Source organism: Cibotium barometz, chromosome 50 (genome assembly GCF_041138505.1).
Source record: "Cibotium barometz isolate CiBa-2024 chromosome 50, ASM4113850v1, whole genome shotgun sequence".
Taxonomy (NCBI): domain Eukaryota; kingdom Viridiplantae; phylum Streptophyta; class Polypodiopsida; order Cyatheales; family Cibotiaceae; genus Cibotium; species Cibotium barometz.
Genome location: NC_141095.1, coordinates 43,965,307 through 44,037,395, shown reverse-complemented (window position 1 = coordinate 44,037,395; position 72,089 = coordinate 43,965,307). Strand labels below are relative to the sequence as shown.

General features: G+C 43.3%; 1 protein-coding gene across 3 annotated transcripts; it reads left to right on the top strand.

The window, feature by feature from the left end:
• Nucleotides 1–17,023: 17,023 nt before the first annotated feature.
• Nucleotides 17,024–69,386, top strand: LOC147610145 (integral membrane family protein). Of its 3 annotated transcripts, none has more exons than XM_086787303.1 (6): nt 17,024–17,445; nt 28,724–29,087; nt 43,715–43,785; nt 66,222–66,320; nt 68,618–68,743; nt 69,077–69,386. In XM_086787303.1, exons 1-5 carry the CDS (start codon nt 17,122–17,124, stop codon nt 68,735–68,737), a joined length of 978 nt encoding a protein of 325 aa, XP_086643429.1. In that variant the 5' UTR covers nt 17,024–17,121; the 3' UTR covers nt 68,738–68,743; nt 69,077–69,386. The 3 variants fall into 3 exon arrangements, with proteins under 3 accessions (XP_086643429.1, XP_086643428.1, XP_086643426.1); XM_086787302.1 differs by having other exon boundaries at nt 69,068–69,386; XM_086787300.1 differs by lacking the exon at nt 69,077–69,386 and having other exon boundaries at nt 68,618–68,903.
• The last annotated feature ends 2,703 nt before the right edge of the window (nt 69,387–72,089 follow it).

The window sequence follows — 72,089 nt, the reverse complement described above, 5'->3', positions numbered from 1 at the left end:
CCATTGTAACCGACATATGCTTTATAGGAGATTGAGCACATAGTAGCATTATGTGTATATGCATCCATAGCAGTAAACCATCATCTTCACCCACATGGGGTCAAATGGAAACTCACCATCCAGCTCTACATCATTTGCGGCATCCACATATTCAAAGAAATCATTAAATAATTCCACATCCTTGTCTTTCCTCATCCATCACTTGTGAGAACACCATGATGATAGTGACATTACGTACCTTGCATGATTTGACATGGTCCTTGTGCTACTTCTCACTACATTTCTAATAAAGGCCTTTGTTCCTCAATTCATTGATGCGGTCCTCCTTCACAAATTTTCTCTTGTTAGCATCATTGTTGTAAGACTTTCCATCCCCTTGTGAAGGCTTATGAGAAGCGTTGCCAAACTTGAAATTTTGTTTTCCGTCAATACCATACATGGACGGGGGCATACTCGGAGTGATGTGAGTATCCCTTACTTGCCTTGTGGTGGAAACATTTGAGCCAAAGCCATCTATTTGACCATACATTAGCATATTTTTCTTCCTAAATCTTGGCTAAAATCATGGCTTCCTTGAGAGTGGTCATCCGCTGAGCTTTGACATCCACTCCAATAGTGTTCTTCAAGCCCTTGATATATTTTATGATTTTGAGATCTTCACTAAATCCTTTCACATAAAGCATAAGCTTGAGGAGCCTTGTGTGTGTACTCCTTCACACACAAGCTCCTCAAGCTTGTGTGTGTACTCCTTTCACATAAAGCATAAGCTTGAGGAGCTTGTGTGTGTACTCCTTCACACTTGAATATCTTTTTTGGAGATCATCCCACTCACAAACAAGCTTGTCCTTATACAACTTAAAAGTGAATGCATCTTTCATGTCCTCCTTGAAAGCATCCCATGTTGTGATTTCTACTCTTGTGAATAGAGATACCTCCACCAAGCATGAGCATACCCTTCCAAATGCAAGGTAGCATAATAGATCTTGGCCCTTTCACTTCGAGGATTCATCTCAAAGTAGAGGTCCATCTTGTTGATCCACTCTTCGAAATCTTTGTTAGAGGTAGCTTCACCATTGAACTTGGTAAGCACGATTTTGTCTTCCAGTTCTCTAAACTCTTCTCGATTCACATGTTGATCACCATGAGCATGAACATTATCATCTTCACATCTTTCATTAATGATCTTCATACCCATGAAACCTTGATGCTAATCATAACCTTTGTTAGGTACACAAGCATCATTTCGAGAAGATTGGTATGCATGCCCTTTTCCCTTTGCATCGTTTGGTGTAGATGCATACATTGAATTGCGCATGGCTCTAAGGAAAGAATACAAGTTCAGATTGTTCTCCTTCCTACCAAATACATCTTGAGCCATGTCACTAAACAAAATGCACTTGGCTTGCCTTGAGCCTTGGACATTGTTTGATTAACTATGATATCCACCCATCATGAGAGGTTCTTTCAATAAAGGAATCATACATTGGAGTAGATCCATGAATGGGTTGCCACACATGATATCCACCCATCATGAGAGGTTCTTTCAATAAAGGAATCATACATTGGAGTAGATCCATGAATGGGTTGCCACACATGATCTTGACTATTGCATTGTGACAAAACACTCCTCAAATCATTGCAAAGCCCTTCGATTTCTTCCACCATTGGCTTCATGATTGTTTCCATCATTCCATGCATTAGCATCATCATTTGTGCCATGTCACTATTCATAGCGGGTGCTACATTTGCACTAGGTTCCCTACCATGATTTGGTGTATTGGCAACATTAGCATAGGTTGTACCACTTTGTACATGATATGCCCATTGATCCTACGAGCTCCTCACCTTGGGATTAGTGTTCCCACCATCAATCATGTCCACATGTTCCATGTTCTTTGTGTCCTTTAGCTCTTGAAGAACCAAGGCTTGTTTGGGTGCTCGCCTTTTTGGCATGATATGCTGAAATGGAAAACAAAGCGTGGTGGAGATTTTTGGTTCTATGGGAAGCTCTAGATGCATACTATCCAAATATGTAAAAACAATAAGAATCTGATGTGCCCTGCTATTCTCTATTTTAAGGTTAGCTTGTTCAGTGTTGAAATTTAAAATTTGTTCCTAAAACCTTGATAGAGGTCCAAATCTTGATTTCTTGGGCTTATTGGAAAGCTACTGAATAGTACTATCATCCCTCCTTTGAGCCATTTCACTTCATCCCAAGCCTCTCTATTTTAGCTTTTTTTTCAAAGTCAACTATGTAGAGTTGACCTAGCCGATGTTGGAATAGACTGTTTTCTAGCTCAAACAAAAGCCCTAAAGGAGTGCTTTGAGGTTGTGTACTTGCCTTGACAAGATCTTGAATGTGCCCGGATTTAATTAGGGTTTTGTATTTCTTTAAAAACCCTAATTTGGTTTCCCTTCGAAAGTCTGATCAAGGATGTCTTTAGCTCTTCTTGAAGCTTGAATTGAGCTTTTCCAACTGTGTATAGCTTTCAATCAACCTCCAAAACACTTGTGATTGAATTTAGATCTTTGGTTATAGCCATGCATAGATTTTGGAGAAATTTTGGTAGAACCTCCTTTGGAATTTGTCCCAAATTTCAAATATCTATAGGCATCAAATAAGCTTGCAACCAATGGCTAAATCTTGCCACAATGCTAGTGAACCAAATCACATCAAATAGCATCCATATTCATTACATAATGCTAATGTCATACCCTTGCATTTGTGCTACATTTTCCAATGGAATAGAATACTAGGGCCCCATTGCCTAATGGTAACCAAATGGAATCAATGCCGATTTTTGAGTCGATGATGCGCTTCGATGCTTTGCCGATCTCCTGGCCAAGCCTTCACACCCTTTTATCGAGTTTCACTCTAAGGCAAGATTTGGGGCCATTTCTTCACTTCAAGTACCTAATCCCCTTTTGTATTGCTTTACCAAAGCACTCACGACACAAAAGGTTCAAGATGCACTCCACCTTACCCTCTACACTGAATGCCAAGGATACCCTCTTCCCATAATAGATTCTAATTTGGTTGATGAAATTACAAAAATGATTAATTACATGTGATAGGGTAAGAGTCACTTACATGAACTCATACTCATTTAACCATTACCAATGATTTCTTCTTAGCATGTACTTATGCTCTTTTCCATCACCATAGCTCCCAAGCATCACAAACCACATCCAATAAGCAACTAAATCAAGTACTTATGCTCTTTTCCATCACCAAATAGCTCTCAAGCATCACAAACCACATTCAATAAGCAAGTAAATCAAGTACATGTGCCCATTTCATCTCTTGGAAACACATAGGCATGTCATAGGTCATTGCATAAGATGGCTATGAATGGTAAGTAGAGTATCCAAATGACATGTAATTGATCATATAGCATCTCCAATGGCATGTATGTATCCATCGAAAATGCATTAGATTGATGGAAAACGATCAAAATCCCACAATCTATGCAATTAGGGTTTGCTCAATGTGCCAAGTATAAATGAATGAGTAAGCATTATGACACCATTGAAGCATTCCGTAGTACATAGGCATGGCCAATAACATGTGTAAATGATCACTTTTTGAAAATTATGGTTTCTTTAAAGAAAACCTTAAATCAAGTGATAGGCATGAATAATCCATCAAATCTTGAAATAAATAGATGTAGCAACTCATCGGAAGAAAGAGGTAAGCTTCAATGCTTGAAAATTGATAAAGAACAACTCCATGGAAGCTAGATTATAGGCACCCTTCCCTCTTCATCATCATGAATCCCACGCTATTGCTTCTCTTGGCATGTAAAAAGGAAGTAGATGCTAATAATAGCTTGTTTTCACCTTAAGAAAGTCTAAGGAAGCCATAGCAAACAACAATTGTGAGTACTGAAGCCTTTTGTAACTTCCCACTCATGGAGGCCCACAAATTTTACCGTCTGCTTGTAGAGAGATCACCGCCCATTTCTAGGGTTTTTGGAAGGTGCAAACCATGCCTATATTGTCTAATGTCAATCATCTAAAGCCCTAGATAGTTGATGTGCAAAGATTCAAGCTATTTGGTTAAGATTTCTAAGGTTTCCAAGCATAAAAGAAGGGTTGAAATTTCATAAAAATGTGCAAAAAGTTTGGGTAAAATTTGGGGAAAAATGGATCAAGAGCAAGCTATGATACCACTACTTAGGGCATGGACTAGCCATGGGTGCAGGTCATCATCCTTGAGCAAAGGGAGGCCAAGAAAGCCATGGAAGCTAGAAAGGCTATACTTATGATTAGTAGTGATTAATTATCATTAGTAAATGTACAAAATTATCCTTTATGCCAAGCCCCATGCTCATACTCACTTAAGCCTTTGGCCCCCACACGTGGCTTTGGCCGAAGCCCATTACCCATGTGTCCTCTTTATTTGGCCCATAGCCTATGATTATTATATTAGCATGTGTTTGGTCTCCCACATCATTACAACATGAGGTAAGGTTATATCTGGTCAAAATTTAGAGGCTTAGAACCAAGTGTTCCATTGGCATGACTATGTCAAGCCTGAATGCGAGGTTAAAAGGTGTGTTATTGACAGCCACTTTGTATGTAGTATGTTGGGGCCATAGAGTTTCGTGCAACTTGTGCTCCCAATCACTCTTCGATGATGCTTCTACCATCTTGGTGAGAATAGTGCACAAGGCCTTACTTGTGCTTTTAGCTTGGGCCCTCACTTGTGGGTAGTAAGGTTTGACTTTCTGTGCACCACAAGGAATTCCTTGAGCAAGAACATAACTTTATTGATAAAATGTGTACCACAATTACTCACTATTTCTAGTGGGCAACTAAAATGGGTAATCTACATCGCTCCGCCGATACTTTTGGGGGCCAGCACATCAAGAGGTGGGTGCCTAGTGGGGGGCTTTGTTGCAGTGCCTAAGGGGGGGTGGCGTTCATGCTCGTGGTGTTCGCCTCTTGGTGGTGTGTTGCCTAGTCATCCTAAAGGGCTGAGTTGTTCTTGGATGTGGCCTACTATGAATTCTCACATGGTATCAGAGCTCGGGTTTGTGGTCTTGGTGGGTAACCCTTGATCTTGTTTTTAGGTTGCTTGAATGGAGAAGATTGTTGGGGGTAATTCAAGCATGAAATGATTGGAAGGTGTGCTAGATTATCCTACATGTGGAAATTGTTACCATATTATAGTAGTGATGTGTGTGAACACACTTAGGACCGCCGGGGCACTTTTTCCCTCACTAGGAGGTTTTTTCCCCCGTGCATTGTATATACCCCCATTATCTTCTAGGGCTAGTCATCTTTCATTTTTGGCACTCATAATACACTACTGTGTTGTGCTCAAGCTTCCTCATCTTCTTGAAGTTGTGTGTGCATTCCTGCAACCCTAATTCCAACAATTGGTATCAGAGCAGGCTTCCTCCTCCCGGGCAGCATCACCGGCACCTGCCGCTTCATCTCCTCCGATTGCGACGAGGTTTCACGAGCGTCTGCAGGTTAGTATATGCCGTGGGATAGCCCGCAGGGCTTGGTCGTTTCAGAATTTTGATCTGAAGTCATTTCGCCCTCCGTTTTTGCATTCCAAGTACTGCGCAGGCAAAATCGTCCTACTGTGCAGATTTTCTGTCAAGATTAAAATCTGCAGGACAGGTGCCCATTCGTCTGTTTTGGGCTGTGCTACATAGCACAGGTCGATTTTATACAGGTTTACCTCTTACAGACAGCATTTACATCCAGTAGTACAGTCATTGGCCATGGTTGACAACAATGATGTATTCCGCATGTTGGCTGCTGAGGATAAGTTGGATGGCACCAACTATCCATTGTGGGCATATATGATGCGACATGTATTGGTAGCAAAGGGGTTATGGAACATTGTGCAGGGTATTGATGCACGTCCTATTGTGGCTGGGAATGCTGCAAACACATCAGAAACAGGTACTGTTGATGATGGTGCAGGCACAAGTGCTGTAGCAGCTGTTCGAGAACCACCACTTTCAGCAGAGCAGATTCGTTGGGATGGTAGAGATGCGCAGGCTCATGCCTTGATTGCGCTGTCTGTCAAACGTACCATTATCCCACATATTCGCTCCTGCAGGACTTCTAAGGATGCTTGGGATGTACTTGCCACATTGTATCAGGCAAGAAATGAGGCTCGTGTTGCTTATCTCCGAAAACAGTTGGAGAGTGAGCATATGAACGAAGGTGATTCTATGGATAGCTTTTTGACAAAGATCAAGGATTTCAAAGAGCAGCTCATTTCTGCAGATGAAATCCTGTCAGACAGTTCACTTGTGCAGACTGTTTTGAATGGTCTACCAGATTCTTATCAGGGTTTTGCTTCCACTCTTCGCTTGATGATGAAAGGCAATCCCAATGCCTTATCATTTGAGGAGTTAGTTTCTGTTTTGCTGCAAGAAGACCAGTCAAGGCAAAACAGGAATATTATGCGTGTCGCAGATCAAGCTTTCGTTGCTAGTCAGAGAAGCGGGAAAGGTAAAGCTGGCTTTTCTTCTAGTAAGCAGAAATCTGCAAATGCTGCGCAACCAAAGAAGGAAGACAAAGATGAGAAGAAGGGTGACAAACAGAAGACATTTTGCAAGTACTGTAAGGGAAATGATCATGTCATCAAAGCGTGTCCTAAGCTGGCTGCGAAAGAGGCTAAGAAGAAAGAGGCTGGTATGGCTGTTGCAGATGCCTCTCCTTCTAACAATGAATCTGCTAATGTTGTGCTAGATACAGAATGGGCATTCAATGCGCAGTGCAGTTATGACCCATCTTTGCATGACACATGTATGTCTGCAGTAGATTCAGATGTATGGTACTTTGACAGTGGTGCCACTAAGCATATCACCTCGCAGCGCAGTTTATTCACTTTCCTTGAGTCTGCTCCCACAGGGAATACTGTCACTTGTGCCAATAACTCCTCTTATCCCGTTAAAGGAGTTGGACAGATTGTGCTGAATGTTGCAAATGGCAACACCTTTACACTTTTTGATGCATTGTATGTGCCAGGGATCAAAAAGAATCTGCTGTCAGTTTCCGCATTTGCCAAAATAGGTTTGGTTGTAAAATTTGTGGATGACAGATGTACTGTTCATGATCTCTCTTGTGGTGACATCATTGTAGCATCTGGTTCACTATGTCGAGGGCTGTATAAGCTCAATATGGATGGCAAATGTGTAGAGGATTCAGCATGTGCTATTATGGATACGCAGGCTATTTCAAATGCAAAACTGTGGCATGCACGTTTTGGTCATCTGAATTTTGCAAGTTTGCTGCGCCTGCAGAAATCTGAAATGGTGTCTTCTTTGCCTAAGCTTGAGGCACCTGTCAAGCATGTTTGTGAGGGCTGCATATTGGGTAAAATGCAGCGTGCTTCCTTTCCCAAAGATGGATCAGTGAGAGCTGAACGCAGATTACAGCTTGTTCACAGTGATGTTTGTGGTCCCATGCAAACTCCATCATTTGGAAACTACCTTTACTTCGTGACTTTCATTGATGATTTTACCAGGCATGCATGGGTATATCCTTTGAAGGCAAAGTCCGAAGTGTTTTTGTGCTTCAAACAGTTTTTGGTTATGGCTGAAAATGTGTCAGAAAGTAAGATGGGCACCCTCCGTTCAGATCGAGGGGGGGAGTATATGTCTTCAGAATTTAATGCATTTCTGGCTGAGCGTGGGATAAAACACCAATGTACAGTGCCGTATACACCACAGCAAAATGGTGTGGCTGAGAGAAAAAACAGGTCTCTCATGGAAATGGCAAGATGTATGGTTAAGAGTCAAAGTCTACCACATGGTTTTTGGCTTGAGGCTGTCATGTGTGCCACTTATGTACTAAACAGGTGTCCCACCAAAGCATTACAGGTTGTCACTCCATATGAGGCTTGGCATAGCCGCAAGCCATCTGTTGGCCATTTACGTGTTTTTGGTTGCCTGGCATATGCATTAGTGCCTGTGCAACATCGCAGAAAATTGGATGACAAAGCTGTCAAATGTATTTTTGTTGGATATAGTGCTGAGAGCAAAGGCTATCGTTTGTATCATCCACAGACAAAGCGCATTTTGGTTAGCCGTGATGTTGTATTTGTGGAAGATGCAGTTCAGCCCTTGGTTTCATGTACTAAGGAGACAGATATCAGCTCACGTGATGTCTATGATACATTGTTGCCTCTTTTCAGTGGTGCACAGTCAAGTGCAATACCTCATGAGGCAGTTTTTCAGCCTATGCAGGTTTTAAATGATGGCACAGATCAGCCTATATCTGATGCAGATGTGCATGATGCACTTGAGGATGAGAGACAAGAGATTGAGGGCTCTAGGAATATGCCTAGATGGCTGGTGCAGACTTTGCGTGATAGCAAGTTGGATGCCCCTTTGTCTAGTCGCACTCGTTCTCGCTCTCATGGTGCCTCTTATGCGTCAGATTGTTATGCATTGGCTGTTTCTAGTATGTGCGATGAAAGTGAGCCTGTTTCATTTGATGAGGCACAAAGTTCAGAAAATTGGATGGCTGCTATGCAAGCAGAATACGATACTATTATGAAGAATGGTACATGGTCTTTATGTGACTTGCCCCCTGGCAAGAAGGCCATTGGCACTAAGTGGGTATACAAATTGAAGCGTAAGCCTGATGGCACAGTGGATCGCCATAAGGCTAGGCTTGTTGCAAAAGGTTATGCTCAAGAGAAGGGCATTGATTTTGATGAGACTTTTGCTCCCACATGTCGTATGACCACTGTTCGTAGCATCTGTGCATTAGCAGCTCATAATGGTTGGAATGTACATCAGCTGGACATAAAGACTGCGTTCTTAAATGGAGATTTGCATGAGGAGGTGTATGTATCGCAGCCTCGTGGTTTTGTTCAAAGAGGGCAGGAAAACAAAGTGTGCAGGTTAAAAAAGGCTTTATATGGTTTAAAGCAAGCTCCACGAGCTTGGTATGAAAAAATACATGCATATTTGACTGCACATGGGTTTCAGAATAGTCCAACAGAAAGCACTTTGTATGCTAAACGTGTGGATGGTGTACATCTAATCATTGCTCTCTATGTCGATGACATGCTGCTCACAGGACCAAATGAGAGTCATATTGCTGATTTTAAGGCTGATTTGAATGCCTCTTTTGAGATGTCAGATTTGGGGCATTTGCATCATTATTTGGGGATACAATTTAAGCAGTGTGATGGAGGTATTGCTTTGTGTCAGACAAAGTATATTGAAACATTGTTGCGGAGATTTGGCCTTGAAGACTGCAAGCCTATTGCTACTCCAATGGAGACAGGTTTGAAGTTGAGTCTTCATGATGCTGGAGATCACTTTGATGTCACACTCTATCAGACAGCTGTTGGTTGCCTCATTTATGTATGCATTACGAGGCCAGACATTCAGTTTGCAGTCTCACAGGTGAGCAGATTTATGCATAGCCCAGGCATTAAGCATTGGCAGGCAGTGAAGCGTATCTTTCGCTATTTGAGTTGTACTCGGCATCTTGGGTTGTTTTATCCCAAGGGGGGATCATTGCCGCCAGATTTACATGCTTTTTCAGATTCTGACTGGGCTGGTTGTTATGACACACGCGTGTCCACGAGTGGTTTTTGCTTCATGCTTGGAAGCTCATGCATATCATGGTTGAGCAAGAAGCAGCCTACTGTGGCCACTTCTAGTTGTGAAGCTGAGTACAGGGCAGCTTTCACAGCTACGGTTGAGTGTGTGTGGCTCAGACGCCTTATGGCTGATTTGGGTGTTGGGCAGCCATCTGCCACCACCATCTTCACTGACAGTCAGAGCGCATTGGCAGTTGCGCGGAACCCAGTGTTCCATGCTCGTACGAAGCACATTGAGGTGCACTATCATTATGTCAGGGAGAGACTCTCTGCAGGAGAGATCAGTTTGGCTTATGTGCCAACACACGATAACCTTGCAGACCTTTTCACAAAGGCTCTGCCTCGTGAGAAGTTCGAAGCTTTTCGCAAAGCTTTGGGCTTACTCCCTTTTGTGGATTCGTCCACATAGCTAGACACTTCCCTATACATGAGTGCTAGCTCTTGTTCACCGCATCACTCCAGGGGGGATTTGTTACCATATTATAGTAGTGATGTGTGTGAACACACTTAGGACCGCCGGGGCACTTTTTCCCTCACTAGGAGGTTTTTTCCCCCGTGCATTGTATATACGCCCATTATCTTCTAGGGCTAGTCATCTTTCATTTTTGGCACTCATAATACACTACTGTGTTGTGCTCAAGCTTCCTCATCTTCTTGAAGTTGTGTGTGCATTCCTGCAACCCTAATTCCAACAGAAATATGGGAAGTTAAATTGCCACACACACACACACACACACACTTAATAGAAGCATTAAAAAAAGAGAGAGACATATATAGGCTAGTTGCACCTTGCCATAGTTATCTCCCCCCGGTGGTCGGTGCGGTGCAGCCTACTGGGGGGTGGGAACCCTGTGGGGGTTTGCTGTAATGCCCAAGGGGGGTGATGTTCATATTGGTGGTGGTCACCTCTGTTGGTGGTGTGTTGCTTGGTCGTCCTATTGTGCTTTTGGTTATGGTTGGACGTGGCAGCGCTACTATGAATACTTGCATGGGCTTGCTCCAAAAATGACAATAAAGTCATCTTTATGTATGCATTTCCTCATGATTCTATCTTCACCTTCTTGTAAATCATTCTCGCTATAAATTGGGGGTCGCCTTCCTAATGAGGGGTGTGGCTTCATCCTTTTTCATGGGGTGATCAATGGGAAATCCATTGGGCGATGTCTTCACTCCATTCCGGTATGTGGTCAATGTGGAACAGTTGAGCATCAAGAAGATCATCTTCCACCCCTAGAGAGGGTTCTCCATTTGGAATTTCGGAAAGGTGGTTGGCATGGACATGCATAGACCCGATGGTGATGGTGAAATCAAACTCTAAAAGAATAAGCAACCATCTAGTGATACACCTTGTGGTGCAAGACTTATTCACCAAATGCTTGTTGATGTGTTGATGGTCAACACAAAGAACACAAATTTGGTAGCCAATAGGTAGTACATGTACTTCTTCACAGTATATATCATGGATACTGTGCTAACACACATCCAATAGCAAAGGTTGAAGCATCTATATGCACATGGAAAATTAGATCCCAGTTAGGGGATCTCATGATGGGTGTGATTGCTAATGCCTTCTTCAGTTTCTCATACACCCATTGGCATTCACTGTCCATTTGAAGATAATTAGTTGCTTATACAAAGATCTAGCATATATGGCATTCAAAAAGATAAATCTTTTATAATATCCCATGCGCGCCATGAATCTCTGCACCCCTTTATAGTTGACATATGGTGTGGCAACTCTAAGATCACGTGGATCTTAGAGTTGCCATATATGGCATTCAAAAAGATAAATCTTTTATAATATCCCATGCGCGCCATGAATCTCTGCACCCCTTTATAGTTGACATATGGTGTGGCAACTCTAAGATCACATGGATCTTATTTTCATCAGTGGAGAGGCCTTTCTTGGAGATGATGTGTCCAAGGATAACACCATGTTTACAGAAGAATTGACATTTGAGTGGTTTTTAATATGAGATGTATTACAGTTTGTACCTTTCAAGATAAGCAAGATGCTCTTTCCACTTGGAGTACACACATAGTTTATCAATGAATATATCCAAGATTTTCAAAAGGAGATCCTTGAAGGCTATACACATTAAGCATTGGAAGGTGGTGAGGACATTAGTCAAGTTGACTGGCATGACGCAATAGGGGTAGGGTCCCCATTCCGTATAGCAAATGCTATTTTGTATTAGTCTGTTGGGTTAATCGTCTTTTTGTTGTAGCCAAAGAAGCCATCCAAGAAGCTGTAAGCTTTTGCTTTGATGACTCTTTCTAGCATATGGTGGTGTATGGGGTAGTGATCGTGAAATATGGTAGTGGTTAACACACACTCTAAGCTTTTCTTTCTTTCTGGGAACGATCACTATCAGGCGACACCCACTTAGTGTGCTTGATCTCATACACAAATCTTGCATTAATAAGCTTGTCTATATCTTCTTTGATCATACTTATCTAGCTCTTCTTTTACCATTCGACCATACTTGGGATTCATGTGATATAGGCTCTCTGTTTAGATGGTTTCACACCTTCATGTAGAGGGATGGCATGTTTCACCACTTTCGAAGGAATTCCATTCATGTCAATGTATTTTTAGGCAAACACATCTTGAAATTCCTTGAGTAAGGCAATCAATTCTCCTTCTTGCTCAAGGGTGAGGTCCTTGACATTGGCTTGGGTTCTCCTTCTTGCTCAAGGGTGAGGTCCTTGACATTGGCTTGGGTTCTTCACCTAGACTAGCTAGATTTAATTCCTTGACCGTCATATGGGTAATGTGGCTCTCTTCTCAAGCTCCATTGAACCTTCTCATTATGTATCACTCTATCCTCAATGTTGTAGGACTTAAAGTACTTGGGCACTTGCCTCAGATATTCCTTTAGAGCCTCGGTGAGCTCTTTCAGTTTTGTTGCCTTAGCCTTAACCTTGTGGAGCTTACGTTGGGCTGCTTGGTAGAGCTTGGCTTGCTTAGACCGTATGGATTCCTCTTCACCTTTATAGATCATTATCTTGGTCTGAATGGTGACCTTATGGATTCCTCTTCACCTTTATAGATCATTATCTTGTTCTGAATGGTGACCTTGATTAGGTCAGCTTCCCACTATCAGGGATGTAGGTTTCATGTGAATCCACACAGCCTCAAGATAAGCAAAGTCAGTGGATCTCTCTCCATGGGGAGAAGATACTTCTTAGGATTAGGTCAGCTTACCACTATCAGGGATGTAGGTTTCATGTGAATCCACACAGCCTCAAGATAAGCAAAGTCAGTGGATCTCTCTCCATGGGGAGAAGATACTTCTTAGGATTTCGATGTGGTTTCTATTTTCTTGTCTTGGTGTCTGTGGGTGATGTAGAAGAAGTTAGTCCTTCTTCCGTGGAGGAGTCCTCACTAGATGAATCACTAGCTACTCTAGGCTCAAAATTGTTGTTGGCTCTCAAGAGAGATCTGCACTAAGCATGAACAGGGAGGTGATCTTCATCCTGACCGATCATGTAAACCTTATTCTAAGCTTTTGTGGAAGAGTATTCATGGTTACCAAGACATAGACCCAATCCTTGGAGTCGTCAAGCTATGGGAGAGGTTCATAATCTTGGTTCTCATCTTCACTATCCAAGCTTTTGTGGAAGAGTATTCATGGTTACCAAGACATAGACCCAATCCTTGGAGTTGTCAAGCTATGGGAGAGGTTCATAATCTTGGTTCTCATCTTCACTATCCAACAACTTGTTTTAGCATTTACATATGTTGATTGAAACGGTTTAAACAATTTTGGTAGACTCATTGGCAAGAATGCCTCGGCCATGTGGGACGAGTCTTCCTTATTTACAGGTTTACCATCCATAAAGGATTGGTTACCTTTGCATATATAGATGTGATTGGTTTCCCAATCATGAACCATCTTCACTTGCCTTAAGTAAGGCCTTTCGACCCTTGTCTTTGAAAATATATCACCATAAATGTGTGGTGGAAACTTAATCTAAAGGTCTTAATTTTTGCATCTTGTAGGACACCTACATATTTGGTTATGTTTCCACTGGCAAGCTTCACTGAGTCTTGTGCCTATGAGTGGCAGGCTACCCCATGCCTCCCAGCAATCCTTGGTGATTATGTTGACACCGGCACTACCATCCAAGATCACAAAGATCGTAAGTCCCTTAAACACAACAACCAACACAACGTTCATTTTGTCGCTTTCAAAATAGTGTCCCAGCTTGTTCATGGGCACTTTGGCTGTCCTTTGGTTTTGGCTATGGAGGGATGGTGCTCAATGGGGCATGGTTCATCCTCTTCCTCCTCATGTTCAGGCTCAGTTATGTGGGCTCTTAAATTCCACTCATCCATTCTGATACGTCTCTCCAAAGTTACAAATTTCCTTGCAAAAGAGAAATTATCAAAACTTAGATAAAAGGCTATGAGGCTTATGGTGACCCATGGAAGGCCAACTTTCACCTCACACTGAGTCCTCCCTCACTGCATCTACCAATGTGGGGCTTGGTTAGATTGGTTCCATAGGCAAGGAATCCGGAACTCATTCTATTTGTAACCTCTTAAGGATGGATATGGATTTGTTTGAGGCCTTGGGAAAACTTTGAGGATCCCTCAACCAATTCTATAGTTAGGTTTAGGATAGGGTCTAGGATACACTCAAGTGGGGTACCGGTTCATCCTACTCAATCATTTGCTCTAACACTGGCTCTAGTTTAGCTTAGATCTTCCTCATAAACTCTTCGGCTTATTTCATTCTCTCTTTGAAGGATTAGGAAAACTTTGAGGACCCCTCACTGGTTCTATAGTTAGCTCTGGGATAGGGTATGGGATACACTCAAGTGAGGTAGTAGTTTGTCCTACTCGATCACTTGCTCTAACACTTGCTCTAGTTCATCCTGTATCTTCTTCACAAGCTCTTGGACTTATTTTATTCTCTCTTTCTCCAACATGGGTAGCTTCAAGATACCACCAAAGAAGCTTTACAAACCTTCAATAAGTCCCAATTAAGGATATCTTTCTGTCAATCTCTCCAATTTTCTTAAGCACACCCTCAATTTTCCCTATATAGAATCACTAATCTTGATTTCTCTCAATCTCTTCAATTTGCTTATGCACACCCTCAATTTTCCCTATATAGGATCACTAAGCTTGATTTAGGCAAGACTAGGATCACTAAGCTTGATTTAGGCAAGACTAGACAGGGAGTTAAAAATCTGGTTTTTCTCTTTCTAACACTGGCTCTAGTTTAGCTTGGACCTTCTTTCTAACACTTGCTCTAGTTTAGCTTGGACCTTCTTCCTAACACTGGCTCTAGTTTAGCTTGGACCTTCCTCACAAGTCCTTGGCTTTTTTTATTCTCTCTTTCTCTAAAAGGGGGTTAGGGTACTCATTGAATTCCTTTGGAAGGTTCTCATAGTCTGTGGATTTTTTTTCTTTGGGAAAAGCATTTGAGCAAGAAATCCTGGCAGTATCCACTAGGGGAGGCAACTTTGGAGCTCTCATGAGAAACGCTTTTGATGTTCAAGATGTCATTTTGCCCTTGACAATTATCGTGCATTACATTTATGCATACTATATGAGGTCTTCTTCTTATGGACCTTTTTAGGGGCTACTATAGCCTTTGGGGCTTGCCTCTTTGGTTCTTTAGCTGCTTGCTTTGAAGTCAAAGCTTGGGCTTTCTACTTATTGGCAACCTAAGATGTTCCTTTGGCTCTATCACCCTCGTCTTGGCTTGGAGCGTTGTGATGGCACTGAGTGAATGAGTCCTCCTTGCATGCTTAACATGTTAAGGTTCATCAAAGTGGAGAAGTAGATGCTTTTGCCACAACGAGGGCAATGTCACTCTATTGGGACAATCCTTGTAAGCACGGTCAAATTCACACATATAGCATGTGCTTCCATAAGGAATTACGTTGGGGTTGAGCATGGGATTCGGAGTCCTTGGAGCACTCATGGGATTTGGTGTAGAGTCTTTGTGATAGAATGTTAAGAAATCCTAAGAACTTCCTTACTTCGATAAGGTTATGGAATAGACCTTGCATGCTCTGCTTGGAGATTTTGTCAATGTGATTTCCCAACATGATCATAGAATATGGACAGGCGGGAATTTCTTTCTTGATGTCAATGCTAAAATTTCTTTTGGATAAAAACTCAGGTTGTTGAACTCGGCCTGAGTTAAGCCTTGAGTTAGCGAGATGAGTAGTGGAGGGGGGAGTGGGTAGTCCACCTTCCTACTCACTAATAAGATGGGGAACTAAGGACTGGGATTGTTAGTGTGTCACTTCTAGACTACTTGATAAACTAGCTTGCTCACTCAATTTACTTGTCACTCATCATATCTCACTAGTTACACTCAATTTACTTGTCACTCATCATATCTCACTAGTTACACAAGGCAATCATATAAATCGAGTACTTCATTAAATTGATGTTAGGGTTTGTACAAGTATATGAAAGTGCTCCTAAATATGGAGTTATTCTAACAAGATCTTATTACAATAGAACTTGCAACAACCCATTGGTCCAAATGCTTATCTCTTGGATTGGTCTCTTATTGATGATGTCCTCCAAGAATCTTGGTATCTTTCGAGTATCCTGAAACCTTGTTTGCTCGGCCTATTCTCGATCTTCCACCCCTCATCACAGTAAGATTCACTGTCCTCCCACTTTGTTGACTGATGGAGTCGCATGGTAGTAGAGTGAGCTTTAGCCATGATGTTGAAGAACTCTCGATGTGTTTCTTGCCATCCATTCGGACTTTGTGATCCTTTGAACTCATGCTTGCATTAGCTCCTTAACCCTCAGCCTTTTCTCGGCCTCTTTATTGTGTTAAAAATATGTATGCTATACGCAGATATTATATAATTCCTAAGGTTAAATCTTAGCTTTAGGCTTAGGAATTGTGTGGTCTTCCCACCAATAGTCTTTATGGTAGTTATCGTCCCCCACACCCCCCTTCCTCCACATATACCACCCCTCCTATCCTCTGTGTGTGTGAGAGAGAGAGAGAGAGAGAGAGAGACGTTGCAAGCATGCAAAGAAGTAGTGATTTTTTTGATTTTCTACTTTAAAAAGCATACAAAGGTCAACATCAAAGGTTGCAAGGTCTTTTAAGCTTGTGCTTCTTTTGTTGAGAGTGGGTAAGCTTGTAAAAACTTATGTGCCCTAAGGTCCACGGTTTTTGTCATGAATTAACCTATCAGGTCAAATCATTCACTTAATAGTGAAACCCACACTCTCACACAAAAAGATGAGAATGATGGGAATTGTCCAAATGGGGGTGTGTTTACCACTTGCACTACAATACCATGGTGACTCATAGATGTGTTATTTTTAACGTTTAAATGATTGAACTTAAGGGTCTCACATCCTGCCAAGAATATTCCCTCCTAATAGTTTAATGAATTAAATTAAACTATTACATTCTTACATTCTTATATTCCACCCGGTTTATATTTCGGAGGAATGTTGACTGTAGTTTAGGCTGTAGCCTTATATATTTGTTCTCAAGAGGCACAAAAATTCCTGTCATAAATTAAGGATGATGAGTCTTCCTGCCCTTGCTATCAGCGAGCCTCCAACGTCCTTCATTGAAAGGCGGCCATGTAGAGCGCTCTTCAAGTCAGGGGCTAGGTCCTCGTCGAGCATAGGCAAGTCTTCTTTGACAGTCTTCTGTTCCTTCGGCAATGGAAGGAGCCGGAATAGTGATAGTATTAGTAGACGACCTGGGTTGCGGGTGGGAATGGCGATGACGAAGAGGGACAAACGTATCACAGCTGCTTTGGATGATTCTTCCTCTAGCAAAACAGAGGTTTTCCAAGGCGTGTACGGTCCGTGGTCTATCGATTCCAATGACGTGCGGGAGGTATGTATATATAGATGTGTGTGTGTGTGTGTGTGTGTGTGTGTGTGTGTGTGTAACAGACACACCTCCCCCTACCTGCAACCCACCCACCCACATCCCACATCCTACTGTAGTTTCTTATCTTTGTCATGGTTGTCTGACGTGCCGTTACTAAATTTAGTAATTCCACCACTAACGCCCGTAGAAGATTCTATTTCAGCACTTGATGTGTCTCTCAACCTGCTGCCTGACCAAGATGGCTGGGAATAGCTTCCAGTTGTGCATGTCCCAGAAAGGGCGACCGGCAGCAGGCCGCTCGTTAATTTGTTCAACCTTCAGTCATTCCACCTCTTCAAATGAGTTTTACCTCCTCCAACCATTGTAAAAAAAAAAGCCAATGGCTAGTGGCCTTTCGAATGATTACAAAGTTTGAAGAATGCAAAGAGAGTGCAGAATTGCCTTGAAAAGAGTTTAGAGTGCATCTTTCAGTTTTTTTAATAGAGGATAGCTTCTGCACTTTTTTTTCAAATGAAGACGGGAATGCAGAAGTGATAGTTGTTCTAGATGGGAAAACTAGCAAAATGCCCAGCTAGACCTTGCTATTTTTTTAAACTTATAGGAATGGGAGCTGCTCGGGACAAAAATGACCAATAGGTGAAGGGACAATTATTTAGAGTGGTAAGAGGTGGAGGGATAAGAACTCCCACTAAATGTCACACGAATCATCTCCGGTGTCATACCAGGTTTTTTTTCATAAATTGTGTTCAGGGTTGCACATAAATGTGTGAACTTAGGAGCACGCCTGGGATGGGAGAAATGTCTGCCTAGAGGCATTGGCATATGAGAATGAAAAGGTGGGGAACATCAGGGCAGCAAGGACCATGGTGTGCAGGTGTGGCCTGATTTGGGAGACTTGGGAAACCCTTGGGCTACCCGGAAGCAGCCCCAGCCAGGTGCCCAAGGCCTGAACAGCTCCATATGGAGGCAAGGAAAGGGAATTCCCCCATTTTTTGGGGTCCCTACAACTAGCCTGTTTTGGGGGTGGGGCTAGGGGTACGGCTGGGCGAATCCCTTATAAAGGGGCTTCACTTCCCTCATTTCTCATCCACTTCCACTTCAGCCCTGCCCTTGAGCAGAGCAAAAGCACAAAACAGGCAGAAGTGGAGTACATCTTTAGGCCTACATATTTATCAAAGTGTACTTGTTGGATTGTAATGACAAGAGTAAGTTTCTGCTCTTGTAACATGTGGAAGCTCGGTAACTTCAATGCTCAGAATTCAGCAATCGTTCAGCACACAACATAGAAGAAGATGTGCACAGAGATAGAGATAGAGAGAGATAGAAAGAAAGATTTTATTAACGTCTTCCAAAAGACCGAACTCGGCCTATGAGACAAATCGGTGTACCTGTATGGGGTATCCTCTGTCATCCCGAATACCCTTTGTAGGGCCCCCACCACGAATGGTGTATTTGGTTTATTAGAATGATATAAATCTGTAAATAATGACTGGTTCTTGACCTGCACTCTTCACCTTGGCTGGAGCACTCCCTTGGTTGTCCGGGCGCCTTGGAACACAATAGCCCTTTGTGACTTATGAGATGCTTGACCTGATCTATGCCTTGGGTATTTATACCCCTTCTACTGCTGGTTGGTTTGCTCTACAGGAGTCGGCCTGTTGCAAGAAAACTCACGACCAGATCAAATGCAATTAAATGCATAATTCCCAGCGTTTTCACACTATGTGCTGGCTGCCCATCTGCGCATGCTGTCCAGGTCTACGCCTGGCTGCTGGGCTGCCCCTAGGTCTGGCCGATTGGCTGCTGGGCAGCCTTTTAAGCCTTTTAAGCCTGGCTGTCTGGCTGGGCTGGCTCCAAGAGCTTGTTGGCTGCCAGGTCAAGCCCCTTGGGCTGGCCGACAGCCTGCCCAGCCTTCTATGGGCTGGTGGGCAAGGACTAGGGCCTTCTTGGCCCCTCTTGGCTGGGCCTAAGCCTACCCAATGCCCAATCTAGAGATGACTCTCCTTCTAGGATAGACTGTAGCCCTAAGGGCTGGACCCCTTTCTACATGCAATTCCTACACGCTTCTACAGACGCCTGGCAACTGGTTGCAAACCAACTACTCAGGTCATCTGACATCATTCCAAAGGGAGACTCACAGTACGGATTGGCAATGCTTCATGTGCAAGACAATGCACACCTCCCCTTGGACGCCTGGAGGGGAACCCTGGCTGACTCATCCGGGACTGGGCTCACATGGGACCAGTTTCCACTCCAGGTGTCCTACACCTTGTTCAGATATGTCCACGTGGCATCCAAGTGTGGGATGCGCGTGACATCCCCTTCTGCTTAACTTGACGGAAGCTACATAGTCTCCAAATAGTTCGTCAATAAAGCTGGATAGGCTTCGAAGAACTCTTTGTCAAGCCAAACCGCTTCGTGCGTCCCTCGGTCTTGAAACTTCACGAGGAACTATCTTCGGTTGGAGCCATGCTTGAAGCGGGGCAAAGGAAACTGTTTTGGAACCATCACTTTGAGCTTCATCAACTATGTTTGGTTCCGCTTCGTCTTTCACTTTTGAAGGGATTGGACTTGCATATGGTTTCAGCCAATTGACATGGAACACATCGTGCATAGTCTAGCTCAGAGATAGCTTCAACTTCATCGAAACTTCGTTGATCTTTCTCTGGCTAGGAAAAGGTCCGAAGCTCCTAAACGATAACTTTGGGCATTGCTTGCCCACGTGTTTCAGTCTTTGCTTCATAATCCGAAGATAAACCCAATCTCCTTCCGAGAATTTCACATACCTTTGGTCTTTGTTGGCGTGTCGAGTGTAGGGCTCCCACGCTTTAGCCAACCTGTCTTTAACTGATTCCAAAATCTCCTTGTAAGACTCCATCATTATGTTCGCTTTAGGTACTGAAGACGAGATTGTGGTCAATAGCGACTGGAATGGTCTTCCAAAATTTGCTTCATATGGAGTCCTGTGAATATACCTGAAGAAAATGAATCATTCAATACTACTTGAACTAAAGGCAAATATGATTCCCTCTTATCTTGTTGATCGTGGACATAACACTTCGGCACATCAAAGGCCAACATCAAAGGCCAACTGGTTGTAGATTTCTATATAGCCATCAATTTATGTGTGAAATGCATTGGAAAAATTTTGTTTAGTACCAAAATTATCAAACAATGCCCTCCGGAAATGATTGGTAAACTTGCATCTCGATGTGACACTATGGTCCTAGGGATCCCGCCAATCAGGTACCAATGCCGAATGAACAAATGGGCAACATCTTTGGCGGTCACATTAGCCTTGCATGGAATAAGCATAACAAATTTGCTAAATCTATCAACAATAGTTAAGCACTCCGTATTATGCTTACCTGGACTGGGAGGTAGACAAACTCCATCGATATATCTTGGAAAGGTCCTTCGGGAGTTGGTAACAGCTGTAATGACCCTATCTTCTTCCCACAAGGCACTTTCATTTTATGACAAATGTCACAGTGTTGCACATGAGTGAACACATCGCGTCTCATTCTTGGCCAATATTATTGCCTTTCTAGCTTCTCCAGAGAGTTGAATTCATGCCCCGGTGACCACCAGTGATGGCGTCATGGAGGAGCGCTGCCCTGAACGACTTCATGATACAAAGTCGGCTTTTGTAGAAAAGCCAACCATCTTGTATCAAAAGGTGGCATGGTCCTGTGGCATCTAATGCGTGCTCCCATTGTGTACTAAATTTTTTGGAATATGTGTATGTGTGCTTCATGTCATCTACTCCCGTATCAACAAGGTTGAGTCTAGTGGTCTGAATCAATGTCACTGTTTCCTTCCTCCTCAAAGCATCGGCCACTAGGTTGGTCTTTGTTGGAAAGTACTTGATCATACCACCAAATTGCTAGAAGATTTGGCTCTAGCAGTGCTGACGGTCACTACACTGTGCACTTGGCATTGTCTGAATCCAACGTAGTGCTTGACGGTCAGTGTGAACACAAATTCATGGCCATAAAGGAAATGCTTCCAATGTTTCAAGGCCTAAATAACTGCTAGGAGTTCTTGATCGTAGACTTAGTAATTCTTTTTTCTGGGTAGTAACTTATGAGACATGTAAGCTACTGGATGGTCATTGTGTTGTAATACAGCTCCAATCGTGATGCTACACGCATCGATGATTACTTGGACGGCTCATCCCACGAGGCAAGCGCTAGACAAGTCGCTTCTGATAAAGCCACCTTGAGGTTCTTGAATGCCGCCAACGCTCGTGGAGTCATTTTGATCCACTGCCTTCTAGTCTTGACACCCTTTAGCAAATCTGTGAGATCCTCCGAGAGGTTAGAGAATTTGTTTATGTGAGTGGAGTATGCTTGGCATATATCCACAAACTTCAAAGGATTTGATGTCGTATGCAGTGTGTGATTGACAATCTCAGCCACCTTGGTTGTATCAAGTCAGATGTCCTGAGCATTGATTATGTATCCAAGGTAGTGAGCCTCGAATAGATAAAATTTTGACTTCTTCTCATCGACACAAAGCTTGTTGCTTTCCAGCAATTTCAAAACTTTCTTTATATCAATGTCGTGCTACACAACCGTAGTTGAAAATACCAGTATGTCGTTCAAAAATATGAACACACATTGTCCAATTTCGTCTCTGAAAAACCGCATCATCATGCGGTTGAATGTGGTTGGGGACGTTCGTCAAGCCAAAAGGCATGACCACAAATTCTTAGTGTTCCGTATGGAAGGCTATCTTGGGAATGTCCCCCTCAACAATCCTAACTTGGTGGTACCCACTCTTCAAATCCAATTTTGAGAACACATTGGCCCCATTCAGTTTCTCGAGAATGTAATCAGGAACTTACTCTTGATATTTAGCTTATTGAGTGCACGATAGTCGACACATCATCGAGAAGAACCATCTTTCTTCCTGTGACGAACAGGATCGGTGTTGCAAATGGCGACACACTGAGACGTATGAAGCCAGATTGCAACAATTCTTGGAGTTGGCGGTCCAACTCCGATTCCATTGCCTTTTGGACAGTCAATATAGAAACTTGCTCGGGGGATCCGAGCCTGGCAGGAGGTCTATCTTGTGGTCCTCCAGTCTAGAGTTGGGAGGGAGATTGTTCCAAAGAAAAATCTTTTGGAACTTTTCATGGAGAGCTTGGTACTTCTCGGAAGTACTAGCCACCGTCTGGGCAGTCTGGATATAAATCATCGCGCATTATGCGTCTTTCTTGATTTCTCGTTTAGCCTACAAGTGGCTTATGAGAGGAAAGTTTGGGATTCCTGGCTCACATTTAATGGTCATTGGGGCTTTGGACACATTTCTGATAATCCAAAAAGTGTGCATGTTCCAATCAAAATCTAGCTAGAACTTGTGAAACCATTGAATTCCCAGAATTATGTCTCCTCCTACCAGAGGAGCAACCATAAAGTCTTGTACAAACTTAGTGCCCCGAATCACCAATTTAGCACCTTGAGCTTCAAACTTGATCCTTTGCTAAATCCCTCAACCTTCTTGTCTACTGAAGTTAGGACAAAACGGGCTCGCCAAGCGGCCTGTTCTGTGACCACATCCTCCGTGTTGCCCAAACAACATGACTCCCCTCTGGCTCACATTTAATGGTCATTGGGGCTTTGGACACATTCTGGATAATCCGAAAAGTGTGCCTGTCCCAATCAATATTTGGTTGGGACTTGTGAAACCATTGAATTCCTAGAATTATGTTTGCCCCTACGAGAGGAGCAACCATAAAGTCTCGCACAAACTCAGTGCCCTGAATCACCAATTTAGCACCTTGAGCTTCAAACTTGATGGTCATTGTCATTCTTGTGCTAAATCCCTCAACCTTCTTGTCTACCAAAGTCGGGACAAAACGGGCTCGCCGAGCGGCCTGTTCTGTGACCACATCCTCTATGTTGCCGCTGTCAAACAACACGACTCTTTGGCCACCTATGTAGCCAAAGGTCTTAAGCAATTCGTTGCGCTCATACTCTTGGTCTTGGGCGCCCTTCTGCTTATCTTTGAGCTCCTGGCTAACGATTGCGCCAACCAAAGAATTCGGATTTGAAGAACTAGGGATAGCCGCTGAGGTTTGTGTGGGAGCTAGGCTCACCACCACGGAAGCACCGTGGTGGTTGTCTGTGGAGTGGTAGTCTTCTTCGGACAATCCTTGGAAGTGTGTCCTTCTATGTGACAAAAGAAACATCTATCCTCCTCCTTGTACTAAGTTGTCTCCTCAGCACTTAGTTTCCCACCGGTCTTGCCTGCTTGTGTGGAGTAACCTTGGGCGCATTGGTCGAGTTCTTGGAGCCAGAGGCTCCCGTGCTCTGTCCTAGGGAAGACCCCATTTGGTTCTAGCCTTTTCCCCTCAAGGCGGGTGCCTTGGGAGTGAAAGGTTGGGAAGTTTTAGGCTTTCCGCCATTGTGCTTCATTTTAGCACTCTGCGCAAGCGAGAGTGCATCCTCTAAGGTGGTTGTGTCATGTGCAAGACGTGTGCTGGCTAATCCTTGAAGGGCAAAAGATAAAGAATCAGACTAGAACCAAATTTGGAGCTTGTGCTACTAGGTTTGGGCAGGAGAACCTTGTGGAGAGGACAAGAGGTTGTCGGCTAGATTTTGATGGAATATTGTTCTGTTGGCTACAGCATGGAACTTGATTTTTTGTCTTGGTCCTGGCCAATAGCTGGTCGGCCAGTCCATGCGGGCTTTTCCAACCCTATAAAAGGGCACACATGCTCATCATTTTTTTTATAGTCTAGCCATGGACAGGGTCCTAGATTTAGGGGTAGATTAGGTTTTACACCTTCTGAAGAAGGCAGCCAAGGGCTGCAAGATTTGTACTACCTTTTTGTACATTAGAATATATTGAATACTCAACTATATCTCTCTCTCTCTTCTCTCTCTTCTCTCTTCTATATGCATTTTGCATCATGTTTCAAGATAGTGTTTAGGGCTGAAAATAGACTCCGAGAGCTTCTGCATGTGACATTGGTATCAGAGCATCAGGCTCAGCAAGGCTAAACATTGATTCAGTCTTAGATGAAGGTGCGCAGGTCGAAGGTACATGAAAGTACACAGGTACGAGGCCCAAGGAAAGGAACCAAGACATGGAAGAATTCCCAAGAGGTTGGTTGGTGGTGTTCCACAAAACCCAAGGGAATGGCAGTCTTGTGACTCGGGTGCCACTTGGGGCACCCTAGGAAAGGTTTTCAGGCAACGGTTCTAGGGGAGGATGATCCTCCAAGGGGTGGAGTGAGAGTGCCAGACTCGATACTTAGGAAAGAAGACCAGAGATAGTGTTCAGGGATAGGGCAGGAATGGAAAGGAGACTGGATGGAACAGATGCACCGATCTTCATCAGAGTTAGGGTGGATTTTGAAACTGGGTAGGGTTTTCACTGAAAAGGTTGGCAGGAAGGGAAGGATGACAAGTTGGGACTTTATAAATAGACAATGGGATGATGACAATCATCCAAGAACAGAAGTTGGAATCTCGTCATCAAGTTTAGCAGAGGGGGATGTCATGTGTGCAAGACATGTGCTGGCTAGTCCCAGGGCTATTCCCTGAAGGGAAACAGATAAAGAATTAAACTAGAACCAGATTTGGAGCTTGTGCTGCCAGGTTTGGGCAGGAGAACCTTGTGGAGAGGACAAGAGGCTGTCGGCTTGATTTTGATGGAATATTGCTCTATCGGCTATAGCACGGAACTTGATTATTTGTCCTGGACCTGGCCGACAACAGGTTGGCCAGTCCATGACAGCTTTTCCAGCCCTATAAAAGGGCACACTTGCTCATCGTTTTGTTCATTCAGTCCAGCCATGGACTGGGTCCTAGATTTAGGGGTAGATTAGGTTTTACACCTTTTCACGAAGGCAGCCAAGGGCTGGCTGCAAGATTTGTACTACCTTTTTGTACATTAGAATATACTGAATACTCAGCTCTCTCTTTCTCTCTCTCTCTCTTCTCTCTCTTCTGTATGCGTTTTGCATTAGCGTGTTCCAAGATGGTGTTTAGGGCTGAAAGAAGACTCGGAGAGCTTCCACATTTGACAGGTTGGCCGAAACATACGCACCTTCCTTTGGATTTGCGTGTCAGGGCCATAAAGAAAGTGCCCTTTATTGTCCTTGTCAGATATGTCCAATTGCAAACATAAGTTCGAAATCTTTTTGGCAAACTGAAGGACTGGTTGCATGTTTTGACGTGCCCCCCCTAAACTCGTCTTCGAGTCGCTCAAGGTAAGGGGCCTGTAAGAATGAGGACAAACTCGTCCCAGATAGAAGTTGCCATACCTAATCTGGTGTGGGCATGGCCTCATCTTTCAAATACCAACTAGCCAAGATCACTCTGTTAGTATCATTCTTTCTAACTGGAGCAAAATAAGCTTCAAATTGATGCAACTAGGAATAAAGGGTTGTGGGGTCGAGTTTACCATTATACTTACTGAAGTTCATTCTCTCAGGAGGATGACTCGAGGAAGTCGCTGGTGTTGCTCTTGCGTCTAAAGCCGCAAGAAATCTTTCGTGCTCCACACCTCGCGTGGCGTCGTCTTGTGCAGTAACACGGGATGCTACCGCACAGTCTTCTATCAATCGAATCTCCATTGCTTGCATCTGCAACTCTCGAGTCGTAACTCTTCAAAAGAGTTATCCGGTAGAGGATCTACTATCGGGATATGGGAAATAGAAGGAAAAGGAGGAGGAGACAGAGAAAAAGGGGCTAGAAAACGGGTGCACTCTTCTAGGGCCAAGATTTGCTCCTACTAAAAGGGGCTAGAAAATGGGTGCACTCTTCCAGGGCCAAGATCTACGCCTTCTGCTCTTCCAATTTGGTGCTTTGGTTTGCAATTGCTCGCATCGTCTGCTGGAACATGTCTTGCACGCTTGCGTCTGCCGCCCTCGAAGGACTGCCTGGTGCTCTTTGTTTCAAAGTTCGTTGTTCTTTCTCTTTGTTGAAGCTCGTCATAGTGGGAAAATGCACTTTCTTTCTGGAACGCAATCTAACCATCCACTATGCGTGTGGGAGACTTTCTGGAGGCTTCTAAAGTCTAGAAACCAACCACATAAGCGCGAGAGATTTTTTTTTTTGGGGTTTTTTGGTTGAATCTTCACATTTAAAGAAGGCTCTGATACCAATGTAACATGCGTTGCGGAAGCTATTCATGATTAGTGCTAATTCTATGTTCAGCAAAGGCACATAAGTGAGACCTAATCTACACACATAAGAGAGACCTAATCTATTGTATATTGCCAAAATATGCTATATACAATGATCTTGGTGATCCATAGCTTCGTGCAAATGATCTTGCTGATTCACAGCTTCATGATGCATACCAAAGATCCTGGTAGCCCTCTACTTGCAATTGGACAAGAGAAGTTCTTGCTGATCCACCGCTGTGTCCTTGTTGCCTTGTAGACTCTGACGAATGGATCCTCTTGAACGATGATTCTAATGAATGCCTAATGATCATATTTATAGGGAAAAGGTATGAATTCGTAATCAAGTCGGTTTTGCCTATTTTTTCCACAAAACATTGTCCAAAAAGTCATATTTTGTGTCCAAACTATGCCCAAAAGGTGTCCCAACCATTGGGCTATGTTTTGGGCACTTCCGGGAGCTTGTAGGGCTATAGAATCTGCTCTAAAAATGCCCATAAATCTATCCATATATTTGCTCATGAGAACGGGATTAACGGATGCACATGACATCCCCTCCTGCTAAGCTTGGAGCACTGGGGTAATCTATACACCTTTGCTCTGATTCCGTTTTGGTCCAATTGAAGACTCCACTTCATATCCACTGGCTTGATCCTAAGCTCTTTGACTTGGTCTTCAAGTTCTCTGGCTCGGTCTCTGGATCTTTTGAATCACATGTAGTCTCTTTCTCCTCACAGGATTCGGAGAGATTTTTTGGAAGCTCCTTTGAAACTGTTGGGACAACCTCATCCTCCTCCAAATAGGATTTGGAGAGATCCACCTCCTTGGGAACTATGGGGTTGACCTCATCCTCCTCCAAATAGGATTTGGAAAGATCCAGTTGTTTGTTGTGTGGTTCTAGTTCTGGTTTGGCTTTTGGCTCTAGCTTTGGCTTTGGTTTTGGTTCCGGCTCTGGCACGTGTATCCCGGGTAATGGCACCTCCTCAGAAATACCTCTTTCTGTGAACATGTCTCTCGAGAACTCTTGTCTTAGAAGCTCTCTTTTCGTCGCATCATCGCTCTTAGTCATGGGCTGCTTCACAACCCTAGGTGATTCCTCCTTGGCCTTTGTTGATGCTGCCATGAACTGTGCCCATGTTTCCTTGAGCTGGGCCATCGTCGCTCATACAAAAGCGGGCCTTGACGCGCCTCTTTTGGAACTTTACTTGATGTGCTTCTTTCTTGTGTTGCCGATGGTCGTCCTCTATGAATTGTTGCCTATACTCGGCGATGATTTGTTTGTATTGGGCTTGGCGTTCTTGTTCCCTTTTGTATCTTTCTTCATCTTCCCGTCTTCAATGACTCTGCATACTCTCATACTCACGCCGTAACTCTTCTTTCCAAGCATCATTACTCTCCATTGAGGTGAGGTTTTGGTGGAGGGAGTAGCAAAAAGAAGTCTTTTCCTACCTACGTTAGACCTAGGCTAAGACTTGTGCAGATTTTACCCTACATGCAACCTATGTTACATGTAGAAATGGATTGAAACCCTAAAAACAGAAACCCTAATTTGGTTTTTCCATTTTCCATACTGAATCTAGGACTGAAAACACTGTTGCTAAGACTAAACTCATGCAAAATATGTAAACCCTAATTTCAGAAACCATAATTCAGCATGCACAAAACGTAAGCTAAGGGCTGTCCTAGAATGACCCAAGTTCTTGGTCTGGCAGAGAAAGGTGAGGTACTGTTTCCAAATATCAGCCAAAGCTTTAGCAGTTTAGATTTAAAGAGAGCACAGATTCTTGAGCTGGATGCCTCTGAGCCTTGAGATCTGGATCCTCTTCTCACCAGCTCCAGATTAGGGACATACTAGAGTGACTTCACCATGGGAGGTCGACACTGACGCCCACCATCTGGCTCTTGATGAGGATACCGGGTCCTGTTTTTTTGTTGTAGCTAGTTTTTTCCTTTCATGTTTTGTTGGTATACAGTTCCTCACAGCTCACATGTACTACTTTTGATCTCAGATTCCAGAGATTCTTGGGTCTTTCATAATTGTAAATCAAATCTCTCTTTTTTCTCTCTTTCTTTCTCAAAAAAGAACTTTAGGAAATGTGTATTTGACAAAGTTGGGCTCTGTTTGTTTGGGCACAGGTTCTTTTGTACAGAGCTGGACTGGTAACAACAGCAGTGGCGTTTGTAACAGCAGCATCAAGGGCCTTTTTGCCTGAAGACAACTTCTTACATTCTACCATAGAGCATAGCTCCGATATTTTGTATGGCATTGGTGCTGGAGGATTAGGGATCTCTTTACTTCTGATCCATATTTATGTAACTCCAATCAAGAGAGCATTGCAACTGCTATGGGCAGGTGGAGTGCTAGGATCAGTAGTGGTGGCTTTGAAGTTTGCAGCACCTGTGGATGAAAGCCTGGTGAATTATGTGCTGCAGCATCGTTGGGCAATATGGCTCATTGGACCTCTTTTTGCTTCTTTGACCGGACTGGTGTTCAAAGAAGGTTACACTTTCATAACGGCCTCTTTCATCTAAACTACATCATGGCTTTAATCTACAGGACATTGCACTCATCACAAAACATGAACAATTTGCAAGGCTTTGTTTTGTTTGATTTCATCCTCTTCCATATGTCATGCATGCTGTACATGTATTCTCCTCCATTGCTTTTGTCCATCTTATCCATAATGATTGGTGAAAACAGCAATGCCATGGCCCATGGCTGGCAGCTCTCAGGGGGAGATTACATATCAGGGGGTGGGAGGGAGAACAACAATATGGACCAGTAGCACTATATATCTCATCTGCACATTTGCATAAAAAATATGTGCTCCATTCCTGAATGGGAGTGCTACGATTGACCACTGAGAGTATGGATGAGTTTTGTCTAAATGGTGCTTGCAGACTCTGCGGGAGGGGTGATGGTTCCCTCTGTCAGAATATGCAGCGAAAATGATATCCAAACTTGGGTAGACAAGAGCAAGTAGACTGCAGAAAATAATCAGCACAAGAAACACAGAGAGATGTGTGTAAACTCTTCTCTATACACAAGATCCCGAAGATACTGAATGAGAAAGTGGAGGAGGATGGGGGGCAATATATACAAGCCCATGAGGGCAGTCGGCCAGCTCTAGAAGAGGCCCACGACTGGACAAAATCCCACGACTGCTGAATATAGCAGTCGGCCAGCATCTGATGCCCCACGCCTGGACAGAACAAGTCGGCCAGCACTCCTACAGCCCACGACTGATACAGATGCAGTCGGCCAGCTTCAGAGTGCTCCTGGCATCAACTGGCAGCCCTCCAGCCACTAGAAAAAAATGGGAAAAATAGGGAAAAAATACGGGGAGTGTGGAAAAATGATATACTGGCGGGCACACCCACAACAGAGGCCCTGGTGTATACAAATAGACAGGAGATGACTTCTAACACCCCCTCTCAGCTCCTGGCTGTGTAACCAACCCCAGGGAGCTGGAGTGCCGCCTGAGCGTAGCGTGAGGTAGAGACTTCGTGAAGAGGTCCGCCGCATTGTCCTCCGTCGAACAATAAAGTAGCAAGATGTCACCCGCCAAGATCTTCTCACGAACAAAGTGATACTGTATCTCTATATGCTTGGTCCGGGCATGGAAAACCGGGTTCCGAGCAATAGCTATACAACTCTAGTTATCACACTGGATGACTGTGGGCTCCCTCTGTGGAAACCCCATCTCGCCTAGCAGCCTCCGCAGCCATACAACCTCACAAGCAGCACCACAAGCAGCCCGATACTCTGCCTTTGTCGAAGAAAGGGCAATAGTTGGCTGCTTCTTGCAACGCTTACAGTGATTATGATACCAGACATTCCACTAGTGGAAATTATTTCTTACTTGGCTCTTCATGCATTTCTTGGCTAAGCAAGAAACAGACCAGAGTGGCCACTTCGTCTTGTGAGGCAGGGTACAGAGCACCCTACACTACTACTGTTGAGTGTGTTTGGCTGCGTCGTCTCATGACTGATATGGATATTTCAGTGGAGGAGCCTACACCTATCTATACTGATAGTCAGAGTGCCATTGCTGTGGCCAGGAATCCTGTGTTTCATGCTTGCACGAAACACATTGAGATTCACTATCATTTTGTTCGGGAGAGACTCCAGGCAGGAGATATCAGTCTGATCTACTGTCCTACAGATCAGAATGTGGCAGACATCTTCACCAAGGCATTACCACGTCCGAAATTCGAAGCATTCCGCACTGCTTTGAATTTGTTTCCTGTGGTTCATCTCAGGATACCAAGAAAGGTGGACAGCCCAAGAAGAAGGGCAAATGCCATTACTGTAAGAAGCCAGGTCACTACATCACAGAGTGTAGGAAGAGGATTGCCAAAGAGAAAGCAAAGGAATCTGGGATGTTTGTAAATGATGCCTCTAAAGCTCCTCCGGAGATTGCTTCTTTTGTTGAGGTCCTGAGGACAGGGATTACTGTTTCTACACATGCAGCTATGATGCCTCTTGGTCTTCACAGGCACTCAGTGTGACAGAGCATGCATGTACTTGGTATTTTGATAGTGGTGCTTCAAAGCATATCACATCTCGCAGGGATTTGTTTTGTCATGTAGGCCCTGCCCCTGTTGGCAAAACTGTTCAGTGTGCCAATAATGCTTCATATCCAGTTCGTGGCATTGGGGAGATTTAGCTCACAGCCATTGATGGCTCTATTCTTTGCCTTACAGATGCCTTATATGTACCAGGGATAAAGAAGAATTTGTTGTCTATTTCTTCTTTAGCACAGTGTGGTATGCAAGTCCACTTTGATGATGACAAATGCATGGTCAGAGACAAAGCTAATGCTTTGACCTTGATGCTTACTGGTACATTATGTCATGGACTTTATCAGTTGGATGCATTTCAGCCAGTGGATCAGTCTGCTTATAATGCATTCACTCTTACTCCAGCTATGGTTGATGCAGAGTTATGGCATGCTCGCATGGGACATGTAAATTTTGGTAGTCTTATGCTTATGCAGCGACATAACATGTTGACAGACCTACCTCTTATGGAGAAGCCTCCAGATCACATATGTAAAGGATGTATTTTGGGAAAAATGCGTCGGTTTTCCTTCCCATGTGATCAGGCTCTACGAGTAACTGCAAAGTTGCAGCTTATACACAGTGATCTTTGTGGTCCCATGCAGACGAAGTCATTAGGAGGTTGCTTCTATTTTGCTACATTTATTGATCACTTCTCTCGTATATGCTGGGTCTATCCGTTGACACAGAAATCACAGATATATGATGCATTTTTGGCCTTTGTAGCACTTGCTGAAACAGAGTCAGGATGCAAGGTTAAGACTCTCCGTTCTGACCGAGGGGGGGAATATGTGTCACATATGTTGAATTCCTTTCTTGAGAGTAGAGGTATCAAACATCAATATACTACTCCTTATACTCCACAGCAGAATGGGGTTGCAGAAAGGAAGAATCGGTCACTCATGGAGATGGCCAGATGTATGTTAAAGGCAAAGAAGCTACCACATATCTTTTGGGTGGAAGCTGTAATGTGTGCTTGTCATATTTTGAATCGATGTCCTACAAAGGCATTGGTTTCTATTACTCCTTTTGAGGCTTGGCATGGCCGCAAGCCTTCGGTATCACATTTTCGTACTTTTGGGTGTCTTGCATATGCACACATACCCAAAGAGTTGAGGAGGAAGTTGGATGATAAAGCCACAAAATGTATTTTTGTTGGGTATAGCCGTGAGAGCAAGGGCTACCGGTTATGACCCACTATCCAAGAAGGTATTCACTAGTCGGGATGTGATTTTTGATGAAAAATCAGAAATATCCATGGCTGGTTATGATGTATATCAGGCTGAAAATGATGTGTTTGAAGGTCTACTACCTATGGAGTTTAATTCAACAGTTGGTGATCCAACCCATGAGGGTACAGGACAGCCAGCAAATCATGAAGGTGGTGCAGAAATTCAGCAGCAAATTGAGCCAGAAGTTGAGCCAAATATGGGGCAGCAGGCACCACAGGTGAGACACATACCTAGATGGTATTTGAGGACATTACAGGACATCCATCTAGAAGGTCCTCTTGCTGGTCGTACTCGTAGGGAGACACGGACCAATGAGCATGCACACATCATGGATTTAAATATGGTTATGGTAGCCAGTTTACAGGATGACGATGAGCTTGATTCATTTGTGGATGCACGAGACAATGTGCATTGGAATAAAGCCATGCAGGATGAACTTGATTCTATTAAAAAGAATCAAACATGGGATTTGGTTGATCTGCCCAAAGGTAAGAAAGCTATTGGTACTAAGTGGGTCTATAAGTTGAAAAGACATGTAGATGGATCCATTGACAGGTACAAAGCCCGTCTAGTTGCAAAGGGCTATGCACAGAAGAAGGGCATCGATTATGAGGAGACATTTGCTCCTACATCCCGTATGTCGACACTTAGGTGTGTCATTGCATTGGCTGCACATCGTGGTTGGGTTGTTCACCAGTTGGACATTAAGACTGCTTTCCTACATGGGGACCTCGAGGAGGAAGTTTATGTATATCAGCCCATAGGTTTTGCAGAACATGGTCATGAAGGGAAAGTATGCAGGCTGAAAAAGGCCTTGTATGGTTTGAAATAAGCTCCACGAGCTTGGTATGCAAAAATAGATGCTTTCCTGCTCACTCAAGGCTTTGTGAACAGTCCATCAGAAGCCACTTTGTATGTAAAGAAAGAAGAGAAAGATCTGCTGGTCATCAGTCTTTATGTAGATGATCTTTTGCTCATGGGATCAAATGATGACAAAATTGCAGCTTTTAAAGAGATACTGCAACAGACATTTCACATGTCTGATTTGGGGCTAGTACACTACTATTTGGGCATACAGTTTGTGCAGGATAACAGAGGCATTGGGTTGTTGCAATCTCGGTATGTTGCTAAACTTTTGGAGAAGTTTAAATTTCAGGATTGCAAGCCTATTAGCACTCCTATGGAGCCTGGGATGAAACTGTCACTACAAGATGACAGTATTTCCTTTGATGCCACTACATATGCTCAGGCCGTTGGGTGCCTTATTTACTTGTGTACTACACGGTCAGATATTCAGTATGCCGTATCTCAGTTGAGCAGATTCATTCACAGCCCGCGATTGTCACATTGGCAAGCTGTGAAGCGTGTATTTCGGTATTTGCTGGGTACCTTGTCTCTTGGATTGCTTTATCTTGAGGGGGGTGACATGCAGTTATATGCTTATAGCGATTCAGATTGGGCTGGTGATTTTGATACCAGACATTCCACTAGTGGCAATTGTTTCTTTCTTGGCTCTTCATGTATTTCTTGGCTAAGCAAGAAACAGACCACAGTCAGAGTACCGAGCAGCCTACACTACTACCATTGAGTGTGTCTGGCTGCGTCGTCTCATGACTGATATGGATATTTTAGTGGAGGAGTCTACACCTATCTATACTGATAGTCAGAGTGCCATTGCTGTGGCCAGGAATCCTGTGTTTCATGCTCGCACGAAACACATTGAGATTCACTATCATTTTGTTCGGGAGAGACTCCAGGCAGGTGAGATCAGTGTGATCTACTGTCCTACAGATCAGAATGTGGCAGACATCTTCACCAAGGCATTACCACGTCCGAAATTCAAAGCATTCCGTACTGCTTTGAATTTGTTTCCTTTTGGTGGATGATGTACAGTGATCACATATCACTCCAGGGGGGTTTGTTGGGTTTTATGCTGTGCATGCACCCAGAGGAGTGCTAGTGATCATCAGTAGGTTAGAGGGGCACTTTTTACTTCAGTTAGTGGAGGTTTTTTCCCCCAGTTGTAGCTTAGTTTCACTTATTATGGTTTATAAATGATTTGGTCCACACGGCACACTTTATGGCCGGACCATGTGAACACAACTTTTAGGTCACATCTTTATGTGACTATTGTACTTCATTTTTTATCACTCAATACATGAAGAGTCGTGTTTCTCTCTCTGTCTCACACGCCTCTTACTGAAGTACCTTCCAAACCCTAACCCTAAGAGTTGAACTACTTCAAGGAAGGTGATAGCATCTCGGAGATACCTCCTGGAGCTCGGAGCTGGACACGGTCTCATTAGCTTTAACGGAATGCCCATTGGCCCTCCTTAGGCGCCTTCACCTGCTTTCCACATCGAGGCGGCTCCAGCACCATGGATTACCTACTGCAATCTCCAGCTTTGGCATGCCTCATCCCTGACTTCTCCACCCCACCACGCCCCGTCGATGCCGACCACACCTATCTCCATTCCACCCTCATGTGCACACCACCCACCCTCCCACCAACACCCCCCATCCCAAGTACACATAGGTTCATTTTGATCACGGGCTTGATGGTGTTTACTCAGACCACATTTATCGCCACCTCCAGGACGTGGACCCTCTTGCCCCCCTAGCCACCCTCACATCCTAGGTCACCACCTCCTTCATATGCACACCCCGCTCCACTGCCAAGTTACCTTGCGGCTCCATGCCCCAAAATGTTTGGTATGATGACGAATGCCGGGCCACTCACTCCAGTCTCAAGCATGAGGTATGCATGAGGCAAATCTCGAGGCGCTTAGTGCAAGAGATTTCCTAACGTATTACCGAACGCAAGAAATGAGAGTTCTACGCTCGAAAAGAGGATGAATTATATCGACTCTTCCTAGGGCCTAATTGCAAGCACGCTTGGAGACAACTCCGTGAGCACCCCCCTCATAGCTAGGCTACCTTGGTATTCATATGTCACATGCCATGCGGATCACGATTGGCCACCACGGGTGGAGATAGGGCACGGAGAGCTCGGGAGGAGAGGATCTGCAGATTATGCCACACAGGGGTTGAGATAGAGGAGCACTATACCTGTCATCACTGCCTAGTGTACCATGAGATCCGTGGGAGGTAACAGTGTTTGTCACCATTTGGTCCCTTCACCAGTCTTGATTAGTGTTTCACACACTGAGCAGGGCCAAGGTGTGAACGTGGATTTTCCACAGAAGAAAGCTGAAGCATTTACTGGCAAAGTTTGGCCTGAAAGATGGCTACAGAGCATGAGCAGCATGGGATTTTAATCATTAAAGTGACTTATAAGGTTTATAAGTCAGTGTGTTCACACATTATTAAAATTTGGCTGGACAAATTATTATTTTGGGCATGGATAGGTGGACAAAAGAAGGCACCTAGGAAAAACTTGGGCTAGAAGCCTGGGAAAAGCATAAAAGTTGATATTTTGGGCAAGCTCAGTTATTTCTAGCCGAAAGGAAAAGCACATCAAATATAGGCTGGTCGATTTTATTAAAAGGGGAGTGGGGCTTCTCTTTTTAAAGCATGCGCATGCATCTACAATCGACTGCTGAGTTTCCCTCTCCACGCTGGTCGTACGCTGCTGCTCGAGCCGTACAGCAGAGTAGCCGACTGTTCTCTCTCTCTCTCTCTCTCTCTCTCTCTCTCTCTCTCTCTCTCTCCTCTTCTGCTATGTGCTGGTTGTACACATGCAACAGATGATTCGTTTTCTTGTCGACTACAGAGCCAACAACAGCCATGCTTTGCTATTACTGGCCACCTTCCGGTTGGTTGCCTGCTGGCTGTACAGACAGCCATACAACAATCATACAGCCTCCACACGTGTGGGTTTCAGCCGGGATTCTTCTCTCTTCTATTATTGGCCGTGTAATAGGCGGTGTTTGGGGCTGATTCAAGGCTGATTTATGGACTGTTTTGAGACGGTTTTTGGGACTGTTTTGTGACAGCTTTGGGCTGTTTTGTGGCCCACCTTTTGCAAAGAGGGACAAGCTTGAGTATTGTATGCGCTCTGTGAAAAGCTCTTGATGCTTTGTGGAAAATCCGGTCCAAGTCGCACCCGCACCTTGGGTTCTTGTAAAAAGCTCCTATCTGAAGAAAGAAGTTCCTAGGGGGGGCCGGCTGTTCTGGCTCAGTGCGGTGTTTTTATATAGTTTATGGTTCTTCCGTTGTGTTTTCAAAGCATTGTCTGGTATTTGAAGTGTTTGTCTATTGTTCAGGATCCCCGATTTCGGTTACGGTGTCTCTTGCGTGAGGGTTTTGGCCCATTATCTAGGATAATGGACTTCCCGGACCAGCGCTGTTAGGAACTTTGCCTATTAGAGCTTCACAGACATAGAGAGACACTGCTAAGGGAGTGTCCGCCATAGCCACCATCCCTCCTTCCTCGCTAGCCGACCATCACCATTTTCTTCCAGGCCTAGGGAGAGGATATCGGCATAGTGGATCCCATGGGTCCACCACAGGATACCTCAGCTCCAAACCGGCCCTGTGGAGTCACTTTGGAACGGGCTTGCGCATTGACGTACCCGGCATCCCCAACCCACGGGACGCCAAACACGATCCTCCCATTAGCTCCAGATCCAGGACATGCTCCATTGCCATCACACCACCTTCTCACAATCGTGACATTCCCTTCGACTTGAAATAAGATCCAGGGTTATATAAGTGACGGTTGTTGACTAAAGAACTCTTGAAGTAATTCTAGGTACTATCTAGATCTTCATCACTTTGCCAAGTTGAATGTGAATCATGCAAATCTTTCCGTTGTACCAAGAATTATGGAATAATATTCTATCGAGTTTCTTTCTGTCAAACATCAAGAATCTTCAGTGGAATCAAAATCATGTGTTCATCTTCAATCTTTGGAATATAATCTGCAACATTTGGAACAATAGAATCTCCTTGTACAAACTTCTTGACCCATGATATGCGAAAAGTTAGATGAATTTTTTCGTGGAATCAAAATCATGTGTTCATCTTCAATCTTTGGAATATAATCTGAAACATTTGGAACAATAGAATCTCCTTGTACAAACTTCTTGACCCATGATATGTGAAAAGTCAGATGAATTTTTTCCCATGAAGGTGGTGAATCCAACGTATAACTCAAAGCAGAATTCTTCTTAATAATCAGAAAAGGACCATAGTAACATGGTTGTAACTTTGGAAAATTTGATTTCGTTGTTTTATATCAATGAGGAGCGACGAACAAAAGAACCATATCACCTTCTTGAAATTCATCATGTCGGCGACGCCGGTTAGTTGTTTGTTGATATTGTTCTTGAACTCGAATCATTTGATCTCGAACTTGAAGAATGTCTTGCATTTCTTGAACTAATTGATCCACTAATGGCACCTTGTGTTGAAAAACAAAGTTGGATGGCACAATTGGTGCATGACCATAGGCGGCTTGAAAAGGACTCGACCAACTATAGTATGATGAGAATTGTTGTAAGAAAATTACATCAATGGTAAATAATCTTTTCAAGATGCTAAACGAGACTGAATATAATGTCTGAGCATCTCTTCAAGAATTTGATTAACTCTTTCAATCTAGCTATTTGTCTGTGGATGATATGCTGAACTCAATAACAAATTTGTGCCAAGTGACTTGAAAAGTGAGGTCTAGAAATGTCTTGTAAACTTAGGATCTCGATCTAAAATAATGGACTTTGGCAATCCATGTATCTTGAAAATATACCAAAGAAATAGTGAAGCAATATCCGGAGCTTGAGCTGTCTTCTTGCATGGTATAAAATTTGTCATTTTGGAAAATCCGTTGACCACTACCATTTTTTGTGTATTACCTTTCGAAGAACAATGTAAAGATGTAATGAAATCCATACTAATACTTTTCCATTGTTCATTTTTTATGGAAAGTGGCTAAAGAAGACCAGCTGGTGTAAACGGAAGGGCAATTGTACACGGAAAATCTTATCAATCATCTTGTTTTATCTGAATAAAACAAGATGACAAATCTGCACAGTACACCACACTAGGGGCTAGAAGATGGGCTAACTCCCCCCCCCTTTATGGTTAGATTACCAAAAAGGAGTCTACTTCCGATACAACTTTGCGGGTGCCCAAGGTTCACCACTGGCTGCACTTGTTTCTTCCAATACAATATGAAAACAAGAAAACATGACATAAATTGAATTTGCTGACAATTCTCAGCACAAGTGAGCATTCCCGGCATAAAGCATATGTAGGACAACCATGGACACAGCCCATAGCACTCCCACATCAGGCCGGGACAGCTCTGCATCGTCATCTTCCTCCTGTCTGGCTCATAGAACTAGTCGACCAGCCTTATAGGGCCGTTGGCAACAGTCGACCAGTTCTCAGAAGCCACAGAAGGGATCGCCTTGCAGCAACACACATTCGAGGAAGACTCCAATCAACAAAAAGATGACTCTCCCTCCAATCGGCCAGCTTTCTCCCTCTCTTTTTGTGCCTTGACTAGCAGCTTTTTAAGAGCTGTAAACAGGCGGCCAGTAGTAAGAAAGCCTCCCAGGAGTAGTCGACCAACTTCTACCATACACCTGGATGGTTTCCGTCGTGATGGATGGTGAGAGAAGGCTTCCCACAACTGGAAAAACTGGTCGACCAGCTCCCATGCACCTAGAAAAGCAGGTGCATGCTCCAAATCTGAGTTTTCTGCTAGTAATAAGGGCTTCCCGCCGGAAGTAGCTCAAACGTGTACTTTTTGGGTCCAAAAAGGGGGAGCCTCCTAGAAGTGGGTATAAATGAAGTCTGGTGCCCACCTTACGGCTGCCACATGTATTAAATAAGTCCTGCCCAGTTTGAATACCTTATAAATTGTCCGGCCACTTATAAGTGTGTGTGAACCTACACCCATAATTATTAGTATATGAAACCATAAAGCTGTAAATTGGGTTTTTTGGTACACTTTCCACCTGCAAAACACATGTAGACCACTTGTCAGTCCCAAATAGGTGTCACATACACGTCCACCACAGGGTGCCAGGCGTCCCCGGCCCCATGGACAACGCAGGCAGAAATCTCAAGCATTGTACAGGCAAACAAGACAAGTCATCCAAAGATAAAATCAAAGTCATGCACACACATGAGTGCAGCTAGATTGGAAGAAACACCCATTAGCTTAGTTGTATCTGATAAAATGTCCAGGGCTCATGATTCTTCCGGAACCTTCCCAGAACATAAATACGAAAGATCTCCAAGATAGCTAGTGCCAGAGAATTTCATCATGTCAGGCTCCATGAGCCATACATGTACACCATGTCAAGCCCCACAAGCCACACATGTACTATCATGTCAGGCTACAGCAGCCATACATGTACTGTCATGTCAGGCTCCATATGCCACACAGACACACCATGTCAGGCTACACTAGCCATACATGTATGTCATGTCAGGCTTCACATGCCACACATGAACAGTAGAAAATAGAAGCTGTAAGGAATTTTGTGACAGCTAGAGCTTGTGTGCTGGCTTTCATTTGCTGACAAGAGAAACTTGTTGTAGCAAACTTTATAACATCTTGCTTCATTTGAGAGTAATAACAAGAAGCTATCAGCAATCGATAAGTCTTGTTGATACCAGGATGAGCTGCATAAGGAACCTCGTGATGTTTCTTTACCAAAAGTCCACACATACTTGTGAGGGACACAAATGCGATCTCATAAAGTGATCCATCAACGAGAGAATACGCTGCATAAATCTTCAAATCATAAGGACTAGATTGTGGAGCATAATCACTTGAAAAGCATTTGCAAAGTCTCGATCGTGTGTATATTGAAAATACCCAAAAATGAGTAAATTCTCACATAAGATGAAGAGTTGACTGAGTACAAGGTTTATTAGTTAAAAATTAAGAGATATTACTAAAAAATGAGATATTTTAGAGAAATAATGAATTTTTGACACCTTGGTAAGGAAGGGGAGACCTTTGAGGTAGGCGCCTCCTTCACATGTATGGGAGGGTTTTTAATTCAAAAATATTAAGATATTTTTTATCTCTCCTCTCTCCTAGATCAAACTGGATCAAAATGGGAGCTAAACTGGTCCAAATCTTGTCCAAATTCAGCCAAACTAAAGCTGAAAAATTGCTAAGGCTTGAGGCATTCTGCTAAGAGCATTCGCAACCACATTAGAAAGACGAGGAATATATTCAATAACCATATGGAAGTTTGCTAAATACTCCACCCATCTGCTTTGTCGTGCATTCATAATTGGTTGAGTGAAAATATACTTCAAGGAATGATGATCTATCGTCACAATAGAATCTGCTCCCAAGAGAGAATGTTTCTAGGCTTGATAAGCATGAACAATTGCCAAGAACTCCTTATCATATACTCGATAACATGTTTGAATTGCTGAATGCTTATGACTATCAAAAGCGATGGCTCGGCCTTGTTGCATAAGAACTACACAAGTTGCAATGTCTCAAGCATCTGTCATGACTTCAAAAGGAAGATTGGGCAATTGCCATCACTAGGTTCGTTGTCAAAGCAACTTTTAGCTTATCAAAGACGTGAGAGCTGGCAAATCCCGTTTCAAGGTCTGAACCCCGAATATCCTCACGTCGTATTCTTGGTCATGGGAAGTAGGTGTGGCTATCTAAATGCAAAAAAGTGTTGGGAAAACAGGAACAGGTATAAGAGGAGGGGAGGGTGCCCAAGGAGGAGTGTCCTGAAGATATCTCAAGTCATAAGCTGCCTCATCTATAGGAAGGTATGGGTTGGAAAATGAAGCTTGAACCTATTTACCGGGCAATGGACAAGTGGATCCGAGTAATACTGGGATTGGTTTTGTACTCGTACATGGTTATGTTTGCACACTTGAAAAGTGCTGTGCTGGAAAAACTACGAAGTGGTGGGTTTTGGAGTTAAAACAATACCCCATTGTTGCTGTGTGGGGATTTTATAGGCACAAAATGCTAAAACGAACACCTGATAATTCTGCAGAAAAAGAGGGAAACCATCGGATGTCAAATTAGAAGGCGGCGGCTGATTCGTGCATTGTAGTGAAGCACCTTTTCACGTTTCTCTTTGTGTTCGCTGGTTGTAGGTGTGGTGGCTGATCTGCTTTTTTTTGTTTTGGTTTGCATGCGGAGAGGGGGCTGGTCATTTTCCATGCGCTTTTCTTGTTTTTCTCTTGCTTGTCCTGGCCGTTTTACATGCGGGACAAGTTGGGTGATATGGGCTCTTCATGGATTGGCCTACGTGGCCAAAGGTATTAAAAAAAAACCTTTTTTTAATGTTATAAGACTAATAGCCTTAATGTTATGAACATTCACTTATATATGTATATATATATTTTAAAGTTGTGGCCCTTCACTTGGAAGGGTGACGACTCCTAAAAAATGATGATTCAGCCTACCAATACGCCATCAACACTTAGAGAGGCTTTCGAAGGGGTTTAGAGGGTGCTAGGAAGGGTTATGACAAGGCCACAATGACTTGGGTAACAATCAAACATTCCATCTTTTTTTTTTGTAGAAGAGATTCTTACAGAATTTTGGGGGAATTCATAAATCAGGTGAAATTGGGCAAAGGGGCTAAAATTGAATGGGGCATTCTCTCCCACTCTTGCATACAAACCTTGCTAAGGCTAATTTTAGGGTTAACGTTGGCTGATTTTTAGGGTTAGGGTTTGGTCGTGGGCATCCTATAGGTTGGAGTTTGTTTGCTCTGATACCACTGTGAGGACTACTCAGCCTATTAGTAATTTATAAGACATGATTAAAGATATAACACTGAAAGTAATATGCTTAGAGTGGAAAGCTATGTTGTGTTGCATTGAGACACAAGGCCTTGTTAAATAGGGCTTGAATAAGTACAAATGAAGAAGCACATCGTGAAGAAAGGGTGTGACTTTTGAATGAATAGTTGTCCTTTGGATGTAGAGATGTGTCCTTAGGTGTGTCTCTTTGAATAGACGTGTCCTTTGGTGATGACCCATGTGATAGGGTGTGCCTTTCAATGATTAAGATTTATAAGAGAGATTAAGTCGCAATCGTGACAACGATGATGAATGCTTTGCTTGTGTGTCATTCCTTGCATGATTTTGGTTGGGGAGGAAAACCGACAGTGAGTTCCCACGAGTCATGAGTCATGACCTACTAGTTGATTATGTGCCTTCACCTTCCAATCAGGATAGTTAGTACCCTCTATTATTGAAGCTTGAGAGAGAGAGAACAAAACTGAGAAGCTGCCATGATATCCCCAGAAGCTTAAGACTCACTGTTTTAATATGCAAAGCTGCAATGTATGCTGACCTAGCAAAAGTGACTGAAAAAAGAGAGGTGCTGCACGTTTCACTCACTTGACAGTCCCTAGGCCTATGCTCTGATAGCTTCTAGGGATGGGCCCAAAACAATGCAGGAGTAATGTGGAGGTATGCAGCAAATACAATTTTAGTGAGAGAAATTACAGCATAAATTTGCAAGTCAAGTGTGTTGCAAAACTGCACACCAAATCTGCTGTCGCTCTTCTGCTCTTCTTACACTTGTGTAGGATCTTGGCCTTTTAGTGAGTTAGTAGGAGGGGAGAAGTGCCTTTTTATAGGGCAGCAGGGTGGTTTTTTAAACCTTCTGAGTAAGGTCGTTCCTTAGTTTGCGGGATGACCTTCTCTATTTCAAGGACTCCCCCAAAATTTTACCTATAATCTAGGTTGCACCTCATTTATAGTTAGGAGGGAGAGGTGCACATCATTTATAGTAGGAGGGGAGAGGGACGACCTTTTCTTTCGCAAGGTCTCCCGCAAAAGTTTGCCTATAATCTAGGCTGCACCTCATTTATAGTTAGGAAAAGTACTATGCCCATGCCCTATACCTACATGGTGCATGTTCCCCCAGTCCTCCAGAGTCCATAGAGGCTCACAAATGAGAGGTGCCCATACGATGGATTCTAACAGCCATGGAGATGCTCCAATTTCTAGTGCAATTTTTTGATTATGGTAGTTAAGAAATTGTTTTTTGGTCTATTTAACCAATTTTTTATTATTAAAGATAGGGTTGACAGCTAAGAGCCATTCTGTTCTCTGTGTGTGTGTGTGTGTGTGTGTGTGTATACCTACACACATGTGTGTAAATATCTGTATACACATACACACATATATACATGTGTGTGTGTGTGTGCACGCGTGTGAAACTGAAGACACACACCTTTCGCTGCTGAGGACGAGCGACGAGTAGAGAAGGCCACCACACCACCACGCACGTGCGCACACACACCCATACACATCCCCACACACACACACACATGCATGCATATGTATATGTTTGTTTATGTATGTATTATTAGGTTATCGGATCAACTGTGAGCTGGCTTTGTGACAGGATTATGCTATGGAAAACTGGAGGCTGCCATTCTGGTGTTTGTTATCCCTACTCTTCTTCTTGGACATCTAGTATGCTTCTATATCCCTCCTCTTTGTTGCTTCAATGCAGTGTCCATACCAGTCAGCAACTTAAAGGAAGGCAGAGAGAAAAGTTTCAGGCAGCAGTAACAATGCAAGAGTTTTTGGATTTTTTAGGGGACTGGGACTGCTCATTCAATAGTGTAGCCTTAAGCAACTTTTTCTTTTAAAAAAAATGAGAGAGGGTACTGAATTACAGATGCCACTGGCGTAGATTCGAACTCAGTATCTCCTGGTAGAAATACATGAGTGCTACTGCTGAGCTACAGCCCAGGAGGCTTAAACAACTTCTTGAAAATTAGAGGTGTAATGAAAGAAAACTTGCTAACAAGACACATGGGAGTTTGAGATCAAAGAGAGAATGACAAAGGGGTGTCATGGGATGGACAATCGATAGGAGGAAAAGCTGAGCCTTTTACATGGCTATCTTTGAGAAAGCTTGGGAAACCTCCATCTTGGTTTGTAGATCAAACAAACATCCAGAAGATCTTTGCTCCTCGGGAACGCCCTCTCAACTTGTCTGTTGCTGCTCCTGACTTGGGCTCTACAGATCTGGGGTAAGATGCTCTCTTTTTCCCCTGAGTGGCCTATTTATATGCATCTATAGGGCTTGGTTTGTAGATCAAACGAACATCCAGAAGATCTTTGCTCCTTGGGAACGCCCTCTCAACTTGTCTGTTGCTGCTCCTGACTTGGGCTCTACAGATCTGGGGTAAGGTGCTCTCTTTTTCCCCTGAGTGGCCTATTTATATGCATCTATAGGGCTGGTTGGTCAGCTGTCCTGCTGGTCGGTAATCACACAGCCCCTCCTGCCTAACTTGGAGTATAGGGGAATATGATTTTCCTTTGCTTCACTTTTAATCTGGACCAACTGTAGGCACAACTTGCGCTCTTTCAGGTGGTCCTCTTCTTTTGACTATTTGGGTCTGCCACATTCTCGGGATCACTAGTCTCGGTACAAATTTCAAAACTCGACCTCTCTGCATCCTCCTAAGGAATGAACTGTGGGCTTACTCTAATGCACATGACCTAGGTTGCCTGCAAACTAACGCACATCTGGGTGCGGGCTCACTGGGCGACGTAGCGCTTTGATACCAATGTAACATGTGTTGTGGAAGCATGCCTTGATTAACAGAAATTCAATGCAAATTAACTTGCTAATCAACACTAATCAATTATATCGCAAATACATAGAAGACAAGGCAAATTGACCATCTATTGTATGTTGCCAAAAGATGATTATATACTACGATAAACTGGGATCTAGATCTAGATCTTGATTCCTATTCTATGTGTATCAATCCAACAGCAAAAAAGGTGACCATTTCGGCTAGTCCGGGGCTAGATCTTGCTCCTAGGGAACGTCCTTTGGGTGATCCTCAATTTACCTCTTTCTTCTTTTGACTTGGGAGTTCTGACTTGGGCTTTGCATTTCTGGCCTAGGATCCTTTCTTCTCTTCTTCTGCACCCTAGCTGCCTATTTATATGAATGTGTAGGGTGTTGGATGACCTCCAGATCTAGGGTTAGGGTTTTCAAAGCACACACACACAGAGTGATAGTCTCGAGAAAGAGAGAGAGAGAGAGAGAGAAAACACAATTCAACATGATCCGGAAATGTGCCCAAGTACAAAAGATAAAGTGCACCTTTAAGTGGATAAGAGGGTGTACACATGCGCGGGGGAGAAATCTTCCTAGTGAGGGAAAAAGTGCCCAGCCAAGTGCGTTCACACATGTCATTGCTTGTGACATAAATGTTCTACAAACCCCCCTTGGGAGTGATGATGTGAACATGTACAGGGATATGGCTGATCAATCCCCAAAAGGTAACAAGCCGAGAGCTTTGCGCAAAGCTTTGAACTTCTCATGAGGAAGAGTCTTCGTGAACAAATCTGCCATGTTGTCATGTGTAGACACATAGACCAAGCTGATCTCTCCTGCAGAGAGCCTCTCTTTGACATAATGATAGTGCACCTCAATGTGCTTAGTGTGAGCATGAAACACTGGGTTCCTCGCAACTGCCAATGCGCTCTGACTGTCGATAAAGATACAAGTGAAGGAAGAGTGTCCAACACTCAAATCAGCCAAAAGGGTTTGAGCCATACACACTCAATTGTCGCTCTAAAAGTTGCCTTGAACTCTATTTCACTATTGGCGGCTGCTTGCTGAACCATGATATACATGAATCATGAAACAAAAGCCACTAGTGGGCACCCTGGTGTCATAACTGCCACAAATTCCTAATCTCTCAGGCTTAAGATTAAACCTTGTGGATGTACATGGCCATGGAGAAATTGACCTTTAATCTATTGTTTACTGGTAAAAGATGATTATACAGCCCATGGCATGTAGGTGAGTTGGTAAGGATGGAACCCTTTAGTGGGGGGTCTCGGGTTCAATCTCCACTTACCACAACTGATGAACACCCTACAAGAAATTACTTCTTGTGCGTTAACACAAATGGCCTTCACAAAGAACAAGAACTCAGCAAGAAGAGATGGAGAATATGAAACCAGCCTCTGGTATAAACCAAAGTGCGGTAGACTGGCAATCACCCAAACACAGTTGTAATCCAGTAAATAAGATAGATAAAAGGGAGCTAGAGTGCTCCTACACAAAAAGAACAACGACACCTGTTGGCCCCAAAACTTGGCGCCCCTTTCGGTATTTCTTTATTCAATCCAATAGAAGAGTTTAACTGAATACATCATGGCCATTCATGGCTTATACATATGCATGTCCAAACTGCCAGTCCTCTGGTCCTCTCGGTATAGAGGTTTCACCCAACCCTATGCTCAACTGTTTTGCACCTCTAATCTGCCAAGAAAGTACATCCACGAGACCCTGAATATGCAGCCATGAATATGCAGCCAATTGGTCCATGCACATAGCCAAAAACACAGCCATATCTCAGTCCGTCGACTCTTCCAAATCAGTCCAAAAACTTGCCCTGTTTCCACCCTCAGAACTGTCAAACCCTTCCTCTCACAAAGGGCCAGAGGAACACCTCCGTGACAGTCTCGAGCAAGTGAAAAGAGAGACTCGGTTATGCACTTCCTGCAGTCCCACCTGCTCGCAAAGAGAGAGAGAGAGAGAGAGAGAGAGAGAGAGAGAGAGAGAGAAACTTATAGTCCTTGTGTGGCTTTCCCCTAGAGAAAGAAAGAGAGAGAAACCTGTTCGCTGTGCACTTCTGTGGCCACCAGCAAACTGCCCACCTGCATGCATCCAGTAGAGAGAAAGAAAGAAAGAAAGAAAGCTGTATTAATGTCTACTAGAGGCCGAACTCGACCTATGAGACAAATCAATGTACAACTGTCAATGTCTTCTGGATGTCCAGAAAAAAAAGGACAAAATGAACATGAAATAAACTATGAAAGTATTGAGCTAGTGGGGGGGTGTGATGGATGGAGCATTACTGCTAGAGGCTCAGTATGCAACCTATATGCGCAGGTTATACAAGAATGCAATGTAGATTTGTCTAGCTCCAACCAGTACCATAATGGGGGTGTAATATGTGATACATAGGCGATGGCGAGGCAAAAATACCTCGGAGCATGATCTCCGGGTGTGAGTGTAAGTGAGCTAGCCGCTCCTGGATATGGTGTTGATGTCGAGCCCGTATCTCTGTGATCTCCCTCTGATGTAGTCTGGGAGTCTGGTAGCCTGGTGCTCTCGGTCTCCGTCTGGCTCGGAGGTCCGCAGCGTGCTGAAGTGTAATCCCCTGCTGTGTCAGGGTAGGCACTGGGATAGATCTCTGGAAGAAATCAGTGAGCTGGAGCTATTGCCCACCTCTCTTTGTGGTATGAGTCCGTAGCAGTGTCTCTCTGTGGCGCTGTGTCTCTAGCAAGAACTGGCCAAATCTACGCTGGTCTGTGGACTCCATGATCTGGCGGAGTGAGGGATGTCCACTGAAGATGGTGGTGTATCTCTCTCTAATGACACTATATACTCTGCATCTGCATACATAATGTTCCTCACTCTCAACCTCCTCCTGGCATAGTCTGCATATCCTCTCTGCTCTGGGGATCCGTGCTGCCCTACTTGCCTCAATCTCAAGCTGGTGTGATGACACTTTGAGTTGGCCAATCACCACTCGGGGACTGTGAGGCATGTACACATCCATGGATCCTGGTCTTTGTATGAATCCATCCGCTGAGATACGCATAAACTGATCTCTGTAGTATAGCATCTTCGGCGGTAGAGGCTGACTGGGTGTAATCCAAGTCTCTTGAGTGTATCGTTGCCATAAATTTTGTCGAAGGACTTTGTTCCTCTCACTGTGAGAGAGTTGGATGTGTGGTGCATGTATATCATACTGGAAAGATGGGAGGTGATCTATGTCAAGACCATGCTGAGTGAGCCACTGTATCATCTGTGAATACCATGATCTCCAATCTCCACTCTCTGCGAGCTGCCTGGACGCCTCAAAAGCTCTATGTGAGAGTCGATCTGATGGCATATCTCTGATCCTCTGTATGAAGCAGGTCGTCTTGAAGAGGGCCTCTACTAGCATAGGAGGTGCAGCAAACTCCGTCCGGACAATGTCATGTGGGACAGAGGGTTTGTTGCAGATCATCCGTGAGAGCATGAGAATCTGAGGCCTCTCTATCTGAGACCACGTGGATGTGGCGAGCCCAGGTGATCATACTGCTGCAGCATACATCAAAGCAAGGGTGACTAGTGTGTCAAACAACCACCCCTTCATGCGGGGCTCCTGGAAGTGTGCCTGGTGACAGTGTCTCTCTAGCATGGCTAGAGCTGCATACCCTCATGTGAGTCTATCCCTGGCTGCCTGTGCCATAGTAAATCTTCCTGGCGGAGTTGTAAATGTAATCCCCAGGTACACATATGAGTCTTCCACCTCTACCTGTCCTCCTGCAAGTGTGAAGATGGCCTGTCTCGTCGACCGGCCTTGAGGTGTGGAAAATCACGGCCTTGGTTTTCCCAAGGCTCACTGTAAGCCCCCTCTGTGTGCAGAAGTCATCGAGTGCATGGAGATTGTGCTGTAGTGCCATCCGCGACTCAGAGACCAGAATAGTATCATCTGCATATAGCTTAATGTGGACTGTGGTACCTGAGATGTCTACCCCGTCCCCACCACCGTGACCAATGAAGTCAGCCACCTCATCAATGTATAGCCCAAATAGTGTAGGAGAGAGTGGGCATCCTTGCTTCACACATATGGTGCTAGCAATAACATCAGATAGCCCCTTGGGGCATCGTATGCGCCCAAAGACCTGCTCATATAAAGCATAGATGCCCCAAACCATCTCTGATGGGATCCCCAATGACTGTAGGCACCGGAAGAGTCTCTCTCGTGGCACCGTGTCAAATGCTTTGTGGAAATCCACAAAGCAGCAGTATAATCTCTTCTCCCGCGTCCTAGCCTGGTCAATCAGACATCTCAGAGTGAATATATGGTCAATAGTGGAGAAAGCTCGTCGGAATCCAGCCTGCCCTGGTGCTCGCAGTCCCTCCTCCTCTGTATATGAGCTCAACTCTACCTCGAGCACTGCGCCATAAAGTTTGGCCAATGTATGACCAATCATGATAGTCCTGTAGTTGCTGGGGTCTAGCATGTCTCCCGCTTTGTGGAGAGGCACGATGGTGTGCATAGTCCACTCAGCTCTGGTAGGCCCTCCACTAGTGCCCTATTAAAGAGGTGAGCAACAAAGGGTCCTAGCGTGTCAGCTGCATAAATAAGATGCTCACTCTGTATACTTGTGTGGTCAGCTGATCTCCCATGCGGTAACCGGCGGATAGCTCTCTCTACCATTGAGGCGGTAAAGAAAGTAGAGGTGGTAGGGCGGGATTCCTATGGCTGTGGTATGGGCGGCCGCTGAGGGATATGGTAGAGGCTCTTTGCATATGTGTGCCATGTGTGTGGATCCTCAATTGGGGTACGAGGGTGAGGCTCTCTCATCCTGCGTCATGGAGTGGCTGCATCTCTGCTCATGAGTAGGTGGTGTATATCCCAGTACTGTGCCTCATATGCACGCCTCTTACGGCGTGTGAGGATCCTCATCTGTCGGCTCGCCTGTCTCTGTGTAATGGTCCCCAACCAGTGCTCTCTGGGCACGGAGGTGTCTATATAGCTCTCTGCACTCATCATCATACCACAGATTCTGGGGCATGCTCTCAGATCTATATGTGTGTGCAATGTGTGTGTGATGGGGGAAGCTGAGGGTAGTGGCCGTATGTCGTAGAGATTACAGCTAGGTGGTGAGTGTGTCTAGAGGTGACAGGGGATCCATCGGGAATAGCCCGTCATATTCATGATGCTCATATATGTCTGCCAAGTCATGGGTGAAGTAGAAAGTTGTATGCGATGCCTATGTGGGCTGTGTGGGTGCTGGTGTGGAGCTCGCCAGCGACAGTAAGAGGTACATGTGATCTGCACCAATAGGATAGGGGGGGATGGTGAAAGATGTCACTGCCCATGATTTAGTCCACTGTGCTCCCCCCCCCCCCCCCCCCCCCCCCCCCCCCGATCGTGGAAAGCATGACAGTGCTCTTGAATCCTGCCACTGTCTCATCCCGTTATAAATTACGAGATGGTGTCGCGCTCCCAGCTCAAGTAAGTGATGACCATATCTGGTGTTATCCGGCCCCATGTCCTCGGACACCCTGCAAGCTCCCGTGTCCTCCACCTCTAGTGTGTGCATCACATCGGGGTGCTCGAAATCATAAATGTCGCACTGTCGGCTCTGTGTCTGTGCATTGAAGTCCCCCATAAGGAGGACTCAGAGTAGTGTATGATCTCATCTGAAAGGGCTGCATATGGTGACTCTCCCAATGGCCCTGTGTCCTCCTCCTCCCATGAAGAATACCGACTGTTGGGGACTGTTTTGGAGGCTTCCATCACGAAGAAATACTGAAGGCAAGGGTATTCAATCATTTATTATGATTTCTAGCCATTGTACTTGTTGTACCAGCATTTGTACTTGCTGTACCTGCTGTACCAGCCACCGTACCTGCTGTACCAGCTGAATGGAGAGTTGTACTTGCTGTACCAACTCTATTGCATGAAGACCCGTGGTTTTTGGGGAAGAATCAGTACCCACACGGAGGTATATGGATTATATTATTGGCTCGGCATTTCTACAGCCTATGTTCCGGCTTGGTTGCCAGGTGTTGGGCTGTGTTATGGCATTTGTATAGGGATAATCCGGCATCTCCCGTGGGGAGAGTAAGGCCCTCAAAGCTTGTACATGATATTATTCTCCTTGGGTAATAAAATACTCCAAGGGGGGGGGTCGGCCCATTCCGGCCTCTATGCAGTGTCACTCGTGCAAGCTCCATTTGCAGCATTTGTGGATGTTTTGTCGAGCTTTATGTTTTATGCAAAGTGATGATGGATATGTGTTAAGGCTGTGGCCATGTTTAAATGTTTTAATATGCATTGATGGTATCAACAAGTGTGTCAAAGGCCCTAGTCCCTCGGGCACCGCCGCCGCGAGTTACATTGGTTATAGAGCATAGGCTTTCTTGGAAGCGGAGGCTTCCTTCTATCAATAAGGAAGAGAAAAGATCTCAAGTGGGGACCACACTTACCATCGTTGCTGTTAAGCATGGCTAGCCGCTTCATAGCTTATGAAGCAAGAGCATGAGCAGTAGACAGCTTGTTGATCTAAGGATTTATGAATTCACAAAATTTATCTTGGAAGTATAGAGTTGGCTTTATGTGCACATGTTTAGCACTCTTTCCATATGGATATTGTGGATTATATTATCAAGCTTACAGGCAAGCTATATGGAGATATATCTTGGGATATCTTAAGGATATGGTGAGGAGATATTTCTTTTGGCTTCATGACCAACCTGGCAAAGAACAGCTAAGTATACTTTGAGTTTGCAAAGTTGGTGCTTTTGCTATTTACTATGAAGTGTTTTTGATGTTCACTAACCCTTGTATAGCTATGCAAGGAGAAAGGTGTTGTTGTTTGCCGTGAGATGGTTTCAGGGAAACATTGTTTATGGCTCCCTTTAATGGGATGAATTCTTTTCATGGCTCCCTTTATTGGGATGGATTATATCCATGGAGATTTCTTTCTTGGACGAGATTTATATAGATATTGGGCTTCACAAGCAATTTCTATGGACGAATATGTCCGAGTTTATAGAGAAGGAATCTTTGGATATCTTATGGATTTTATGCTTTTATGGATAAAGTCCACCTCTACTCCAAGGTGTGTGGTTAGCACGGAGTATGTGGTAAGAGTTATGGTATACAAGGATTATGGTATACAGGTCTATGGAATCCTGGACTTCTTTTCTAGGGATTTGGATCCATCCTCAGGTTTATGGATTATGTTTATGACTCCCTTTTACTGGGATGGATTATTCTTTATGGCTCCCTTTATTTGGGATGCATTGGAGTTATGGAACTCATGGTTCACATACCTTGTGTAGTGTTCTCTTGTCGTACGTGCTCTCTTGAAGATTGTTTCTATCATGTGTGGGTGGAACAATAGAGAGCAGATGGAAGGGAACATGGGCACTTCAAAGGGTAGTGACAAGCACAACATACCCTGTGTAGTGTTCTCTTGTCCTACGTGCTCTCTTGAAGATTGTTTCTACCATGTGTGGGTGGAACAATAGAGAGCAGATGGAAGGGAACATGGGCACTTGAGAGGGTAGTGTGAGTTGGTGGTCGAAATGCCTATAAACTATGTGTAGCAGAAATGCTTATGGAACACCAGGTTATCTATGCCTACGAGTGATTGTTTTATCTTGTTACTTGAGCCCACCTCTCATCCAAGGTGTGTGGTCAGAGTACCAACACGGAGTGCAAGTGGTAAAGTGGACATGACGGGACTTATGTCTATGCCAACGGTCATGTGGACCGATGTCTTGTTGGCAGAAGACTTATTTTGTCTCGCCCATTTACTTGGGACACGATTATGATATCTGGACTTATGGGACTGTTTTTTGTCTCGCCCATTTATCTTGGGACATGATTTTGATATTGGTATTATGGAGACTTATTTAGTCTCGCCCATTTCTTTCGGACATAGATTCTTCAGTTATATTGGATTTTTGAGACTGTCTCGTCTTGCCGACTTGATGGAACATGATTATATCTTGAATATATGGCTTGAAGCTTAAAGTTGTGGACAACTTTTAAGAAGCTGGGGAGGATGTCACCAGCCTGGACATTTCCCAGTCTGAAAGAGGTCTGGTGGACTCCAGGATGTTTAAATATTTGGAAAGTACAAGCTTTGGGAATGGGGGATTATCCTAGAATACAAAGGACCACACTCCTAAAATTTAGGAGAGTTGCTATTTTTGGCCCGACTCCGATGGAAATTCTGTTCTCGTCATTACATCTGGAATTGAGGAGACACCAAGAGTTGGCAAAGTGCCTATGACAGAATGTCTACCAGTTGGGATATTTTTAGAGATAAAGTTTATGGAAGGACCCATCTCTTAGATTGGGACATGTGGCAAGAAAGTGGACCAAAGTGAGACAAGTGGCCTGACACTTGTTAGAAAGTGGATCAAAGTGAGACAAGTGGCCTCACACTTGTCACTTCAGCTATTGTGTGGCTCTCCACTTGTCATTGTAGCCTTCTCTTGCCATTTTAGCTCATGGGAGGCCCAAATCTATAAATGGGAGCCCTCTCTCTTCATTAATGGAGGCTCTCTTGCTGCACACTAGCCTCTACCACCGTTATAGGCTGCCTTAATGATGGCTACTCTCTCTCTCTCTCTCTTGAAGGCTGCCCATGAAGAATACCGACTGTTGGGGACTGTTTTGGAGGCTTCCATCACGAAGAAATACTGAAGGCAAGGGTATTCAATCATTTATTATGATTTCTAGCCATTGTACTTGTTGTACCAGCATTTGCACTTGTTGTACCTGTTGTACCAGCCACCGTACTTGCTGTACCAGCTGAATGGAGAGTTGTACTTGCTGTACCAACTCTATTGCATGAAGACCCGTGGTTTTTGGGGAAGAATCAGTACCCACACGGAGGTATATGGATTATATTATTGGCTCGGCATTTCTACAGCCTATGTTCCGGCTTGGTTGCCTAGTGTTGGGCTGTGTTATGGCATTTGTATAGGGATAATCCGGCATCTCCCGTGGGGAGAGTAAGGCCCTCAAAGCTTGTACATGATATTATTCTCCTTGGGTAATAAAATACTCCAAGGGGGGGGGTCGGCCCATTCCGGCCTCTATGCAGTGTCACTCGTGCAAGCTCCATTTGCAGCATTTGTGGATGTTTTGTCCAGCTTTATGTTTTATGCAAAGTGATGATGGATATGTGTTAAGACTGTGGCCATGTTTAAATGTTTTAATATGCATTGATGGTATCAACAAGTGTGTCAAAGGCCCTAGTCCCCCGGGCACTGCCGCCGCGAGTTAACCTTTCTCTGCAAACACTGCAAAGAACAGAGGCTCGGACAAAATAAACTCTACTCAGGATCTTTGAAAAGATCACTGCTCTCCTCCAAAATCTGTAAACTCCTGTCACATAAGAAAGTCTCCACAGATACAAAACAACTCCCGAAACTGATCCTCAAGTAAAGTAGCTAGAGATGGCCCCCCTCTGAGTCTAGAAAACTCCTTTGGGAAGAAAAACACAGCCAAAAACATTGCTGTTCAGCAAAAAACAGAGCTCCACTTCCAACAGAAGGCAAGGAACATGAAGAAACTGGGTAACTGTGTAGGCCAGGAACAAGACACAGGTATAGATGCTCCAAAATCAGCAAAACACTAACTGAAATCAGAAATTCAGTAACCTCCTCAATTACCAAACTGCTTCCAAAGCCACAATCCAAGTAAAAGACCCCCTCTGCAAGTGATCTGTGTCCACTGGAGAAGCAAACGCAGCCAAACAAGAGGCTACAAACCTGAAAATTCAGGCAATCTAGTGTCCATACCTCCTATGAGGAAAAACGCTGAAGAGAAGGTACCTTTGGGTCCAACGGACGAAGCCCAGGTGAAGGTAGAGCTACCAGCAAGACCGGTTTAGAAAAATGCAGCAACCATGGCTGCAAATCTGAAAACGCAGAGGTAAAAGGGACTGTAGAACGGGCAGAATCTGGAAAAGCAGAAGAGTTATGGTACCACCAAGCCTCAGATCAGCAAATAGCATCAGAAAACCTGTAGGAGAAGAAAACGCACCACATGTGTGGTTGTTGTCCTGCACAGAACAGGCCGCTTGCACTATAGGGGAAGATGAATCTGAAAACTGCTGTAGAAAACCACTTGTAGAAAAACGCAGCACTCTAGGTGCTGCTGCCCTGAAAACAGAGCAGAAAATAGGTGAATCTCAGGGATCAAAACCTGTAAAGGATGACCAATAGCTGCAATGGAGAAGACACCTGGAAGATGCAGGCGACCAGCAGCAACTCCGAGAAAAAAATGCAGCCACGAGGAAGAGGAGGGAGCATCCAACACTGTAGATCACTAGCGCTTTGATACCATGATAGAATGTGTAGCGGAAGAAGGGAAAGTGGAAACACAAGAGAGAGTGAGAGAGAGAGAGATGGAGAAAAAACACAAGTGAGAACCTGATCTCAATATCATCATCAAAAGGAATACATGTCCCAAGCAAGAGGAGAGAAAACCTCGTATGTGAGGGCCTGAGCAAACAATGCTAAGGAAGCAGTGAATAATGAGGGAGCCAAGCCAGCTATATATATGCCCATATGAAGGCAATCGACTAGGGAAAAGATCCTCCACGACTAGGATAAAAAGCCCAAGACTCCATAAAATAGGGAATAATATGGGAAAACATATGTGAGGGGTGACCAGCCCCCCTAGCTAACATGGTCAGCCCTAGAGGCTAAAATAGGACACCAAACAGGAAGCCAGCTACAAGGGGACGATGTCTAACACACATCACTTAATTAATATTAGACTAAACACGAGACCTATGGTCGTGGCGTAGTTTCAAAGCCTGTGCCAGGTCATCTCATCCCAAACTTACATGTAGCCTACTTGGCATGATGCCAAGGCTACCTAGGTTTTCTCTTAAACATGTATATCATCCCATACTTACACATGTAGCCTACTTGGCATGATACCAAGGCTACCTAAGTTTTCTTTTAACCATCCAACTTCATCGGTGTCCAAATTGGGAATTGCTGGGCATCCGTTGATAGGACAAAAAATGTATAGACTTTTTTTGGTTCATGCTTGTAAATAGGGTGTGTAGAATTAAAGTTAGTGAGAGGGTGTTATGTACATATTTTTTTCCTTTGCAAAATGTGAAGAATGTAATTTTTCTTAGGCCAAGCCATGGGATTTTCCTTGAAACCCCAAGGTGGTGCATGTATTAAATATGGCTATGTAAAAGAAAGAGAAAATGTGAGTCTAGGGAGTGTGACTTTCTTAAAAATGCCTTGGCGAGTTTTTTTTAGATTGGAGGAGTGGTTTAAATGAAGAGGTGGCTGGAAAACAGTTCGTAATGGACACGAAGGAAAGACAAAGATAGAAAATGAAGATGTGGTGGCACCACGACTGTCAGCGTGTTACTTCTGGATGATCACGATTCTCTTCGTGGAACACATGCATTTAACGTGCTAACCTTGCATGAAGTCTGCAGGCTCTATAAAACGCTGGTACGCATGTCTGAACGGGAGAGGGAACTGAAGAAGAGCATTACGATTTTTTTGATTCACTGTGACCAAAAAAAAAAATCGTGACGTTGAAAGACGGGTTTTGCTCGTGACTGAAGACGCTGCTGCTGCAGACCTGTGACGGGAGGCAAGAAGGTGAAAAAGACGCCGGCAGTAATTCGCTTGAAGACGTGGCTGTTCTGATTTTTATTTTGATGATCGTGATGCTGCCATTGATCGTAAGTTCTCTGAATCAGCCTATTATTTGAGGAAGCGGCCTGTTCACTTGCTGAATTAGTTTGCTGCAACGGCCTGCTCCGAATCATTTGTTCAAGATCGTGATGCTCTGTTGAACGGCGGCCTGCTCGTAATGTTTTTGTGACGCTGCCCAATACAAGTGTTTTTTTAAAAATTACTTGTGAGGATCGTGGTGAAGCGGCTTGCTGCTGGATTGGTGGTCATGATCGTGATGCTGCCGTTGATCGTAAGTTCGTAATTTCCTTGGAGCTGAAGAAGATCGATGTACTGGAGCGGCCTATTGCTATGGTATGCTGAACGAGATAGGAGGACGTGGGAGAAGCCTCTTCTGGGCGATTTCTGTGAGCGGTTTTTTTCATCTTGTCGTGTTGCCAACTAAGAAGGATTGGTGATGTGCCTTGGTCATTTAATTGCTGTTCATATTTTTCTGAGACACTGCCTTGAACGATTGTTATGCAATTGATGAAGACATGTTACCTGTTGATGATCAATCTGGGCCGTTAATGCTATGTGAGGAAAAGTCTTGTTGCTGTTTATTTTCTTGATCAGAAAATTAGAGATTTCAAAACTATTTTTGTCTTTCTATTGAGGCAGAATCCATTGCCTGGTGGGTCAAATTGTCTCTGAGTTGTTCTACTCGGAGCGAAGCATGATTCTATCTATTGAACTCGACAGTGGTGTTGAAGAAATCCTGTTTTGTGGTTTTCGTATTGAATTTATATTCTCCGCAGTGCATGGGGATTATTGGTCTTTACTTTTGCAAGTGGTTGAGGAAGAATGGGAGAATGTTCGTTTTCCTGCTGAAGAGGACCTCCCTGAATACATTTATCATCTTGAGTTCTGTACAGAAGTTGATATAATTTGATGGAAAGTGTATCTTATTTTTCACCAGAAAGTAATCTCCGTCCAAAGTTTTTTTAAGGGAGTTTTTTTCTTGCAAAATGGGATGTGTGTACTCTTCTTTTCCGGGTTGTTTTCAGTTTTGTGTGAGAGAAAGGAGTTGGGAGATTGTTGCAGAAGAATGAGGCGCCAGTGATATGACAGGTCTTGTTTGTTTTAGGAATAGATCAGAGTCTTTGCCGTTTACCTCATCATTCTTTGGCGATCGTGTTGGGGACAAAGTTTTCTGAATTGGGATTTGTGTGCACCCAAGACAAGACAGACCCGGAAGTATGGCTCACGAGTTTGCTCGTTTCTATGGCTTGGCTAATGAAGATCCGGAAAGATTTATAGAGAACATAGAATTCACTGCTTTGATTAAAGACAGACCCGGAAGTATGGCTCACGAGTTTGCTCGTTTCTATGGCTTGGCTAATGAAGATCCGGAAAGATTTATAGAGAACATAGAATTCACTGCTTTGATTAAAGATCGAAATGCTCGAGATGTGTTGCTTCAAATTCTATCTTTCTGCTTGGTAGGAGAGGCTCGTTCCTGGTTGCAAACTTTTAGAGCCGAGTTTCATGATGACCAGGGTGTTCAGAGGAACCCCACGTATGGTGAAGTGAAGGCTGCGTTTGTTGCTCATTTTGTTTGCACCAGAGATGCTGATGGAATATGGAGAGAGTTGTGTGCCTTGCAACAGAATTTTGGCCAATCAGTTTTTGACTACTTAGGTCGTTTCACGGTGATGTGGAACAAGTGGCAAACTGCATTGTTACCAGAAATCCCTCCCTGTGTGATTAAGAAGGACTGGTTTATTGCTGGTCTAAGATCTGACATTCGGGTAAAGGTGGAATGCAAGGAACTTCCCACATATGAAGATGTTCTCTGAGTTGCCAAAGAAAAAGAAAGAAAGATGAAGAAGCTGACTCAGATGGGTATAGAGGTGTCAAAAATACCAACTGTTCCAGAGCTTATTCCACATATGGTAGCTGAGCCACCGAAGACAGTACCAAAAAAAGAAGAAACGCTGAAAGAGGAAATTCATGAGATGTCTGAACTCATGAAGAATCTCAGCTTAAACTTGATGGCAGGAAGAGGTCAGGGACGAGCTCCAAATGGCAAAGGACCAGGTGGTATGCCTCCTACTGGTGGAGCTCCATCAACATGGTTTCCAGGACGAGGTCGAGGTATGAATGCTCCTTATGTGCAATGCTTTAACTGCGGAGATTGGGGGCATTATAGCACTAATTGCGATAAGCCTCCAAGGATGGGTGGTGAAATCTATCCTTTGCCCTTTGGATTAAGTAATAGAGTGAATGATCATAGTGTGGAAATCAAAGATGCAGGTCAACCAGGATCAAGTAGCAGTTCCAAAACTACTGTGGAAGAAAAAGGTAAAGGAAAACTAGTGAGTCTACTTGGTTTGGAAGATGATGAGGTGACTGTTTTGCGTTTGGGCAAGCGAGATCGAAATGAAGAAGCTGAACCCAGTGCTAAGAAAGGCAAGCAAACGGAAGAGGTGATCACTCGTCAGAGGAAGAAAACCAGGAAAGCCGAGGAAAAAGTACAAGACATATGACTATCCGATGGGGAAGGATCAAGGTGAATACGATCTTGTGGAAGACCTTTCTAAGAGGAAGCCAGATATCACTTTTGCACAAATGATTGGATTATGTCCCAGATTGAAGAAGGATTGGCGACGTGCTGTGAATCCAAAGAAAAAGATGGGAAAGACCGCTGGTAATGTATTGACTATTTCTGAACTTCCAGATATTTGTCCTTCTGTTGAAGCATGGCATAATGGTTTGGACCTTGGTGAAGCTTATATTGATGGTGGTGCTCAGATCTGTGTTATCACTCAATCTTGTACGGAGAAACTAAATCTAAAGGTAACTTCCCCTTCAACTTTCCGAATACGGATGGCTAATCATGCAAAGGTAAAATGCTTGGGAATGGTGGCTGATTTGAATGTTGAAGTATTCAGTACTCTATGTAAAGTGGATTGTCATGTCATGCCTGCGGGATTAGGGGCCTATCCTTTGATTTTAGGGAGACCCTGGTTAAGGAAGGTTGGGGCTATTCAGAATTGGAAAGATGGAGTGATTACTGTACATGCTTCTTCAAGGAAAAAAATGAGTTTTGATATGGTGAGTCGGACTGAAATCTCTGAAGTTGAAAAGAGAGAGGTAGAAGATGAGTCATCTACCAGTAGTGAGGAAGACAGTAGTACAACTTCTGAGAGTGATATAGCTGATGTAGCTTTCGTAGGAGGGGTTGAAGATTTGCATTTGGGTAGTACAACCATCAATGATAGTGAGGAAGAGGATAGATTTGAAGAGATAGAAAGACTTTTGCAACCAAAAAACTATGCAGAGTCATCTTTAACTCTAATGGAAGAGTCATTATCTCCTGGTCTATCTCCTGAAGAAAAAGAGGAATATTGCAGAGTGCTGAGAAAATATCCCAACTTATTCATCACTTCTTGTGAGGAAATAAGAGGATTCAAAGGGAAGCCACTTAAAATTGAATTAAAAGAGCATGCAAAGCCAATATTTCAAAGGATGAGGAGGTTGAATCCCAAATAGATTTCAGTTTTGAAAGAGGAAGTAATAAAATTACTTAAGGCTGATATTATCTTTCCTGTTGGTCTCTCTGATTGGGCCAGCCCAGTGGTTATTGTGCCAAAGAAAGATGGCAAATGGAGAATCTGTGTGGACTACAAACCTTTAAATGTAGCAACAAGGACCAATCATTATCCTCTTCCACATATTGATGACATTTTGGATCGGATAGCAGGCCATCAGATGTATAGTCTGTGTGATGGATATTCTAGTTACTTCCAGATTGCCATAGCTCCAGAAGATCGAGTGAAGACTACCTTCCTTACATCATGGGGTTGTTTTGGCTACAAAAAAATGCCCTTTGGGCTCAAAAATGCACCGTCTCATTATCAGGAAAACTCCGACCAGGTATTGGCCCCATTCTTGGATAAGTTCTGTAAAGTTTTCATTGATGATATATGTGTCTATAGTGATCGTGCTGTACATAGTCAGAAGCTTGATTGAGTCTTTCAAAAATTGGATGAAAATGGTGGACAGCTGAACCCAAGAAAGTGTCATGTAGCACAAGGAAGAATTAAGGTTCTTGGACACATTGTCTCTGAGAATGGAATAGAGCCAGATCCGGACAAGATTAAGGCATTGATGATGCTGCCCTCTCCTTCGACCACAAAGCAATTGCATACTTTCTTACAGAAAGTAAAATATTTGTCATGGTTCATTCACATGTTGTCACATGCATTATATCCTCTAAAGCAAATAGTAAAGTATGATCCCTTAAAATGGACTGATGAAAGTGAAGAAGTGTTTGAGGCAGTAAAAGAAATGTTAGGACAGATTTCTAGTGTGAAGGCTCCTGACTTTTCCAAGTCATTTTATGTGAATCCCTCAGTTGGGGTGGATGCAATAGGGGCTGTATTATTACAGCAGGGAGAAAATTCTCGGTATATGCGACCTGTGTATTATGCTTGCAGGGTCAAAACTGAAGCTGAAAGAAGGTACACAGCAGCTGAATTAATAATGGCCAATTTACTTTTTGCTTGTAGAAGATTCAGATCATATTTACTTCCTCAATCATTTGTTGTCTTGACTAGCTGCACCCTGCTACCTCAGTTGCTGAATAACACTGCTCTTTCAAAGTGTATGGTTAAGTGGATAACTGAACTTCAAGAGTATTCTTTTACTTTCCTTGTTGAAAAGTCTACTAGAGCTTCACTGGCAGATTTACTTACATACAAAGAAGGTCCTATATTGGTGAAAGAGGTTGATGATCATACAGTTCCATTGGAAGAAAAGATGCTGGACAATGCTTTTGTTCTTCATTTTGATGGTTCTTTCAGGAAAAGTCTAAATTTAGCAAAGGGTGGCATGGCATTATATGATCCTGGGGGAAGGCTAGTTCAAAAGAAAGGTTTTCTGCTCAATGTTAGTAGCAACAATGAAGCTGAATATTCAGCTTTACATGAAGGCTTAAAGGCATGTCTTGAGAAAGGTATAAGAAGATTAGCTATGAAGGGTGATGCTTTGTTGATTGTTAAGCAGATACTTGGTGTTTGGAAAACAAAGCATGCTCATCTCAAGCATTGGTTGTCGACTATTAAGAAAATGTTGAGGCAGTTTGATGCATGGACATTACAACATGTGGAGAGGAGGCAAAATGTTGCAGCTCATGAAGCAGCTCAGAGTGAAACTGAGGTATGTCTGAATGTGGTAAGGATACAAGAACCACTGTTTAGAGGTAGAGAATTTTTGGCTAAAGTTAAAAACTTTTAGTTGACTGGGAAAGTTTGTGATGATTTTCCCAAACAGAAGAGATATAGATTTGTGAAATCCTGTGCACCTTATTTTATGATAGATGATGTCTTATACATGAAGGGAACAGATCTGATTCTCAGAAGGATACCCTGGCAAGAGGAAATCATGCATATTTTGGAGACTAACCATGAAGGCATATGTGGTAGCCATTTTGCTTTCAAGATTATGATGAGGAAGATTTTAACTGAAGGTTATATTTGGCCTTCACTTCAAAGAGACATCCGGCATTGGTGTAGGTCATGCCTACAATGTCAACAAATGGGTAAGAGGATTCTTCATCCGGAACTCAGAAATGTCATGATTGCTTATAACATTTTTGAGAAATGGGAAATTGATGCAATTGGTCCTATGCCAATGACTGCAAGGAAATGTTGTTATTTGTTGACTGCTGTTGATTATCTATCTTGTTGGGCTGAAGCAAGACCGGTGAAGACAGTCAATGCCAAAACAGTGTGTAAGTTTGTATATGAAGATATTTGCTGCCGTTTTGGGGTTCCTTTGGAACTTGTTTCTGATCGTGGGCCTGGTTTTCGAAGTGAGCTAATGGATCTGCTTTGTGAAAAATTGAAAATCAAGCATAGATATTCTTCTCCGCATTATCCCCAATGTAATGGTATGAATGAATACTTCAATGGGAAGTTAACTAGTATAATGGGAAAGATGATCAGAACTCATGAAAAAAGTTGGGATCTAGTTGTACCTTGGGCATTATGGGCATACAGAATAGCAGAGAAAGAAGGCATTAATTTCTCTCCTTATCACTTAGTCTATGGAAAGGAAGCACTTCTACCTTTGGATGTAGAAATACCTGCCTTGCAATTGTTGATGAAATTAGATGAGAACCCAGACTTAACCTATACCAATAGGTTATTGGATATGCAAGAAGCACAACTAGACAGAATGAAAGCAGTAGAGCACTACACACAGGTTCAAGAAAAAAATCAATGGAAAGCTAATCAGAAATTCAAAGACAAAGAAATCAATAAGGGAGACTTGGTGATGAGATATGACAGTAGGTTGGATTTCACATTTAAAACTCGGTTTGTAACTAAATGGGAAGGGCCATACCTTGTAGTCCAAAAGTTTGCCAATGGATCATACCAGCTGGCGGATTTGGATGGAAGTCTTCATAAGAATAGAGTAAATGGTCTAAGATTAAAAAAGTATATTGTGAGAATTATGCAGGTAAGTTCATGTGGACGAGTCATCATGAAGATCAAACAAATAAAAGACCTCATGGATGAGGATATCTCCACCGAAATGACAACTATGTTTGATTGTTGACTGCTAGACATTAATGTCTGCAGCTTGGGGGATGGGCAAAATGATAGGACAAAAAATGTATAGACTTTTTTTGGTTCATGCTTGTAAATAGGGTGTGTGGAATTAAAGTTAGTGAGAGGGTGTTATGTACATATTTCTTTCCTTTGCAAAATGTGAAGAATGTAATTTTTCTTAGGCCAAGCCATGGGATTTTCCTTGAAACCCCAAGGTGGTGCATGTATTAAATATGGCTATGTAAAAGAAAGAGAAAATGTGAGTCTAGGGGGTGTGACTTTCTTAAAAATGCCTTGGCGAGTTTTTTTTAGATTGGAGGAGTGGTTTAAATGAAGAGGTGGCTGGAAAACAGTTCGTAATGGACACGAAGGAAAGACAAAGATAGAAAATGAAGATGTGGTGGCACCACGACTGTCAGCGTGTTACTTCTGGATGATCACGATTCTCTTCGTGGAACAAATGCATTTAACTTGCTAACCTTGCATGAAGTCTGCAGGCTCTATAAAACGCTAGTACGCATGTCTGAACGGGAGAGGGAACTGAAGAAGAGCATTACGATTTTTTTGATTCACTGTGACAAAAAAAAATAAAATCGTGACGCTGAAAGACGGGTTTTGCTCGTGACTGAAGACGCTACTGCAGACCTGTGACGGGAGGCAAGAAGGTGAAAAAGACGTCGGCAGTAATTCGCTTGAAGACGCGGCTGTTTTGATTTTTATTTTGATGATCGTGATGCTGCCATTGATCGTAAGTTCTCTGAATCGGCCTATTATTTGAGGAAGCGGCCTGTTCACTTGCTGAATTAGTTTGCTGCAACGGCCTGCTCCGAATCATTTGTTCAAGATCGTGATGCTCTGTTGAACGGCGGCATGCTCGTAGTGTTTTTGTGACACTGCCCAATACAAGTGTTTTTTTTTAATTACTCGTGAGGATCGTGGTGAAGCGGCTTGCTGCTGGATTGGTGGTCATGATCGTGATGCTGCCGTTGATCGTAAGTTCGTAATTTCCTTGGAGCTGAAGAAGATCGATGTACTGGAGCGGCCTATTGCTATGGTATGCTGAACGAGATAGGAGGACGTGGGAGCAGCCTCTTCTGGACGATTTTTGAGCGGTTTTTTTCATCTTGTCGTGTTGCCAACTAAGAAGGATTGGTGATGTGCCTTGGTCATTTAATTGCTGTTCATATTTTTCTGAGACACTGCCTTGAACGATTGTTATGCAATTGATGAAGACATGTACCTGTTGATGATCAATCTGGGCCGTTAATGCTATGTGAGGAAAAGTCTTGTTGTTGTTTATTTTCTTGATCAGAAAATCAGAGATTTCAAAACTATTTTTGTCTTTCTATTGAGGCAGAATCCATTCCCTGGTGGGTCAAATTGTCTCTGAGTTGTTCTACTCGGAGCGAAGCATGATTCTATCTATTGAACTCGACAGTGGTGTTGAAGAAATCCTGTTTTGTGGTTTTCGTATTGAATTTATATTCTCCGCAGTGCATGGGGATTATTGGTCTTTACTTTTGCAAGTGGTTGAGGAAGAATGGGAGAATGTTCGTTTTCCTGCTGAAGAGGACCTCCCTGAATACATTTATCATCTTGAGTTCTGTACAGAAGCTGATATAATTTGATGGAAAGTGTATCTTATTTTTCACCAGAAAGTAATCTCCGTCCAAAGTTTTTTTAAGGGAGTTTTTTTCTTGCAAAATGGGATGTGTGTACTCTTCTTTTCCGGGTTGTTTTCAGTTTTGTGTGAGAGAAAGGAGTTGGGAGATTGTTGCAGAAGAATGAGGCGCCAGTGATATGACAGGTCTTGTTTGTTTTAGGAATAGATCAGAGTCTTTGCCGTTTACCTCATCACCGTGCTACTTTATGACACAACGGCTTCTCATAATTGGGGGCCTTACAATGTAGAGCTAGCTGATACTACCCGCAAAATCCATCATGACAAGGGTGGAGCATTGATTTCCAACACCCTCACCCAATCATATTTCCAACACCCTCACCTAGCATGACTTGCATCAATGAACCCTGCAAGTCATATGAGATATCACGGTCAAAGTATAGAACGCGCTTTGGGACCGTCATTTTTGTGCACTCTTTCCAAGCTGAGAAATAAGGTGTACCCTAAAAGAGCCACTGGCGGAAGGAGAGGGAGGATACTTGTGGTCCCTAATCTGATATACAAGAGGGGGGGGGTTTACCATCCTGGTTTATGTGGTCCCTTGTCTGATGTACAGTGTGCTTGCATAGCATCTCTATCTATACAGTTTGCATGTGTGAAATCTTTAATTTTATTTGTGTGTGAATTAGTCAGGCACTTTAGTAAGTCTAAATGAATAATGAGATCTTGTGAGGCACTACCTTAGGCTGTGGTGCTAAATTATTATGCTGGCATTGTGTTTCAATAGCTTGTTTTTGTGTATGGCATGTGCTTTGTTGTGTTTGTCTTCAATCAAACTGGAGTAGGTGCATCTATCTAGCTCGACTGTTGTGGGTCGTTGTGGTCCTACTTGCTAGCTCTAGATCAGGTAAGTTCATGGCGTAGTAAACTGCAGCAAGGGCCTTAATTCTATGAGCAAGCAAGTATCAAAAGAGGGCGATGACCTCTTCCACAGTCAAGAGATCTAGGACTGCATTAGTACACTACAGCAAGGGTCTTTGTTCTATGAGCAAGTAGGTATCAAAAGAGAGTAATGGCCTCTTCTGTAGTCAAGGAGATTGAGGGCTGCTTATGCATGTTAAAAAATTCTAAAACTGATGAATCTAGTAATGAGCTAAAGATCATTAGGATTTTTTAAATTGAAAGCTAGTGATTGATGTGACGTCTTACATACTTCACTTTCTTGCTATTTGGAACTACATCATAATTTTGGTCACTCTCATGTTCATGCAATGCTCAATTTTGGGAGTTATGCATGAACATGTATAGCCATGACCGCATGGTAAAAACAAAATCTCACTAAGGTGTTTCCAAGGTCAATAAATAACTTGCTTAATGTTCCTGAAGGTCACGAAGTAGTAGGGTAAATGTTGGTTTAAACCTTGAATCTTGTCATATGTCACAGTCAGGATTATCGGATGGAAAAATCGAGTTACCCTTACTGTTAGCCTGGATGACATTGTATACAGTGTTTACGGCTCGAAAATTCACCCAACCAATCAAGGTAATTGATTCTGTATTTTAAAAATTGTTGTTTTGGATGCAATAAACAGCTATATGTGTTAGGCTATTCTTAGATGTAGTAAACCCTGCAGTGAAATTATAGATTTTTTTGAAGTGTTTATGGAGTTAAAAGTATTCAAGATGCTGAGTGAAACCTTATGCTGCTGATTACTGGCTCTTTGCTGCTGCCATATAGAGCGTCCACACTGCCTGTAATGCAGAGAGGATTGTATGAAGCTAGGAAGCACATACTGTTTTATAACCGCCTTCATGCTGAGAACCTGTGGGGATTGGAAAATGTTTGGGGGAGATGCAGGCTGTTGAGGTGCCAATTGGTCCAACTATGGCAAGGCAAATGGCCAGTTCCAGCCTTATGGCCAGTTCCAGCCTTGTAGTGTGAGATTCTTCTACGCTCAATAGTGGGGCCGCTCCCAGCTACATAGAAGATTCAACTCGTACTTCATTTGCCAGTGTCCTATTGCAGCCTATTGATATGCATTGAACGAGGATGGGGATATATCTCTCTTTCATTAAGGGGGGGAGAAAATATCACTCACGAACCCTCAATACACGAATGGCTCCAGTAGATCTCCTATCAGTTTTGTGATTTACTAAGGGAAATGTTGGTTCGTCGACCCTTCTACATGCTTAGTAGCTGCCCCATCAAGATCTACAATGTGATCCAGAAGAGTAGGTCATCATGAAAATCTACTTACAATGACAATGATTGGTAAAGCAGCAACATACAACATCTGTGCGCTTGGGCAGGTTTGTACAGCTATGGTTTAATCGTTACCTTGGGGGGTGATCATTGATATAGATGTTAGATTTGCCAAATATTCTTCCTCGCTTGTGTATTTGTGTGGTTATTTTATAAATGAAGCCTACGGATACCAGTAAGGGAGCTTTGGACTTTTTCTTTTCCTTTAGTGCTAGGGTGGATACAGATTGTCAGATTGGGTTGAAGCAGGTGCTCTCTATCATGATGCATGGGTGATTTGTGAGTCTCAGACTTGATCAACGTATCCTAGGCCAAGGTTTGCATGGTTGGCAAGTCTGATAAGACCGATGGCACAGGAGGGTCTTTGGACCTGTATTCAATTCTTGAGGACCACTTCTTGACAGACCATCCAAATGACAGAATTTCTTGCCACCAAGGAGGACAGTAATGACAGATGATGGGCAATGTGGACTGTCTGTCAGAAAGATGAAAAGGTCCGCCGAGCTCATGCAACTCCATTGTCTTTCTCATCTGCAGGACAATTGGCCCTAGTTGTTCTCAAAACCCTTTGCAAAGGTTTTACAGGCAGAGCGGCCCAAGATTTGTGCATGATCACTTGGAATGTGCATGGTTTTGGGGGCTTATGGAATTTTCTATGTCGGGCAGTTTGATGTTTCTTTGTTGGTGCTAGGTTGCAACTTTTGGTGATTGGCCTGCTTTTCCCCCATTAGATCTCTCTGTTGTTTCCTACATGGCTTGTCCAATTGTTGATGAAATGCCCTGTTGCATGGTAGTTGGATAAGGCCCTCCTGCTATTAGCACCCTTTGCTTGACTTTTATTTTCTTCTTACAGCTACTTTGAGAGACAAGTGGCTGAGGGTGCAGATAGAGATGGCCAATCCGCCTCAGATTTCCTTGAGGAATCTTGGATGGTGTATGGCTATAGCACCTAGGCATCCTTGACAATACATGCCGGGGAGATCGTGTCACCAAGGATCTCTTTTCCATGGTGTACGCGGCTATAGCACCTGGGCTTCCTTGAGGATACATGCAGGAGTATTGAATTCTAAAAGGTCCTTACTACTGTGGATCCAGAGTTGGTGGCCAACGCTAGGGCCAGAAAAAGGACTTGGCGACACAGAAATCATTTTTTCACACAATAGGCTCCCTTCATAAAGGATGGCTTCCTGAGGCGTTTTATGCAGTCGTGAAACGGAAGTCCCCTGGAGAGGATTGGCTATTGGTGGGTTCTTTTAAAGAGTATTGGAAGTTAGTTGATGGTGGTCTTTTAATCATTCTGCATATTATTTGCAGCCAGTATGTATTTGCCTACATAACAAGGTATATATTTACAATAGAAGGGCAGGAGCCCAGGAAGACTCTGAAGAGAGGCTTGCTGTTTTTCTGTACTGCCCAGCTTTGTGTAGAGTAATGATATGGAGATGTCAATGCATATACACATGCTTTTACCGCTGCAGACATGCATGAGTTTTGCAAGATGAAAAGTTGAAGCAAGTGCCAAGCATTGGACTCGATGATCTGGGTTGAAAGCTAACTGAGTGTTTTGTGATTGATAGGATGATCTCGGAGACAAGTCCATTTTCATGTTCAATGCACTTCCTGAGGAAGAAAAGCAATCTTTTCTTGTGAATTTGCAAGAGCAGCGCAGGACAGATGGGAATGAACAGTCATTCTAAAAGATGGTGCGTTGACAGTATACATGAAAAGGAGCTGCATTTCATACTTTGTTGTATAAGCAAGTTACAACTTGATTAGTAAGCTGACTGTGTACTGGAAAGAATGTTCTGTAACCTTGTTGTTCATAATAAAGCATGAAGGAAGTTATAACATGATTTGAAAGATTACATGGAAATGGCCTTGGTTTGGCTTGACGTTTGGGCCTGTGGAAAACTGCATTTATCATGGAAGTTTTTAACCACACTGTATTATATCTATAGATGGCCAATTCAGACTAATAAACAAAATTTATGCATGTGAAGTGTTTGAAGTATTTAATTGATGTGTAGCTATTGCAGGTTATTTCATACCCTTGGCCGACATGTGCGAGTTTTCCAGTGTGTATTGAGTGGTAGATGAAAGGTTTAGTTTTACTCAAAAAAACTTGGTGGAGGCCTTGCCAGTTATAGTCGTGTGGCTACTTGAATCAGAGGATAAAATTTGTGTTATCCTCTAATTCATGTGGTTACATGAATCAGAGGATAAAATTGGAAGTAAGAGATTTCTATCCTACATAAATCCCTGCTAACAAAATTATATATGACATAGAAACAGCTTCTGGGGCTATGCTATCTCATCTCTCCTTAAAAGTTGAATGTTTTGATGGTTGTTCCAAAGTTTTGAATGGTGGTTAACATTTTGTAGTTTAATGTGCAAATTAAGTGGCCCTATAATCAAGTATAAACAAATTGTAGGCCATGATCGTTTTCTAGAGAATGAAACCACCCTTGATATTGACCCCCTTGCTTTTGACTTTATTTTGGCATAGTGGAGCAATAGATGACCTAGTTTTTTTGTTGAGTTCATATTCATTTGCTTGTTTTTAGTAATTGTGACTCTTATTTGTGGAAGATGGACAACCAAAGTTTAGTAGTCACAGATAAACTCGGCCTAGGCCATGGAACCATGAGAACTCGTTGTTACATATTAGAGACAGTGTCTTCTTCTAAACAAAAATGAGATCTCCGTAAGAATTATGCGTTTGTTCTGAATATGTAGATGAAGTTATTTGTTGCTATGGCAATCTAGATGATCTTAGAAAGTGCACACACACAAGATTCCCAGTTGTGGTTCTGAAAATGCCTTGGCCCTTTTTTTAAAAAAGAGGTTTCATTTTTAGTGTGACACTTGATTTTCGGGCAAGAGCCCGGAGGACGCTTTCATGCATGCAGCAGATGCAAGGAGGTCACACCCACGAGCTCCCATTGGGACTGAAACCTCCCAATTGCTCCTCCAACATGGTGGTACAATGCCTAGACCAATGTCCGCCATGGGAGCATGAAATGAAACTTGGCCAACTAAAATGTAATCGCTACGTGTGGGGGAGTAGGCCATCGGTACACACACACACACACCTTTTTTTAAAGTGAAACCACTACTTCATTGATAAAGGAAATGTACAATCATAGCTAGGACTCAGATAAAGAACAGTGGGAAAACACCTCAAGCTGCGAAAAAACAAGATCATAAGAATCATTGAGAGACTGGTAAAGAGTTCTATTGAAGAAGGAAAAGGGGTCAACATGAACAGTAGGAAAAAGCAACTGATTTCGGACATGATAGATAGTCCAGAAAGCCCATAATCTCATCTAGTCCAAGTAAGCATAAGCAATGTAGGAGAGAGTTGACCAAAAAGCCAAAATTGCCTCCCAAAAAGTCTCCATGGAAATCGTGCCCATGACAATTTGTCCAGGAGGGCTCAAAAGTGAGAAATACCACAGAAGATGGAGCACCGTCTCATATGGGTGAGAACATCGCCTATCACAGGAGGCTGAAGTAATGTGTCTATGCCAAAAAATCTCCACCGGAAAAACACCCATGATACATCTCCATAGAAACAGTCCTTGCATCAATGGCAATTTGCTTATCCATGTTCTTCCCAATGTTGCTCTCCACCAAGGCAAGGATTTAAACTTCTTGCAAAGACGATTTGCATGCTAATGAATCCAAGGGGCGGCAAAAGGACTTGTTTGCCCAAGAAACTGGGAGCTGATGAAAAGGAAGAAGTGTATATCCAAGAAGTCGCTTGTCAGAAAGCCAATCTACAAGGTTGTTTTGTTCTTGAAGCACAAGCAATGGTTGTTATGGTTGCATCATTTCCATAATGACCCTCCAAATTGGCCTATGATGTAATCCCAAGTGGCAATGTTGAATTGCTCGAGGAAACGAAAAAACCATACCATGCTCATCAATAACATCTCGTATATGGCAAATTCCAAGCAAGGAAATGTGATCTTCAAACACTCTACTCCAATGAATATTCTCCATAGCTAAAGAGTTTCCTTGGTTTGGGGGCCGACCTGACCAATGCAAGTGGTGCAATAAAGCTTTCCAGTCTTGAATGAGAGCAGTAGCATTGGGTGAACCCGTGATTTTGCCATCAAAATGTCCAAAAATTATATCATCATAACCGATGACCTAGAGTCCATATGCTTCTGTATGCATGTGACACACATATTGCCCAACATGCAACCCCATGGCTTTGATTGTGGCACAAAATGAGGTAGAAGCATCACCTTTCTCGTGAGAACATGATAATGGATATTGAGAATATTCAGATCACCATGCATCTTGGGCGAGCAAACCAAATCTTTCTTCATCATCAAACGAACGGCTTTTCTGTCTACTTTTGTTTTCCACAAGCATTCCAAGGCTTTAGACATGAAAATGTCAATATGTTTGGGAGACCAAGGCAGCAAACATAGATATAGTTGAACATACGCCATGATTATAGATTGCACTATTTGCAGACATACATGCAAAAGGCCAAGTAGAGAGCTTCCAATATTCAAATATATGATGTAGCTTTTCTATCACCCATTCAGTCTCTTCTTTAAGGGAGATCTCCTATCCAATGGGATGTCCAGGATGCCTGACTATCTGATTAGGTGGCACAATTTGATCCTGGCCAAAGTAATCTATGCCAATCATAAATTTTCAGCAGAGTAATAGCTTTGATTTTGCAAAGTTGACGTTCAGCCCAACATCCAGCCCATAAAGCGACAAAGCTTGCATGATTACCTTGACATCACACTTTATATTCCAAGGAAAAAAGAAAGAATCATCAACATAGGATTGAGCCACAAAATTGTTTCCATTCCGCATGGAAATTCCATGTAGCATGCCATCTTGTGGCAGCTTATCTATATACAGGAGCATCGAACCTTTGATTCTATTCACAAGCATCTTAGTGACAAGCTTGTACACCATAGGCAGGATTGGTACTTATAGAATTTGCAGGAATGTTAGGCAAGGGGCCAAAGCCTGATGGAATCGAAGTGACACGCTTGTTATAGGCATGGTCAATGGCAT

Coding starts and splice junctions, on each gene's coding strand:
- LOC147610145 (XM_086787303.1), top strand. CDS start 17,122: ATGATGAGTCTTCCTGCCCTTGCTATCAGCGAGCCTCCAACGTCCTTC. Junction 43,786..66,221: donor CTCTTCTTCTTGGACATCTA/GTATGCTTCTAT, acceptor CATATGTCACAG/TCAGGATTATCGGATGGAAA. Junction 66,321..68,617: donor AATTCACCCAACCAATCAAG/GTAATTGATTCT, acceptor TGTGATTGATAG/GATGATCTCGGAGACAAGTC.